Source organism: Canis lupus, chromosome 5 (genome assembly GCF_011100685.1).
Source record: "Canis lupus familiaris isolate Mischka breed German Shepherd chromosome 5, alternate assembly UU_Cfam_GSD_1.0, whole genome shotgun sequence".
In the NCBI taxonomy this organism is placed as follows: domain Eukaryota; kingdom Metazoa; phylum Chordata; class Mammalia; order Carnivora; family Canidae; genus Canis; species Canis lupus.
The window spans coordinates 11,265-83,353 of NC_049226.1; the positions used below are offsets into that span (position 1 = coordinate 11,265).

At 38.2% G+C, this 72,089-nt stretch overlaps 3 pseudogenes; 2 read left to right on the top strand and 1 right to left on the bottom strand.

Annotated features, from left to right (window-relative positions):
* Positions 1–1,342: 1,342 nt before the first annotated feature.
* On the top strand, positions 1,343–2,279 carry LOC119876268 (annotated as a pseudogene).
* OR6C77P (olfactory receptor family 6 subfamily C member 77, pseudogene) lies at positions 27,205–28,142 on the top strand (annotated as a pseudogene).
* The window catches only part of OR6C48P (olfactory receptor family 6 subfamily C member 48, pseudogene), a 915-nt pseudogene continuing 524 nt past the window's right edge, over positions 71,699–72,089 (bottom strand).

The window sequence follows — 72,089 nt, forward strand, 5'->3', positions numbered from 1 at the left end:
TGTCACTGGCGAGAGAGACCTTCATGCCTGGGGAACACCTTGCAGAGGGAATGGCCACCACTTGGCTTTCCCTCATCGGGAGAGAATTTCTCTTAGGATCGATCCCAGGTCTGCTCATGGTTTTAATCAGTGAGAAAGCATAATAAACTACAGAGAGAGAGAGTGAGAGACAGAGACAGAGGGAGACATAGAGAGGGGAAGAGAACCTACAACTGTTGCTGGGACTTGCTCATCTTAGCAGCTGGAGTCTGATCTGAACAGGGAGGAAATGCGATCCACCTGGCAGGAAGACTTTCTGTCAAACCAGGGGCACTTTTCATACTCTTGTTTCTTCACGACTTCACATGTAGTAGAGGCTATACAAGGTAAGAAATGGGTTCATTACAACATTACATTATGTTCTTACAATATATTTTGTATTTAATTTGTTTATTCTCAGCACATTCCTTTTGAGATTGCTTTAATTACATCTTTTTCCCTGAATTTTACTGTTGAAAAACAGCATTACATTATGTTCTTACAATATATTTTGTATTTAATTTGTTTATTCTCAGCACATTCCTTTTGAGATTGCTTCAATTACATCTTTTTTCCTGAATTTTTCTGTTGAAACCAGAAACATTTTTATATAAAATTTAAGGTTTCCTTAAATTCATTTTTTTTAGTTGATAGGTGTTACCAGGGGTTACTTTGATGATTCTTCTGCCTTCTAAAGTGAATCAGCCCATATTTCTGTTAACTTTTAATTTTTTAAAGAAAGTAGGTATCCTAGATACTGGGCCAAACTGACTCTAATGTCCTTGCATAGACCCAGCCTGTCTTCAAAAAATGTCACAATTAGTGAAACCGTAGCAACGACAACAATAAAGATGATTTTTATTTATTATAATTTATAAGACATTTCCATAGGATGTGAATCTTTGAATTGTTTGCCAATTTTCTTTTATAGTTCATGATAGATGGTTGAATAGTAAACCACTCAGCTGCTCAATCTCATGATTCTAAAGGAACTTTTTACATCTGTTTTTGTCTGAATTTCTCCATACCTAAACTAAAATAAAAATCACTTCCTTTCTGTACCACCATGTTTTAAGGACACTTTATAACTGTAATAGCAGACGCCTAAATACATACAACACAAGCTTTTTAAATACATACTTCTTCTTTTTTCCATTCATAGCTATCTTTCAATTGTCCTGTGTGTCTTCTATCCTCTGTATGCACAAATCTTTGTATTCTATATAGGATTTGTCTGGTTTTAGTTATTTTTACTAAAACAAGTATTCTGAGCACTCCTTTCTTTCAAGTTTACCATCTCCCCAGTTCCTCCTGCATCGCAGCCATGAAGAGCCAGCTGAACAGGAATTCCTCAGGAGTGACTGAGTTCATTCTGCTGGGCTTCAGAACCCCTCCGAAGCTGCAGATCTTCTTGTTCTTGGTGTTCTTGCTGGCCTACGTGGTCACTGTGGTGGGAAATACCAGCATGATAATTGTCATCAGGATGGACTCGAGGCTTCATACACCTATGTATTTCTTCCTTAGAAACTTATCCTATTTAGATCTCTGCTACTCTACAGTCATTGCTCCCAAAACTTTAGCCAACTTCCTATCTCATGAAAAGAAGATTTCCTACAATGGCTGTGCAGCCCAATTTTTCTTCTTTGCTCTGTTTGTCACAACTGAAGGCTTTCTTCTGGCCGTGATGGCATATGATCGCTTCTCAGCCATTTGCTCGCCATTCCTCTATCCTGTCCGTATGTCTCAACAGGTTTGTGTTCATTTAGTAATTGGCTCCTACATCTGTGGAGGCATCAACTCCATGGTCCAGACAGGATTCACCTTCAGCTTGCGTTTCTGTGGAGAAAACCGACTGGACCACTTCTTCTGTGATGTCCCAGCCCTGATCAAGATCTCATGTGTTGACACGTCTGTGAACGAGATGGTGCTATTCATTCTCTCCTCCCTCATCATTGTCACCACCACAAGTGTCATCCTGGTTTCCTATGCTTACATACTCTCCACTGTCCTGAAGATCCCCTCCACCTATGGTAGGGGTAAGACCTTCTCCACCTGTGGCTCCCACATGGCCACGGTGAGTTTGTTCTATGGGACTGTGTTCTTCATGTACGCCCAGCCTGGGGCCATCTCCTCCCCAGGGCAAAACAAGGTCATAGCTGTGCTCTACACACTCATCATCCCAATGCTAAAACCCTCTGATATACAGTCTAAGAAACAGAGACGTGAAAGATGCTGTGAGAAGAATGCTGTACAGGAAGTGATCCCTTCCTGCCATGTGTCAGACTATGATGGTGGCACAGTCTGCTTCCTAAGCGTCCCAGTTATCCTTGTACTTGGGAGAATTAGTTTATCAAGTAAATTTTTTATATATGGCAACAAATGTTTTTCTAAATGTTACAAAATGGTATTTCTGTGCTTAGAATATATAAAATCATTATCTGTTTTCAATTTCTCATGTGATAATGATATCTTTTCAATCTTTAAGAAATAAATAGTAAGAACTGCTATTCTATAATCATTAAAATACGACATGTGTGTGAATCATTCTTTAATTTTTCTATCGAACAAAGCATGTACACTGATAATCATTTGGAAAAGAGAACTGCCACACTGTGTATAGTGCAACACAGAAGGGCAAAGGTTACATAGAACACTTGAGTAAGGACTCCCTTCTCTCCCAAAGTCCAGCTTTATATTTTGAAGAGTTATCCTTATAATCAACACTACTATAAAAAGGATCCAAAATATATTATTTGGAAAGTAATTATTCACATGAGAAATATGTGACAATAGCATTCTATTAATTTTTAAATCTTCATTTTCTTCTAGATATGAAATGATATATTTTATAATAAAAGCTGATAAATAAAGAACGTACTAACATTATAATCACTGTTTTTCAAATGAGGAATTTGAGGCAGTCAGAGACTCAAACTTGATGTAGCCAAAACTCAACACAAGTAGGGCTCCAGAATTTTTATTATTCAAGTATATATTATAAGGGATGTGGAATATCTTAAAAATGTAATCTCACAATCTAGAAACAGGTATTTCTGAAGGGAGGTATAAATTGGAAGCAAGTATTGTCATTGACTCACTATCTTGTCATTTTTTAAAATATTTTTTATTTTATTTTTAATAAAAAATTATTTTTTATTGGTGCTCAATTTGCCAACATACGGAATAACACCCAGTGCTCATCCCCTCAAGTGCCCCCCACAGTGCCTGTACCCGTTCACCGCCACACCCCTCCTCCCCTTCCACCACCCCTAGTATGTTTCCCAGAGTTACGAGTCTTTATGTTCTGTCTCCCTTTCTGATATTTCCCACACATTTCTTCTCCTTTCCCTTATATTCCCTTTCACTATTATTTATATTCCCCAAATGAATGAGACCATATAATGTTTATCCTTCTCCAATTGACTTACTTCACTCAGCATAATACCCTTCAGTTCCATCCACATTGAAGCAAATGGTGGGTATTTGTCATTTCTAATAGCTGAATAATATTCCATTGTATACATAAACCACATCTTCTTTATCCATTCATCTTTCGTTGGACACTGAGGCTCCTTCCAAAGTTTGGCTATCGTGGCCATTGCTGCTATAAACATCGGGGTGCAGGTGTCCCAGCGTTTCATTGCATTTGTATCTTTGGGGTAAATCCCCAACAGTGCAGTTGCTGGGTCGTAGGGCAGGTCTATTTTTAACTCTTTGAGGAACCTCCACACAGTTTTCCAGAGTGGCTGCACCAGTTCACATTCCCACCAACAGTGTAAGAGGGTTCCCTTTTCTCCGCATCCTCTCCAACATTTGTGGTTTCCTGCCTTGTTAATTTTCTCCATTCTCACTGGTGTGAGGTGGGATCTCATTGTGGCTTGGATTTGTATTTCCCTGATGGCAAGTGATGCAGAGCATTTTATCATGTGCATGTTGGCCATGTCTACGTCTTCCTCTGTGAGATTTCTGTTCATGTCTTTTGCCCATTTCATGATTGGGTAGTTTGTTTCTTTGGTATTGAGTTTAATAAGTTCTTTACACATCTTGGAAACTAGCCCTTTATCTGATACGTCATTTGCAAATATCTTCTCCTATTCTGTAGGTTGTCTTTTAGTTTTGATGACTGTATCCTTTGCTGTGCAAAAGCTTCTTATCTTGATGAAGTCCCAATAGTTCATTTTTGCTTTTGTTTCTTTTGCCTTCGTGGATGTATCTTGCAAGAAGTTACTGTGGCTGAGTTCAAAAGGGTTGTTGCCTGTGTTCTCCTCTAGGATTTTGATGGACTCTTGTCTCACATTTAGATCTTTCATCCATTTTGAGTTTATCTTTGTGTATGGTGAAAGAGAGTGGTCTAGTTTCATTCTTCTGCATGTGGATGTCCAATTTTCCCAGCACCATTTATTGAAGAGACTGTCTTTCTTCCAGTGGATAGTCTTTCCTCCTTTATCGAATATAGGGTACACTTCTGGGTTCTCTATTCTGTTCCATTGATCTATGTGTCTGTTTTTGTGCCAGTACCACACTGTCTTGATGACCACAGCTTTGTAGTACAACCTGAAATCTGGCATTGTGATGCCCCCAGCTATGGTTTTCTTTTTTAAAATTCCCCTGGCTATTCAGGGTCTTTTCTGATTCCACACAAATCTTAAAATAATTTGTTCTAACTCTCTGAAGAAAGTCCATGGTATTTTGATAGGGATTGCATTAAACGTGTCAATTGCCCTGGAGAACATTGACATTTTCACAATATTAATTCTGCCAATCCATGAGCATGGAATATTTTTCCATCTCTTTGTGTCTTCCTCAATTTCTTTCAGAAGTGTTCTATAGTTTTTAGGGTATAGATACTTTACCTCTTTGGTGAGGTTTATTCCTAGGTATCTTATGCTTTTTGGTGCAATTGTAAATGGGATTGACTCCTTAATTTCTCTTCCTTCAGTCTAATTATTAGTGTATAGAAATGCCACTGACTTCTGGGCATTGATTTTGTATCCTGCCACCCTGCCAAATTGCTGTATGAGTTCTAGCAATCTTGGGGTGGAAGCTTTTGTGTTTTCTATGTAGAGTATCATGTCATCGGTGAAGGGGGAGAGTTTGGCTTCTTCTTTGCCAATTGGAATGCCTTTAATGTCTTTTATTTGTCTGATTGCTGAGGCTAGGACATCCAGTACTATGTTGAATAGCAGTGGTGAGAGTGGACATCCCTGTCTTGTTCTTGATCTTAGGGGAAAGGCTCCCAGTGCTTCCCTATTGGGAATGATATTTGCTGTGGGCTATTCGTAGATGGCTTTTAAGATGTTGAGGAATATTCCCTCTATCCCTACACTCTGAAGAGTTTTGATCAGGAATGGATGCTGTATTTTGTCAAATGCTTTCTCTGCATCTAATGAGAGGATCATATGGTTCTTGGTTTTTCTCTTGCTGATATGATGAATCACATTGATTATTCTACCAATGTTGAACCAGCCTTCCATCGTGGGGATAAATCCTACTTGGTCATGGTGAATAATTTTCTTAATGTATTGTTGGATCCTATTGGCCAGTATCTTGTTGAGAATTTTTGCATCCATGTTCATCAGGGATATTGGTCTGTAATTCTCCTTTGTGGTGTGGTCTTTGTCTGGTTTTGGAATTAAGGTGATGCTGGCCTCATAGAATGAATTTGGAAGTACTCCATCTCTTTCTATCTTTCCAAACAGCTTTAGTAGAATAGGTATGGTTTCTTCTTTAAACCTTTGATAGAATTCCCCTGGGAAGGCATCTGGCCCTGGACTTTTGTGTCTTGGGAGATTTTTGATGACTGCTTCAATTTCCTCCCTGGTTATTGGCCTGTTCAGGTTTTCTATTTCTTCCTGTTCCAGTTTTGGTAGTTTGTGGCTTTCCTGGAATGCGTCCATTTCTTCTAGATTGCCTAATTTATTGGTGTATAGCTGTTCATAATATGTTTTTAAAATCGTTTGTATTTCCTTGGTGTTGGTAGTGATCTCTCCTTTCTCATTCATGATTTTATTACTTTGAGTCTTCTCTCTCTTCTTTTTAATAAGGCTGTCTAATGGTTTATCTAATTCTTTCAAAAAACCAACTCCTGGTTTTGTTGATCTGTTCCACAGTTCTTCTGGTCTCGATTTCCTTGAGTTCTGCTCTAATCTTAATTAACTGTCTTCTTCTGCTGGGTGTATGATCTATCTGCTGTTTTTTCTCTAGCTCCTTTAGGTGTAAGGTTAGCTTTTGTATTTGAGTTCTTTCCAGTTTTTGAATGGATGCTTGTATTGTGATGTATTTCCCCCTCAGGACTGCTTTTGCTGCATCCCAAAGATTTTGAATGGTTGTATCTTCATTCTCATTAGTTTCCATGCGTCTTTTTAATTCTTCCTTAATTTCCTGGTTGACCCTTTCATCTTTTAGCAGGATGGTCCTTAACCTCCTCGTGTTTGAAGTCCTTCCAAACTTCTTGTTGTGATTTAGTTCTAATTTCAAGGCATTATGGTCTGAGAAACGCAGGGGACGATCCCAATCTTTCGGTATTGGTTCAGACCCGATTTGTGATCCAGTATGTGGTCTATTCTGGAGAAAGTTCCATGTGCACTTGAGAAGAATGTGTATTCCATTGAGTTTGGATGTAAAGTTCTGTAGATATAAGAGAAATTCATCTGGTCCAGTGTGTTTAAAGCTCTCGTTTCTTTTGAGACATTGTGTTTAAAAGACCTATCGAGTGTAGAACGTGCTACATTAAAGTCACCAAGTATGTGTACTATTGTCTATGTATGTCTCAACTTTGGTTATTAATTGATTGATATATTTGGCAGCTCCCACATTTGGGCCATATATATTGAGGATTGTTAAGTCCTCTTTTTGGATAGATCCTTTAAGTATGATATAGTGTCCCTCTTCATCTCTCACTACAGTCATCGGGGTAAATTTTAGTTGATCTGATATAAGGATGGCTACCCCTCCTTTCTTTTGATGACCATTTGAATGGTAAATGGTTCTCCAACCTTTTATTTTCAGGCTGTAGGTGTCCCTCTGTCTAAAATGAGTCTCTTGTAGACAGCAAATAGATGGGTTCTGCTTTTTTATACAGTCTGTCTCCCTGCGCCTTTCTTTTTTAATTGATTTATTTATGATAGTCACAGAGAGAGAGAGAGAGAGGCAGAGACACAGGCAGAGGGAGAAGCAGGCTCCATGCACCGGGAGCCCAATGTGGGATTTGATCCCGGGTCCAGGGTCACCCCCTGGGCCAAAGGAAGGCGCCAAACCGCTGCACCACCTAGGGATCCCTCCCTGTGCCTTTTGATGGGGTCATTAAGCCCAATCACATTCAGAGTTACTATTGAAAGATATGAGTTTAGGGTCATCATGATATCTATTCAGTCCTTGTTTTTGTGGATTGTCCCACTGGACTTCTTCTTAAAGTGGAATTTTAAGAGTCCCCCTTAAAATTTCTTGCAGAGCTGGTTTGGAGGTCACATATTCTTTCAGTTCCTGCTGTCTTGGAAGCTCTTTATCTCTCCTTCTATTCTGAATGAAAGCCTTGCTGGATAAAGTATTCTTGGTTGCATGTTCTTCTCATTTAGGACCCTGAATATATCCTGCCAGCCCTTTCTGGCCTGCCAGGTCTCTGTGGAGAGGTCTGCTGTTACCCTCATACTCCTTCCCATAAAAGTCAGGGATTTCTTGTCTCTTGCTGCTTTAAGGATCTTCTCTTTATCTTTTGAATTTGCAAGCTTAACTATTAAATGTGGAGGTGTTGAGTGGTTTTTATTGATTTAGGAGGGGATCTCTCTATTTCCTGGATCTGAATGCCTGTTTCCCTTCCCAGATTAGGAAAGTTTTCAGCTAGGATTTGTTCAAATACATATTCTGGCCCTCTGGCCCTTTCAGTGCCCTCGGGAAGCCCAATTAAACGTAGGTTTTTCTTCCTCAGGCTGTCGTTTATTTCCCTTAATCTGTCTTCCTGGTCGTTTAATTGCTTGTCTCTTTTTTCCTCAGTTTCCCTCTTTGCCATCAACTTGTCTTCTATGTCACTCACTCATTCTTCCACCTCGTTAACCCTCATGGTTAGGACTTCTAGTTTGGATTGCATCTCATTCAATTGATTTTTACTTTCTGCCTGATTGTATCTAAATTCTGCAGTCATGAAGTTTCTTGAGTCCTTTATGCTTCTTTCTAGAGCCACCAGTAGCTTTATAATAGTGCTTCTGAATTGGCTTTCTGACACTGAATTTTAATCCAAATTTTGTAATTCTGTGGAGAGAGGACTGTTTCTGATTCTTTCTTTTGAGGTGAGGTTTTCCTTCTAGTCATTTTACTCAGTGCAGTGGCCAAAAACAAGTTGTATTGCGAAATGGAGAGAAAGAGAGAAGAGAAAGAAGGAAAGAAAATGAAATAAAGAAAAAAGAAAAAAGGAAGGAAAAAAGTGAAAAGAAAAAAAAGCAAAAAAAAAAAAAAAAAAAAAAAGAGAAGAGAAAAAAGAAAAAAGGGGGAGCAAACCAGAACTGAAAAAACAATAACAACAAAGAAAAATCAAGGGGGAGTATCCTCTGATTCTGTATACTGTAAGTCCCTCTACTTCCCCTGGAACTTTCCAGTTCTGCTTGGTCAATAACTTGTTTTTCCCCTGTTGGTCTAGCTTGTCTTCCAGGGGAGGGGCCTGCTGTGCTGATTTACAGGTGTTAGCATTTGGGGGAGCTGCTCAGCCCCCTGTGTGGTGCAGGGCTCAGGGATAGATGTTTGAGCTGTTTATCCGGTGAGGCCACTCTGAGGCTCAGTGGGGGTTGTTTACCCCGTGAGGCCCCAGTGGCGGGGCCAATTCTGGAGCCCTGGATTCAGCCCCCGCAGTAACTACAGAGCTCTCCATCTGCAGGGCCTGGATGCTCCGGGGGCGGGGCCGCTGATATGCTCAGCTCGGGGCAGGAGCGTCCCCGCTGTCCTGGGCCCTCCCGGCCTCTGCCTGTCCCGGGGGAGGCCGGATCCTGGGCCAGTGCTGGATCCAGTGCTCCTGGGCCTGCGCTGTTGGATTCAGGCTCCCACCCCGCAGCCCCCTCCGCGGAGCCGCCCCCGAGCCCCCCCGAGTTGCTCCCGCCCCGCAGCCCCCTCCGCGGAGCCGCCCCCGAGCCCCCCCGAGTTGCTCCCGCCCCGCAGCCCCCTCCGCGGAGCCGCCCCCGAGCCCCCCCGAGCTGCTCCGGGTCCCGCCGTGCGCGCTGCAGCCCTTAGGGAGCTCGGCGCACTCTCCCAGGGCGCAGGTGTCTGTTAGTGTCCCCGGAAGCCCGAGGGCATCCCCGCCCTCCTGGGTCCTGCTCCAACTCCCTGAGAGCCCCTTTCCGCCCGGGAGGGTTGGTGCAGCTCCTGCGTCTCCGGGACGGGGCTCTCCTGTCCTGGGGACACTCGCCCCGGCCTAGCCTGGCTCCTCGCGGGCCCCGTCCCCCTTGGAAGCCTTTTGTTTCTTTATTTCTTTTCCCCCGTCTTCCTACCTTGATAGAAGCCTGAACTCTTCTCACTGCAGCATTCCAGCTTTAAATCTCAGGCCGAATTCATAGATTTTCAGGATGATTTGAAGGTTATGTAGATAATTTGTTTGGGACAGGTGACTTGGAGGACCCTACTCTTCTGCCATCTTCTGGCCCAAGTGCAAATGTCTGTTTTCATCTCCATTTTTTCATGGTGGCGTAGACTTCTGCATCTGCATGTACAGCTGCTCCATCCAGGGCCACCGTGCCTGCCTCCTGGTGAAGGGGAGAAGCCCCTATCTGTTGATGGGAATGCAGTGACCAGACACTGCTGAGCAACTTTTTGGAGGAGATGAAAGTGAGGCTGGCCAAGTGCTGAGCCTGGCCTACAACACCTTGGGGACAGGGCGCATGACCTGGGCCCTCCATGGCCCACCATTCAGATGGCAAAGTGAAACGTTGCATTGGTTTATCTTTTCTTTTTTACTTTGACTCTTTCCACCTGCTTTGGGAGGAAGCCCTGATGCAGCCCCCAACCAGCAGGGGCTCTAGTACTAGACCGGCTGCCTGAGGAGCAAGCATAACCACTGTCCAGGCTGAGGGCACTTAGTGGACAGCACAGGGTAGTGTGTCCGTCTTCTGTGAGGCCACCTGAGTTCCACAGGTACCCTAGATACCCTGCCTGGGGGGACCTGCTCACCACAGAGACACTCCCCTTCACTCTCACAGCCGTGGGTCAGGACACCTGATGGCCAAAGGGTAATGCAGGATGCTGTCCATTGTGTTCTCTGCATCCCACCTGTGTTTTTATACACAGGGTGGAGGCTGCCACCCAGGGTGAGAGTCCAGTTAGATCCCTAATGGAGCAGGCCCTGAGCCTTTTTGGTTTACATTTTTTTTTCTCCTGTGCAGTGAAATGTGTCTTGATTGGCATTGTTTGGTGAGTGGTGAGACGGTTTGGGATTCCAGGTCCCTCCTATGGCTGATTGCTCCATGGGGTTTGTCCCACGTTGCTGCCACAGCTTCCAGGTAGGCCCAGCCCTGGGGTGGCCCTCGACCCTGAAATGCACCTCACATGCTGGGCAAGGGGACTCCAGACCACTCCCATAAGATGCTCTTCCTCAAAGATGATGGTCCTCAATAACGCAGTAACTTCTTTTTGATGAACCCTGTCACTTTAGCATGTAATCTATTACAGAATCCTATGCAGTGATTCCAGAACCTCAAAAATGTATGATGTTATATAAGGATTGATTTGCTATCGACAATTCTGGATAAAAGAGAGAGAGAGACATGTTACACTGTTCTAATGATTTTATGTCAAGATGCTTGTAATAAGCTTGTAAAGCAAACAAATATGAGGGAACTGTCAATGAGCTTTTCTAGTTTTTGACTATTTTCAGAGAATGTTATCTGCATGATATGTATTTCTAATTGTGATGACTCTAACTTGATTGCCTAATTTATGTTGGTTTGTTTGTTTTGTAATCATTCCTCATGTGCTGAAGAAGAAACTATTCTTTTGTTTTGGGGATACACATACATTATACATGTGCCATTTATATATGTCTAATTATATATCAGTCTTGTTACTTGCACTTTTTACATTTTTTCTGATTTCTTGTCTGCTTTATTTTTTAAATATTTAGTGAGATATGTGATCATCTATTATGATGGTGAACTTGGCAATTTGTTCCTGTAATATGCTTTCTATATAGAAGCTATTTTATTAATTAATTACAGTTTAAGAATAGTTTCATTTAGTTCTAAATTTCATTTCTATCAAGATAAGAATATTTCTGTTTAATAATGTTCTTATTACATCAGCATCTTTATGCATTTTATTTTTTATTTAATTTTTAGATTAAAAAATTAGTTATTTAAGAGAGAGAAAATGCACAGGCAGGAATGAGGGGAGGGGCAGAGGGAGAAGCAGACTCCCTGAGGAACAGGGAGCCCAATATGGTGCTCAATCCCAGGACCCCTGAGATCGTGACGCCAGCTGAAGGCAGACACTTAACCAATTGAGCCACCCAGGTGCCCCCTTATCTATGCATTTTAACTAAATCTGAAGTTGAAAAAATGTTTTATACAGCCCCCCGAAAGGTAGGAGAGTTCCATAGCTCTTCATCTTTGCCAATGCTTATTTATCTTCTTGCTATTAGCCAGTCTACTCTGTGGAAAGTGAGATTACATAATGATTTTAACTTTAATTTCCATACTAATAGTGTCAAATTAGTATGTTTCCATGAACTCATTGGCCATTAGTGGTCAAATAAATGCATGTTCTTTCGTTCATTTTTATGGTGATATGTTTGTCTTTTAATTTTTAAGTTATAATCAAGATAAAAGTCTCATGTCAAGATGTATGAATCATAGGTATTTTCTCTTAACCCATATTTTGCCTTTTCATATTAAACATTATGTCCTTTGAAGAACACATATTTTAGATTTTGATGAAGTCAAATTTATCATTTAAAAAAATAATTAGTGTTTCTTTTGTCCTTTCCCAGGGATCCTTGCCTTCTCCATGTTTTCAAAGATATGCTGTGTTTTCTTCTATATATTTAATAGTTTTGGTTTTATGTTTAGGTCTGTGATCCTCTTTAAGTCAATTAGGGTGCATAGCATATGGTGGGATCAGGGCATGTTATTTGTTTTTTATGGCTAATTGTTCCTGCACCAGTTGTTTAAAAGAATTCTCTTTGTCCAAAGAATTCTCTTTGAATTCATCCTTGGCAAAAATCAATAAATAATACATGTGCAGTCTTTCTGAACTCTCTTTTCTGCTGCTCTGATATACTCTTATGCCAATACAACAGTTTTCTGATTGCTATGGTGTTATACTAAGTCTTGAAAGAAGTGTAATTCCTCAAACTTTTTCTTTAAAATAATTATTTTGACTATTCTGTATTCTTTGGCTTTTCATGAAAAAAATAGAATCAGCCTTTCAACTTTTACAAGACTGGAATTTTAATTCAAATGGTATTAACTTTATAGTTCACTTTGGGGGAACTCAATATCTTAATAATCATAATTCATTAGCATAGTAAATCTATTTATTTAGGCTTTCTATAATTTCAACAAAGCAGATTTCAGTGCATGTTTTGGTAAATTTACTGTAGGCTTTTAAATCTTTCAATGCTCTACTAGATGATATTTTTAGTGCTGTTATTCAGTTGTTCGTTGCTTATAGTAAAAATGCATGCTGTAATAAAATTAAATGAGTATCTTGCAATCTTGGTAACTTAGAAATTTTCTTTTTTGTATATACCTTGAAATTCTAAAACATTTTGTGTTGAGATAGAATATACATATAATAAAATTCACCAATTGTAAACATACAATTTAATGGGTTATGGTAGATGTCTACATTCATTAAACCATCATTAAATCAATGTGGGGGGCACCTAGGTGGCTCGGTCAGTTGAGCGTCGGACTCTTGGTTTCAGTTGAGGTTATGTCTCAGGATGCTGGGATCAAATCCCATGTTGGGCTCTGCACTCAGTGGGAAGTCTGCTTAAAGGTCCTGCCCCTGTCCCTCTGTCCCTACCTCCCTCTCAAAGAAATAAATAAATCGTTAAATCATGATATAAGGGTGCCTGGGTGGCTCAGTCAGTTAAGCATCTGCCTTTGACTCAGGTCATAATCTTTGGATCCCTGCTCAGAGGGGAGATCTCCTTCTCCCTTTCCCTCTACCGTCCTCCCTGCTCATGCTCCCTCTTCCTCTTTCTCTCTCTCTCCCAAATACAAATCTTAAAAAAAAAAAAAAAACAAATCTGATAGAGAATACTTCCATATTCCAAAAAGATTTTCATACACCTTCACAATCAACCCCCTTATTTCATCCTTCCCCTCTACAAACCACTGACAGCTCTGTCATTATAAATTTTCTAGAACTGCATACAAATGGAATCATGTGATAGTTTTTGTAATAACATCTTTCTCTTAGCATAATGCTTTGGAGACTTTTTATGTTAATAAGATGTTAATATCAGCAGCTTGATTTTTTCATTGCTAAGTAGTATTTTATTACTTAGACATACTGTGACTTTTTTATCCACTTATTGAATTATTGAATCTGAATTTGATTTACTTTCTTTAACGTTTATGGAAAAACCTGATATGAACAATTGTATGCATAACTTTGCAGTGGCATATATTTTCATTTCCTTTAATAAAATATTTGGGATGAGATTACTGATTTAGTATGTATTTTTTAAATGATACTCCACACTGGCTATATATTTGCATTACCATCATCAATATGTGAAATTTCAAGATGCTCCAAATCCTTATCAACTCTTGGTATTCTCAGTGTTTTTAACTTTAGTCATTCTAGTGGATATGTATGGATTTCACTAACATTACCCTGGTGATTCGTGATGTTAGGGATCTTTTCATTTGATTGTTTAACATTCATATATCTTGTCTGGCAATGTTTCTGTTAAAGTTTTAGTTTATTGGCTTCTTTGGTTTTGTTTGTTTGTTTGTTTGTTTTGGTTTTGATTTTTTGTTTTGTTTTGTTTTGCTTTGCTTTGTCTTTTTTTTGCCTTTATTCTTTGAATTGTAAAAGTTCTTTTTAATATATTGTAGATAGCTTTTAATAGATAAATGTTTTTCAAATTTTTCCTCCCAACCCATTGCTAGCCTTCTTCTCCTACCTCCCAGCTTTTGGCAACTACCAAATGATACTTTCTATCTCTATGGTTTTAGTTTTTTTGTTTTTTTTAAGATTTTATTTATTTATTCATGATAGATGCAGAGAGAAGCAGAGACACAGGTAGAGGGAGAAGCAGGCTCCCTGCAGGCAACCGGAGGTGGGACTCAGTCCCGAGACTCTGGGATCACGCCCTGGGCCCAAGGGAGTTGCTCAACTGCTGAGCCACTCAGGCGTCCCTTTCTCTATGGTTTTGACAATTTTAACTACTTCTTGTGAGTGGAATCCTACAGGATTTGTCTTTTTGTCTGGTGACTGCTTATGTCACTTAGCAAAATGCCTTCCAAGTTAATGTATGTTGTAACATGTCAAAATTTCCTTCCTTTTTGAGACTGAATAATATTCCTTTGTATGTATGTATCATATCTTGCATATCCATTCCTCCAGTGATATGCACTTTGATTGCTTCCACGTTTTAACTATTGTGAATTATGTTGCTAGGAACATATATGTACAAATATCACCTTGAGGTCCTGCTTTTATTTATTTTTTTAATTATTATTTTTATTACAGTTCAATTTGCCAACATATAGCATAACACCCAGTGTTCATCCTGCCAAGTGCCCCCCTCAGTGCCCAGACCCAGTCACCCCAACCCCCCGCCAACCTCCCATTCCACTACCCCTTGTTCATTTCTCAGAGTTAGGTGTCTCTCATGTTCTGTCACCCACACTGATATTTTCACTCATTTTCTCTTCTTTTCCTTTATTCCCTTTCACTAATTTTTATATTTCCCAAATGAATGATACCATATAATGTTTGTCCTTTTCCAATTGGCTTATTTCACTCAGCATAATACCCTTGTCTATGGCCATACCACCCTGAATGCGCCCGATCTCATCTGAGATCCTGCTTTTAATTCTTTTGAGGATATACCTAGAAGTGAAATTGTTGGATCATATGGTAGTTCTATTTTTAATTTTTTTAAGAACCCACTATGCATATCTTCCTCTACTTATGTTGGGGTTACATTCTGATAAACCTGTCATAAGTTGAAAATAACAGAAGATGAAAATGCATTTAATATACTTAATCTACTGAACATCATAGCTTAGCCCAGCCTACCTTAAGTGTGCTCAGAAGATTTAGCCTCTGATTGGTCATAATAATAGAACATAGAGCCTATTTTATAATAAAGTGTTGAATATCTCATGTAATTTATTGAATATTGTACTGAAAGTGAAAATCAGAATGGTTGTCTGGGTACAGTACTGATGTAATGGTATTGATGGATTACCTTCAGGATCGTGTGGCTGACTGGGAGCAGCAGCTCCCTGCTGTTGCCCAGTGTCATGAGAGAGTATCATACCACATTGCCCTCACCTGGGAAAAGATGTACATTTAAAGTACAGTTTTTACTGAATGCGTATTGTTGTTGCATGGTGGCAAACTCAAAACATAGTAAGTTGAACCATCATAAATTGAGGAACATCTGTGTATACTGTTTTCCACAGCTGTACAACCTTAAATTCCCAACAAAAGTGTACAAGGTTCCATTTTCTCCACATCTTCACCAACACTTCCTTTCTTTTAAAAAAATAATCATAATGGCTGTGATGGGATATCTCAGTAGGGTTGATATTTTTCTCCCTAAAGATTAGTGCTACTGAGTATCTTTTCATGTGATTCTCATTTGTATATTATCATTTGTATGTCTATGAACTCCTTTGCCCATTTTTTGAGGTATGTTTTATGCTTTTTGTTGTTGAATTTTAGGAGTTCCCTATATAATCTGAGTACTAATCACTTATCAGATATGTAACTTGTTTATTTCAATATTTTATTTATTTATTCATTCATGAAAGACACACAGAGAGAAAGAGAAGCAGAGACACAGGCAGAGGGAGAAGTAGGCTCCATGCAGGGAGCCTGACGTGGGACTTGATCCCGGGACCCCAGGATCAGGCCCTGGGCTGAAGGCAGCGCTAAACCACTGAGCCACCAGGCTGCCCTGTAATTTGAAAATATATTCAGCCACTTGGGGAACTGCCTTTTTATTCTGCTGATAATGTATTTTGAAGCAAAAGATTTAAAAATTTTTATAAAGGTCATTTTGCCTATATTTTCTTTAGCTCTCCATGCTTTGGTATCATATCAGTAAATATCAATAAATCATTGACAAATTCAATGTACCTCTAGCTTCATCTCAGTTATCTTGAATTTTTCCCCAGTATAATTTAGTGTAAAAACATTCAGTTAATTTTTTTCTTTTTTTAAATTTTCACATTGATTCATGGATTTTTAGATGTTATTAATGCCAACTATTTCGAGATTTTCTAGATGTATTATTGCTGTGAATTTCTAATTGAATTACTACTTTCTTATTGGGAATTGAATCAAGAAATAGTATGAAGAAGTAAACTATGGCAATTATTGAAGATGCACTTAAAATAATATGCCTTAGCATTATGCAGTAATGCTAACTTAGTAGGATTGTGAAATTAAAATGAATAATTTAAAAGAATTAATGAATCTCTTATTTTAGATGTTTGTTTTATTTCCTCTAAAATATGATAGGTATCTGATGTTTTAAGTTCAATATTGCTCATCCTGGGAACAGTAAATGGTGTATGCGTTGTTTGCCTGGAGTTTTTAAATCAGTCTTTAAAAGAGTCTGTGACAAAAAATAAAATAAATAAAATAATAAAATAAAATAAAATGAAAATAAAAGAGTCTGTGACATAAGGCTGGAATTCTTATGGATTTTCAATAAGAAATATCTGCAATGTAAAATGATAAGCCCATGTGCACACTTCTTTTTTGTCCCAATTACTACTAGAATCCAACTCCATTTATTCCAGACTCCTAATTTTTCCACAATACTGTATCTACATTTAGATTAGCTATTAGATAAGAGAAAAATAATTCTGGATAACTAGATTCCCACCTCTCTGAGGGGGGAATTTCCTTGGGAAATTGGGGAATTTATGGGGAAATTTCCTGTTTGTTTTCTTGTTTATTTATTGTCTCATCTTAATTATGAGAGAGGACAAATCCCTTTAAGGTACCCTTTTCACCTGAAGTGTTTAATGTACCTTCTGGGGTTTATAGTCAAAAGAAATTTACATCTTTGGAGCAGCAAACCCCAGAGATCAATCAGAAACTCACATAGCACTCCTCTATTGTTGCCATTAATCATCTTTGTCCTTGGTGAATATTTATGTGAATATTTTTAATTCAAGATGAAGTCATCCTCAGGATAGCATGTTTGAAGCCAGCTCTGATGGTTTCTGAATAGCATGATTCCCACTGGATGTCTAAAATAATACTCCATTTTCACAATTAAGTGTACCAGTTAGAGGGATACCTACGAGAGGAAGATTGTTGCCTTTAGGAAGTTTAATGAGAAGATGGGACCCCACTGGTCTCAAGATACAATTGCGGTGCCTTCCCTCCCAACCCAGCCCTGCCTCTGCCCCTGGCAACCACCAGGGTACTCTGTTTCCAAGAGCTCAGATCCCACATACAAGTGAGGGCATGTCTGAGTGCAACCTAATGAATGGCTCTGAGCCAAAACCTCTCATAAACTGAAATTCAAAAAACATGGGAATTGTGAAGTAATCAATGTTTATTATTGTTGTAAGTTTTGGGTTAATTTGCCACATGGTAATAAAGAATTATAATCAATAGATTGCTGAGAGTTTTTATAAAGAATGACTGAAATACTAACTCTTTGTATTCACCTAATGAAAAGATCACATGATTTTCCATGTTTTTATCTCTTCAAATGGTAAATTACATTGACTGGTTTTCTAATGTCAAATTTGATCATTATATGTCATCATTTTCATGCATTACTGAATTATTTCTCCTAATACTGAATTTGAGGTTTTTACACTGATATTCAATAATAAAATTGGTAATATCCCTTCCTACTAGAGAATTTATTGCAATTAGGTGTCAATAGTGATTCAATTATACAATAATTTTGGAATATTAGCATCTCTTCTATTATTTACACACAAAAACAGTTTGTGAAAGACTTGATTGTGTGTATGTATTTGTTTTCAATTGTTTGGTAGAATTTTCTGGTGAAGACATCTGGTTCTATAATTTGAAGGGGAAGTCTTTAGACTACTGATTCATTGTTTTTTTTTCTTATAGACTTTATTTATTTATTTATTTATTTATTTATTTATTTATTTATTTATGAGAGAGAGAGAGATCACAGGAAGGAAGGGGCAGGGATCCCTGGGTGGCTTAGCGGTTTGGCGCCTGTCTTTCGCCCAGGGCGGGATCCTGGAGACCCGGGATTGAGTCCCACGTTGGGATCCTGGTGCATGGAGCCTGCTTCTCCCTCTGCCTGTGTCTCTGCCTCTTTCTCTCTGTGATGACTATCATAAATAAATTTTAAAAAAGGAAGGAAGAGGCAGAAGGAGAGGGAGAAACACCTCCCCGCCAAGCAGGGAGCCCAGCACCAGGACTCTGGGGTCATGACTCAAGAACCACCTTATTCATTCTTTAAAAATTGTTTTTCTGATCCAGTTATCTATTTCTTCTGGAGTCAGCCTCAGAAAATTATATTTTTTTCCTCAGGTTTTCAAAATTTTATTCATCTACATTATTATGTTTATTTGATGTTTATTCTTCTTTTACTGGATTACCTGAGGGGAGATACCTCTTAATTATTATTTATTTTTGTAATGTATTATTCATCATGCTTTTTAGAATATTATTCAGTTAATTTTCTGAGTATATCTTGACAGAGTACTGCCAAATTTTAATTCTTTTCAAAGAATCGCTGTTGGCTCCACTAATACGCTCCTCTGTGCATTTCATTAATCTCTGATGTTTTCTTTGTAGGTTATTTCCTTCCATTTTCATTTGGTTTACTTTGCTAGTTTTCTTCTTAATTCTAGGGATTAATAGTATATCATTATTTTTTGATGTTATTAAAAAGAATTCTCAATTGCACTTTAATTAGAAATTTTATGAATTCTGGATTACCTTTTGACAAATCAATAGTCAGGAAGAATAATAGCTCCCCAAAGATGTCCATACTCTAATACTCAAAATCTGTGAATATGTTACCTTATATGGAAAAAAGTCATCTTGTAGGTATAAAAATGCTAGAGACTTTAAGATGGAGAGATTATTCTGAGCAATCTGAATTAGCTCAATCTAATCATGTAAATCCTTAGAAATGACTCTTGGAATGCTACTCTTGCTACTCGTGATCTCAGGTTCATGAGTTCAAATCCCAGGTTGGGAGTTTACTTAAAAAAACAAAGCATGTATGTCAACTATACTCAAATTTTTAAAAAAGTAAAAGCTATATCCCTCACTTTAAAGCATATGAATAGTATTTTACATACCTTTGGTGTTTACATAATTTTCACACTTACACAGCACTTCCAGATGAGTTTAATTTGTGTTTGTCATCCTTTAAGAGCTTGATATTCTCTGAATTAAGTCATATATTAAAATCTGAAATTAAAATCTTTTTTACAAGGTTTTATTTATTTATTTATTCATGAGAGACACCCACAGAGAGAGGCAGAGACACAGGCAGAGGGAGAAGCAGGCTCCTTGCAGGGAGCCCGACATGGGACTTGATCCTGGGACTCCAGGGTCATGCCTTGGGCTGAAGGCAGATAGTCAACCGCTGAGCCACCCATGCATCCCTGAAATTGAAATCTATGTATCAAATCCTAGACAAAAGTAAGGTCATATTTTAACTTTAGTCAAGAGGTACTAGACACTCTTGCTCACATATCTTCATTCTTCACACTTTCAAAATTAATTTCATCAAATGAGAATTACTATGTAATCTTTTTGAAATGGGAATCTGTCTAACTTGCAAACTGCTACTTAGCACAGTGCCTGCTGCTTCATAGGTGAACAAAAAAATATATAGGAAAAAATCATTGATTTCAGGAAAATCCAAAAATCATTGATTTGTTTTCAGGCAAGTTACTGGAAAAATTTTGGTCAAAATAGTATGATGAACTATCCACAAGATCGCAGTAATATATACTCAGGGAATGCATTGTACAATGTGACTTTAGAAATTGGTAAGAAGTTAAACTGTCATAAAGTGGCATTTGGACACATACAATGAGCTTACATAGTGTATTTTACCTGAATTTTGTTTGTGTTGAGACAGTGTTACTCATTTAGGAATAGATAATTTAGAAATAATTCCATTTAAATTCACCATATGGTTGGACAAACTGATTTTCAGTTTTCTAACTGAGATCTTTTATTTATTATTTATATTTATTTATTATTTATTTATTTATTTATTATTTATTTATTTATTTATTTTTAAAGAGGGGCTCCTGGGCGGCTCAGTGGGTTAAGCATCTAATTCTTGACTTTGGCTCAGGTCATGATCTTAGGGTCATGCTCAGCATGGTGCCCCTCCCTTTTTCTCTCCCTCTCTGTCTCTCAAAGAAATAAATAAATCATTAACATATAATAAGATGTGGTCTATTTATACAATGGAATATTATTCACCCATCAGAAAGAATGAATACCTACCATTTACATTGACGTGGATGGAACTGGAGGGCATTATGCTGAGTGAAGTAAGTCAATCAAAGAAAGACAACTATCATATATGGTTTCACTCATATGTGGAATATAAGAAATAGTGAAAGGGATGATAAAAGAAGGGGGGAAACTAAGTGGGAAAAATTAAAGAGGAAGAAAACCATGAGAGACTCCTAACTCTGGGAAACAAAGGGTTGCAGAAGGGGAGATAGGTGGGAGGATAGGGTAACTGAGTGGTGGGCATTAAGGAGGGCATGTGATGAGATGAGCACTGGGTGTTACACTCTATTTGGCAAATTGAATTTAAATATTAAATTTAAAACTAAATAAATAAATAACATTTTAAAAAAACAACAAAATCCTGATGCATGAATTTAGCAATGTGCCATTTTCCACCGATTATCTTAACCAACTTATAGCTATCTCCTTTATGTGATGCATAGTTATTTATTTGGTACAGGTATGAATTAAGATAGATCAAATACAAGGCAAATACCATATGATTTCAGTCATATGTGGAATTTAAGAAACAAAAAAAATGAACATAGGGTAAGGGAAAGAACAATAAAATAAGACAAAATCAGAGCGGGAGAGAGACCAGTGTGCCCAAAAGACCCACCACAAATTTTCTATTATTGAGAAATACATATTGAATTGCAGTCATTATAACGTAAAGAAAATATAAACAGTTCCATGAAAATTCTGTATTCTCCCCTATAAGACAAAAGGATTGTTTAATTAACAGTAGTTCCTTCTAATGTCCCTGGGATCATTTCCCCAAGGCCCGGCACATTTTAAATATTACCATTAAAATATATCAACCATTTAGTGCCAATGCAAAGTAGGTTAGTCTGCCTAAGGTATTTGCTTAATTCTTTTTTTTTTAAGATTTACTTATTTACTTGAGAGAGAGAGATAAAGAGAGAGACAGAGAGAGAAGCAGACTCCCTTTGGAACAGAGAGCCCTACATGGGGCTTCACTACAGGAAGTTTGGAAGGTCTTGAAACACGTGGAGGTTAAGGACCATCTTGCTTAAAGATGAAAGGGTCAACCAGGAAATGAAAGAAGAATTAAAAGATAGAAAGATAGAAAGAGATGGAGTACTTCCAAATTCGTTCTATGAGGCCAGAATCACCTTAATTCCAAAACCAGACAAAGACCCCACCAAAAAGGAGAATTATAGACCTATATCCCTCATGAACATGGATGCAAAAATTCTCAACAAGATACTAGCCAATAGGATCCAACAGTACATTAAGAAAATTATTCACCATGACCAAGTAGGATTTAGTCCCGGGACACAAGACTGGTTCAACACTCGTAAAACAATCAATGTGATTCATTATTTCAGCAAGAGAAAAACCAAGAACAATATGATCCTCTCAATGATGGAGAGAAAGCATTTGACAAAGTACAGCATCCATTCCTGATCAAAACTCTTCAGAGTGTAGGGATAGAGGGAACATTCCTCAACATCTTAAAAGCCATCTACTAAGAGCCCACAGCAAACATCATTCTCAATGAGGAAGTACTGGGAGCCTTTCCCCTAAGATCGGGAACAAGACAGGGATGTCTACTCTCACCACTGCTATTCAATATAGTACTAGAAGTCCTAGCCTCAGCAATCAGAAAACAAAAATAAATTAAAGGCATTCAAATAGGCAAAGAAGAAGTCAAACTCTCCCTCTTCACCGATGACATGATACTCTACATAGAAAACCCAAAAGACTCCACCCCAAGATTTCTAGAACTCATACAGGAATTTGGCAGTGTGGCAGGATACAAAATCAATGCCCAGAAGTCAGTGGCATTTCTATACACTAACAATGAGACTGGTGGAAGAAAAATTAAGGAGTCAATCCCATTTACAATTGCACCCAAAAGCATAACATATCTAGGAATCAACCTAACCAAAGAGGTAAAGGAACTATACCCTAAAAACTATAGAACACTTCTGAAAGAAATTGAGGAAGACACAAAGAGATGGAATAATATTCATGCTCATGGATTGGCAGAATTAATAACGTGAAAATGTCAATGTTACTCAGGGAAATTTACACGTTTAATGTAATCCCTATCAAAATACCATGGACTTTCTTCAGAGAGTTAGAACAAATTATTTTAAGATTTGTGTGGAATCAGAAACGACCCCAAATAGCCAGGAGAATTTTAAAAAAGAAAACCATATCTGGGGGCATCACAATGCCAGATTTCAGGTTGTACTACAAAGCTGTGGTCATCAAGACAGTGTGGTACTGGCACAAAAACAGACACATAGATCAATGGAACAGAGTAGAGAATCCAGAAGTGGACCCGCAACATTATGGTCAACTAATATTCGACAAAGGAGGAAAGACTATCCACTGGAAGAAAGTCTCTTCAATAAATGATGCTGGGAAAATTGGACATCCACACGCAGAAGAATGAAACTAGACCACTCTCTTGCACCAGACACAAAGATAAACTCAAAATGGATGAAAGATCTAAATGTGAGACAAGATTCCATCAAAATCCTAGAGGAGAACACAGGCAACACCCTTTTAGAACTGGGCCACAGTAACTTCTTGCAAGATACATCCACGAAGGCAAAAGAAACAAAAGCAAAAATGAACTATTGGGACTTCATCAAGATAAGAAGCTTTTGCACAGCAAAGGATACAGTCAACAAAACTAAAAGACAACCTACAGAATGGGAGAAGATATTTGCAAATGACGTATCAGATAAAGGGCTAGTTTCCAAGATCTGTAAAGAACATATTCAACTCAACAGCAAAGAAACAAACAATCCAATCATGAAATGGGCAAAAGACATGAACAGAAATCTCAGAGGAAGACATAGACATGGCCAACACACACATGAGAAAATGCTCTGAATCACTTGCCATCAGGGAAATACAAATCCAAGCCACAATGAGATCCCACCTCACACCAGTGAGAATGGTGAAAATTAACAAGGCAGGAAACCACAAATGTTGGAGACCATGCGGAGAAAATGGAACCCTCTTACACTGTTGGTGGGAATGTGAACTGGTGCAGCCACTCTGGAAAACAGTGTGGAGGTTCCTCAAAGAGTTAAAAATAGACCTGCCCTAAGACCCAGCAATTGCACTGCTGGGGATTTACACCAACGATACAGATGCAGTGAAACGCCGGGACACCGGCACCCCGATGTTTCTAGCAGCAATATCCACAATAGCCAAACTGTGGAAGGAGCCTCGGTGTCCATCGAAAGATGAATGGATAAAGAAGATGTGGTCTACGTATACAATGGAATATGACTCAGTCATTAGAAACGACAAATACCCACCATTTGCTTCAACGTGGATGGAACTGGAGGGTATTATGCTGAGTGAAATAAGTCAATCGGAGAAGGACAAACAGTGCATGTTCTCATTCATTTGGGGAATATAAATAATAGTGAAAGGGAATATATGGGAAGGGAGAAGAAATGTGTAGGAAACATCATAAAGGGAGACAGAACATAAAGACTCCTAACTCTGAGAAACGAACTAGGGGTGGTGGAAGGGTAAGAGGGTGGGGGGGTGGGGTGAATTGGTGATGGGCACTGAGGGGGGCACTTGATGGGATGAGCACTGGGTGTTATTCTGTATGTTGGCAAATTGAACACCAATAAAAAACAAATTTATTATTAAAAAAAGAATATATTATGTGTAGCTATTACTAACATTACATAGTGTAACATGAAAATATGTCAGTTGTTCAAATGAAAATAATTTTATGTTTTTTTTGAGTAGAGAAAAGCAACATAAGGAGATATCCTTAATATCTCTGTGTCTGATGATGAAAAATATTAAAAGAAAATTTTAAGGGGCTTATGCAGACACTTAGTTGGAAATTTTAGTTGCATAAAAACCACAGCATTTAATAAAATAGGGGTATGAATCTAAAAAATGTCAAAAAAATATTTCACATTAAATTTTTACCCAATCTGTACAGTTTTTTGGCCTCTGTATAAAATATATAGAGAAATAAGACCTTATTCTAAGGGGTAACTCATTTATGTTAAAATTGGACAGATAAAATGTACATACTTGATATAACTGGAAAACAATTTGACTTTATTAGCAAGTGTTATGCTGTGGTCAAGTTTAATAAAGAAGAGGAGACAAAATTATTGGTGATTGTGATTATTAGATAAAATTTATGGAAAACTGAGCTTGAGCTGACATTTAAGGAACTATAATTTGCTGATGGGACCTGCGTTCAGCCAGAAAGTACCATCAGTTATATTTTGAATTTTGCCAAGTACTGACCAATCCACCCATGTATCTAGATTAAATGACGATAGTGTTAATTGAGCCCCTGCCATGAGCCAGGAAAGGTAAGTAGTATGATTCCTAACATTTTATTAACAATTTCGGGGCTGAAGGGCGGCGGCTGGGGGGCTGTAGTGAACACCACAGCCCATGCAGTCCCCAGCCCGGAGGTCTGGCCACATGTGCAGGCTCCAGCTCCAGGGCCCAGGCACAGGTGCAGCCCCCAGCCCGAGGTCCAGGTATAGGTGCAGCCCTGAGCCCCGGGCCCAGCCACAGGTTTAGTCCCCAGCCCGGGGCCGGCCGCAGGTGCAGCCCCCAGGCCGAGGCACAGGCACAGGCGCAGCCCCCAGCCCAAGGCCCGGCCACAGGTGCAGTCCGCAGCCCGCACCACCCCCTCCACAAACATGCTGCTATTTTTCAACCTCATCCTCTGGGAGCAGCTGGTATTTATGCTGTGTGGGCGCCTATGTCCTTGTCACTTGAGATGCCTGTGGCCATTTCCTTGAGGACGTGCCTGCCGTCTGCACACTGAGCTCAGCTGTGAGGAGGCTGCTTTCACCCTCGGCCTGGCTGGCGCTGCCCCCCTGTCTCGGAGACACCTCCCCCCAGGGTGTCCGTACAGCAGCTGCAGTGGCTTTGGGACCGGCTTCCGAGCTGGGCCAGGGGGTGGGGTAGCCGTGCAGCCGCTCTCAGGTGAACAGATGGAAACACCTACTCCCCCCCCCCCCCCCCCCCCCCGCAGAGGGCTGCAGGGATGGGGGCCGAGGGGCCGGGCCCTTCCAGCCCCGGGGTGGAGAACTCGGCCCAAAGGCTCTCGCAGGAGGAGGAAAGGAGCTGCAGTTGAAGTGGACATCAGACGGTACCCTCCTCAGCGTCCTTTTAAAAACCGTATACTGTAGTCCAATAAGATAGCAACTGTATAGATTTGCTAAAGTAGATTTTAGGATCCTAAAAAAAAAGAATTAGGGAAAAATCGATCCAAATGTAGAGCTTTAGTAAGTGCACAGAATTATAATTTAAATGGGAAAATTGAAATAAAAAATACAAAACAGCCAAAAGAAGAAAATAACCAAGTCCAGTGGTTTTTTTTTTTTGTTTTTTTGTTTTTTTGTTTTTTTTTTTTGCAAATTCAGTTTTATTCCTGTAGTTCATACCTTGACTTTTTACTCCATTGGCCAGAAACTGAGAGTTAAGAGGTTGATTTAAGAAATCTATTTAATCAAATGAAACCGACTCTCTAAAGTTGTTTTAGGTTTGTCTACATACATATGACAGCATCCAATGACTTTTTAAAGGATTTTATTTACTCATGAGAGACACAGAGAGAGAGAGAGAGGAAGAGACACAGGCAGAGGGGGAAGCAGGCTCCACGTGGGGAGCCTGATGGGGGACTCGGGGTCACACCCTCGGCCCAAGGCAGACGCTCAACCGCTGAGCCACCCAGGCGGCCTGACAACATCCAATGACTTAAAGAAAAATCAAAATACAAAGATTAAGAAGGAAAACATAAATGAATGAAAAAAATGGTGAGAATAATTGAAAATGTTCTTTTTTTTAAAGATTATTTATTTATTTATTTATTTATTTATTTATTTATTTATTTATTTATTTATAGAGACACACGCACATACACACAGAGGCAGAGACACAGGCATAGGGAGAAGCAGGCACCATGCAGAGAGCATGACATGGGACTAGATCCAGGGCCTCCAGGATCATGCCCTAGGCTGCAAGGCGGCGCTAAACCGCTGTGCCACCGGGGCTGCCCAATTGAAAATGTTCTTAAGAAGCAAGACCTTTGATAATTATAAAGTAAAATAATAAAATACAGATGGAACTAGAGGGTGTTATGCTGAACAAAATAAGTCAATCAGAGAAAGACACCATATGGTATCCCTTATATGTGGAATATAAGAAATATCACAGAGGACCATAGAGTAAGGGATGGAAAACTGAATGGGAAGTCATCAAAGAGGGAGGAAAACCATGAGACTCTTAACTATAGGAAACAAACAGCATTGCTGGAGGGAAGAAGGGTGGGGGGAATAGAGTAACTGGGTGACGGGCATTAAGGAGGACACATGATGGGATGAGCACTGGGTGTCATACACACTGATGAATTATTGAATACTACATCAGAAACGGAGTATGTACTATATGTTGGCTAATTGAATTTAGAAAAATAAGAAAATATGTTGATCACTTCATGTTATTATTATTTTCTGTCTTATTTGTCTGAAGTTAATGATGGGAAACCAGACATCAGTGATAGAATTCATTCTTCTTGGACTGACGAATGACACTGAGCTTCAAGCTGTGCTTTTCCTTTTTCTGCTGCTAACTTATGTCTTAAGCATCATGGGAAACTTGACCATCATCATTCTGACCCTTTTGGATTTTCGCCTTCAGACTCCTATGTATTTCTTTCTCCGGAATTTTTCTGTTTTGGAAATATCTTTTACTTCTGTCTTTGTTCCCAAAATGCTAGTCAATATTGCAACTGGAGACAAGACTATCTCCTTCGCTGGATGTTTCACTCAGTATTTTTTTGCCATCCTTCTGGGGGCAACTGGATTTTATCTTTTAGCTGCCATGTCCTATGATTGCTATGTTGCCATTTGTAAACCCCTACATTATACAACTGTAATGAGCAGCAAACTGCATTCAACTTGTTCTGTGTTCCTGGTTCTCTGGTTTTTTGGTTGTCATTGTGCCACATACAATGACTCTCCAACTGCCTTTCTGTGCCTCCAATGTTATCAATCACTGTTGCTGTGACTATACCATACTGCTGCATCTGTCCTGTTCAGACACACAGTTCATTGGAAATGATGGAGTTTATCTTTGCAGCAGTTACCGTCATCTTCACCTTGGTGCTAGTGATTCTTTCCTACACGTACATAATCAGGACAATTCTGAGAATCCCTTCTGTTCAACAAAGGAAAAAAGCCTTTTCTACATGCTCCTGTCACATTATTGTGGTCTCACTTTCTTATGGAAGTTGTATCTTTATGTACATAAATCCTTCTCTTAAGGATGCAGAAACTTTTAATAAGAGAGTGGCTGTTTTAAATACCTCAGTTGCCCCTCTGTTGAACCCTTTCATCTATACCCTAAGGAAAAAGCAAGTGAAAATAGCCTTCAAAGACATGGTCAGCAAGATAATGATGTTTTCAGGAAAATGAAAGTGAGGTTCATAATAATAAAAAAATAACAAATACATGTTTGGAAAATTATAGATGTACATTATTATAACATTGAAGTGTTTGCTATTATCTATCATCAATATTCCTAATGGGACACAAAAACAGTAAAACTACTTATTTAATGAAGCCTATTTTGCCATCACTTTATTTCTTAAAATTTTACAGGCCTGTGTGTATATGTGTGTGTATCCTCAAACATTTTCATGCTACTTTTCCTTATCTGTACCTCACTTTTAAGGAAAGGATTTGGGAGAAAGGCAGATTGGGAATATGACTTCCAATAGTTTCCTTTTTGCTACTGAGTTTTGCTTATCTTACTCACTGCCATATGGTGTTCAAATGCTGCAGTTGATAACTGAATAGTCAAATATACACCCAGAAGAAATCTACTTTGGTTTGTTAATAATAGCTTAAATAATATATTAGTGAATTAATAGAAAGTTGGTTATTTTCAAATTATATTATTCAGATTTAAATTTAGTGTTTCACTTATTGAGAACTTAGTCTACTAAATATTTGAGATAAAGAAAGTTCTGACGAAGGGAAAATCAATACATGTTTGTTTTCAAACTGACAGGAAATTCGTTAATAATGATTTATACACACATTAAACTCTGAGTGAATCCAGAAAAGAGGTAAAGGGATGATTCAAATTTAGGTTATTTAGCGACATATCATTATGGCAAATTCTTACAATTTAGTGATGTGCCTAATCATTGTTCTGGTTCTCTTTAACAAGCATATGAAACAAAACTATATTAACAGTATCTATGGTGTTAATAATCTTGTAAGCTTAAATCATATTATTTCTAAATTTCATACTAAACTTTACATTTTTGTAATCTGATCTCCTCAGGCAGAATGTCCATCACAAGCTGATATTTTCTGAACATTGCTTGTTCATATTAATTTCTCAGAAAGCATGGGCCAAACTCATACTATGATTTTTAAATTTTTAGATTTAAAGAAGCCAAAAAATGAATTAAAGAAGCTATAAATGTTTCTACTTTAATCCTTTCAATGTACAGATGAAGAAAATTGAATCCTAAAGATATTAACAAACTTTTATTAAAGCATATAGTTAAGTTTGTACTCTTGAATTCTTTACTCACCCATCATTAGATGCAGATTCTATTAAGTAGCAGAAATACTAAAACAGTGCCCTAGGAAGCCATGGGGAAAGACGATTGGAAATGTAGAACTTGTTAGTTCATATACACCTGCCATAATTTCATCAGAAAAAAACACCTAAGTACCTGACACATGGCTGATGTTAACAGGTGAGTAAGTTAGATATTGTGTTAGTTGTTTAGATTGACAGGTAACTGACTCATTAGTTCACCTGATTATTTGTTTTCTACATCATCAGTGTATGTCAATCATAGTTACCCAAAACATTATGTCACATTATGGTGGCTGCTCAATTTCAGAAGACAGATCACATAATGATATGTAGCTGAACACTATTGACAGAGGTGACTGCTTTTCAAACAGACAAAATTCTGTTAATCACTGATTGGATTAAAACACAAAAGTAAATCAATCAACCAACCAACCAATCAAAAATCCAGGAACTGTATGTTGAAGTAGTTGAAAATCTGCAGAAGATAGGGGGGAAAAAAGTTAGTCAGGATGGAGGAACCCTAGGACATCCAGGAGAATAATAAGAGGGAATAATAACAGAGTCTCTTAATTATTTTTTTTTTGTTTTTTTTTATAATAAATTTCTTTTTTATTATTTATTCAATTAGAATGAGTTAAGTTCAGGCTGAGTTGCAGGTTTTGTTGCTGTTCTATTTTCCCTTGTTTGTTTAGTTATTTTTACAATTTTATGGAGTTAACAATTTATGCAAAATAAAGTGTATCTAATAAAGTTTAGAACTTGAGATTTGATACCTGTATATACCTGTGAATCCATTACCAAAATCAAGATAATGAACTTCAAAAGCTTCCTTAGGCACTCTGGCAATTTATCTCTGGAGGCGTTGTAATGTTTCAATTGACTAGGCTGAACTATTTCTCTAGGATGTCCCTTCCCTGTTTGTTTCCTGTTATGGTGAACCACCAGAGAGATTATTTGGGATATTTGGAGAATAGAATAAAGCAGAAGCCATTTGGTAGCTCACACAGGTTGTTTTTATCTGCTGGTTTACCTTGTTGGTAGGAGACGGGTGGATTTATTTTGTCGGTAATTGTTCCATTTTCACCTGGATTTTTTTTTCTTCTTCTTCAACTCCAAATCCGGTTATCAATGTTTAGCTCTGTGGCAAAATGTCCAAGCTTTTATAGGACACCAGTAAACCTGAGCTCAGAGGCGACAACACCTAACACAGGTTTCAATTCTTCCTCATGCTATGTTAGACACTGGCTTTACATTCATCACATAAATGAACTCAAAATTGAGAGTGGACCTATATGTACACGGCAAAACTTTAAAACTCCGAAAGTAACAGAGAAAATCTAGATGACTTTGGGTTTAGTAATGATCTTTTAGCTACAACACCATAATCCGTGAAAGAAATATGTATAAGCTGGACTTCATTAAAATTAAAAACCTCTGCTCTGCAAAAGATAATGTCAAGAAAATGAGAAGACAAGGCACATACAGGGAGACAAGATTTGAGAAAACACATCTAAAAAGGATTGTCAACTCAAATACACAAAATCTTAGAATTCAACAATCTGAAAAAGAACAATATTAAAAAATGGGCCAAAGATCTTGACAGACACCTCACCCAAGATACTACAGAGATGGCAAATAAGCACACAAAAAGATGACCCACATCATGTGTAATCAGGAAAATGTAAATTAAAACAATAAGGAGATACCATCACTACACACAATCCTGGAACATGACAACACCCAATGCTGATGAGGATGTGGAGAAAAATGAACTCTCATCTGTTGCTGGTAGAATGTGAGATGGTCTAGCAACTTTGGAAGACAGTTTGGCGGTTTCTTGCAAAATTAAACACATTTTTACCATACGATCCAGCAATCACTCATCTTGATATTTACCCAAATGAGATGAAAACATGTCCACGCAAAAACCTGCACATGGATCTTTATAGCAGCTTTATTCATAATTGCCCAAACTTAGAAGCAGCTAAGATACCTGTTAGTAGGTAAATGGATAATCTATGATACTTCTAGAAAATAGAATATTATTCAGTGCTAAAAATAAATGAGCTATCAAGTCATGAAAATACACAGAGGAAACTTAAGTGCACGTCACTAAGTGAAAAAACCAATCTGAAATTTTATGATTCCAACTACATGGCATTCTGGAAAAGGAAAAACAATGAAGACAGTAAAATCAATGGTTTTCAGTGGCTGAGCGATAGGGAGTGATGAGTAGGCAGGCCACAGAGGATTTATGTCTATATATCATCAATATCTGTATTATTCTCAACAACCTATATCATCTACCTAGCTATATCTTTATATGTCTATCAATCATTATACATTTTTTCCAAATCTATAGAATGAACACTCACTGAGAGTGAACCATAATGCAAAATATGGATTTTGGGTAATTATGATGTATCAATATAGGTTCATTAGTTGTAACAAACATACCTCTCTGCTGAAGGAGGGAAATAGGGAAGGCTGTGTGTGTATGAGGTCCATGGGTATATAGGAAATCTCTGTACCTTCCTTTCAATTTTGTTGTATACCTAAAAGTGCTCTAAAATTAGCACCTTAAATATTGTCCCTTTCTGAAACAGATTTCTAGGACTATCTGGCCTGATGATATTTGCATAAACATTAAGTAAAATGTAGTAGACAAAAAAATAGGGAGTCAAAGTTTTCTTAGTTTTCATTTTCTCTTGCTTTCTACCTGAGGACAAAGCCACCAAGGGCCAAGAGGTACACCCCTACCCACCAAGGGCCAAGGGGTAAAGACAATATTTAGTAGATAGGACAATTAGATAGATTCACCTTAGTTATGAGTCCCACCTGAAATTCCAAGGGATGAGCTTCATTATTATTGGTTACAGAGAATCAAATTAAGTTATTGGCATTCATATTCTTTCAGTTTATTTCTTGGCTCTGCTTTTCTTTACCCTAGTTTCACAGTGAGGTAAACATGCTCTATTTAATGAACTCCTGAAAGTTCTGGGTTTATTTTTATAGCTGTAATTATAACAGAAAAGAATATTCTAACATTTACAAAATATTTATCACATTGAGTTTTACTGAACTGACTTTAGTTTCATGCCCAACACTAATTGAGTTCTTATTTGTAGAGAGAATGTGATCATTTGTAAAGCCCAGAGTAGAAGTGTAGTCTTGAACTAATCATGGAGTCCAAAGCCTTGATTAGCTAACTATGGTTTATAGATCCGCATATGAATTACAGAAGTCATTCTACCAAAAGAAGATAATGAAAAAAAAGAAAAAAAGAAAAGAGAAGAAATGGAAGAAAAAAGAAAAATTTATTGAAATAGAGAAAGGTGTGTATGTGTGTATGTGAGAGAGAGGGAGAAAGAGAGAAAAAGTCAGAAAAGACAGTGAGAGAGAGGGAGATTATTTAGGATATACAAAAGCAATTATCTACTTCAAAACAATTTGACTCTATACCAGACCATATGGTAAAACTGTAGGAAGCATCCTCTAAGTAAATAACTGCTACATTACGAAGTTTTCCAGATTTTTAAGTAGCATATCACATATACAAAATGACAAAGCACTACAATAAATTACATTAGCAGGCAATGGAATCAGGATGAGAATCTCTAATTGCATCTCTACACTCAATCCCAAAACTGAATCCATCATCATTTCAGAATACACGTAGATGAGTCTTTGCTACAAACTGATTAGGGATTGCTGGTACTGGATAGACATAGCCTCTGGAATCAAGCAGAAATGAATTTGAATTCTGTTTCTCTGACTAGCTATGTGACGAGAGTAACTTATCGTACCTCTCCAAAGTGCATTTTTTACAAGATAAAATCAGAATAATTTATTCTACAAGTTTTCATTTTATTTTGTTTTTTAATCTGAAGAATACTGATTTTATGCTTTCAAAATAGCCTTAAAATATCTCAAAATAAAAAAAACTTGTTATATTATAGATGTAGAAATTAAGGAATACAGTTAGTTCCAAGATGAAGAAGGAATAGTTGAGAAAGCATCAAATATGATCTTTCTCTCCAGGATGCATTTTATTCTTAATCAAAGTTACTTGATTTAGTATACATACATGAGTCAGTATTTATTTACTTATTTACTTATATGGCATAAAATGTAAAATAAAAATAATATACCATATAATATTTTATTACACTAGCATAGTGGGTTTTTTTTTCAATTCTCAAGACAAAGGATGATATTGATATTTTAATCTCAACTTCCCACTTTTAAATATATTTATTTAAAACAATAGAGAATGTGTATCAGGACATAAAAGCCAAGGAAAGGTAAAATCCCAAGGAAGATATATAATTGTTTCGAACTTAAAAGATTTTGCAGAAAATCAAATATAAGTACAAAATATACCACATAGATATAAAAATAATTAACTCTCCATGAACTAATATATAAAGTTGACTAAAATAATCTTTCAAGTATTTGCTACATTTAAATGGAAGAAGCAGAGAAGAAATGAGTCAAATTTGAGAATGTTGGGATGCCTGGGTGTCTCAGTGGTTGGGCGTCTGCTTTCAGCTCAGGGCGTGATCCTGGGGTCCTGGGATCTAGTCCGGAATCAGACTCCCAAAGGGGAGCCTGCTTCTCTCTCTTCCTGTGTCTCTGCTCCTCTCTCTGTGTCTCTCATGAATAAATAAGAAAAATATTTTTTAAAATGTTTTTAAAAATTGAGAATGCTTACAATGGAACAGAAAAATAAAATGCTTGCTTCACTTGCTGTTTCCTTAGAGTATAAATAAAGGGATTCAAAAGTGGAGCAACAGAAGTATTGAGAACTGCCACTCCCTTCATCAAGGATATCCTCTGTTTGACTGAGGGTTTAAGGTACATAAAGATGCAGCTGCCATATGAGAGGGAGATGACAATCATGTGAGAAGAACAGGTGTAGAAAGCTTTTTTCTCTGGTTGACAGAAGGAATTTTTAAAATTGTCAGGGCAATATATGTGTATGATAGATTTACTAATGCCAAAGTGACCAGCAGAGTCACCAAAGCTAAGATGAAACTCATCATTTCCAACACGTGTCTGTCTGTGCAGGAGATCTGCAGGAGGGGAGCAGTGTCACAGTAGAAATGATCAATGACATTGGAATCACAGAAGTCCAGGCTTAAGCCTAAAATGAGTCCTGGAAAGATGATGAGGAAACCAGTGATCCAAGAGCTAAGGACTAGCTGGATACAGATTTGCTGCTCATAATGGTTGTGTAATGCAGGGGCCTGCAGATGGCGACATAACGATCGTAGGACATGACAGCCAAGAGGGTAACATTCAGATGCTCCAAGAAGGAAGGCAAAGCAACTGAGTTGCACGACAGTTATAAGAAATGGTTTTGTCACCAGTTGCCATGCTTACAAGCAATTTGGGGATGCAGACTGTCATATAAGAATTTCTAAGAAAGAAATATTTCGAAGAAAGAAATACATAGGGGTCTTGAGATGTGAGTCCAGCAAGTGAGGGTAATAATAACTAAGTTGCCTGAGATGCTTAGCAAGTAAGTGAGGAGCAGGAAGACAAATAGCACAATCTTCAGTTTGGGGTCCTCCATCAATCCTGCTAAGATAAATACTGTCACAGTTGTACGGTTGTTTCCATCTTGACCTTTTGATACGCTTCTGCTCTGGTAAAAAATATTGAGAAAACAATATTGCACAAGAACCAATAGTAAATTTGAAGATAATTATGTCAGAATATTAGTAGTTGCTATTGATTATACATACTAATAAGGCACATTTTTGAAATGATTAATGTAAGATAAACTCTGAAAACAAAAACTAGTACTATATTTTTATTATTTTTATTACTTTATTTTTGAGGAAACGACAAATATTTTCTACAAATCTGATGAATAAAAAACTATCTTATAAATCATCTTTGCAGTCTGGCTTAGATTTATGGTAATGAGGTAAAGAAATGAACAAGCTGTGAAAAAATCATTTTCTACTTTTCTCAGTATGTAAGCGCTAAGATGTCACAGTACTACTCAGCCTATGACTGTATAAATATCAATTGCCTCAAGGAACTGGCCATGAGTGCAACAGAGAAACAAGGTGATATATAAATACTTATGATGGTTGAAAATAGAAATCAAGCGTAGATTTAAGTTTAATTCTGGAAGTAATTCCGGTAACAACTGTAGCTCTTCCCTGTTTGGCCTGCGCTGCCTCTACTTAGATAATGAACACTCTTTCTTGGTCCTGATTTTTTTTATTCCTATAAATCAGTGTTTTGTTCCTATTCCATCTCTCATTTCTTCACTTTTACTGCCTCCTATGACAATATTAAACTTATCTGATTGCATAGTAAAACGAACTTGAACAGAATTAAACTAATTCAGTGTTTCTTCTGGTTATAGTTCTGAAAACAGGAAGAGAATAAGAATAATGAGGAGAATGCAAATAAAGTGAATAAGTGTTCAAAGAGAAGGGAAATAGAGAAGAAAAAGTAAAAAAGAGAAGGAAGACAAAAGAAGTAGAAAAGAGGTAAGACAGTAAGGGAAGGCTATAAAGATAAGAACTTACCATTAAGATTGGGATTTTTCTTCAGATGTGACAGTGACTGGTATTTAGCTCTGGGCCTCTTACCTGATAGATAGAAATGAGTTACAGCAAAACTGTAATTTACCTCCACCAAGGGGAATACAGAGAAAGAAACTCTGGCAAATTTGACTCAGTGATCTGTCACTTGGCAAGTGTTTTTAGGACACTGGCAAGTAATGCTGACTGCCCCCAAATTAATGTGGTAACTCAACAGATAAGCCGTGCAAATGGAGTTGACTATGTGGTTTGAATATTACATAAGCTCTCATTAAGCTAAATGTCATGAAAACTCCCAGGTATAAACATTTCATCCCTTGAGGGCAACTTTCTTGTTGATGACTTCATTATCAGTTACGCTTCTCTAAGGAGTTCATCATCAATATGAATCACTTATAAATAATTATTTTTAGTTTCACTGGTAGAATTAGTGTATTCATGTGCTGCATACAGCACCTGATGCTCATTAACATCACAGTGCCCTCCTTAGTGCCCATCCCCACACCATCTTCCCTCCAGAAATCCTCAGTTTGCTCCCTGTAGTTAAAAGTTTCTTATGGTTTGCCTCTAAGTTTTATCTTAGTTTATTTTCCCTCTACTCCCCTATGTTGATTTGTTTTGTTTCTTAAATTCCACATGAGTAAAATCATATAATAATGTCTTTCTATGACAGACTTATTTCGCTAGCATAATACCCTATAGTTCCATCCACATCATTGCAAATGGCAAGATTTCATTATTACTGTTACTTTTTAAATAAATTTATTTTTTATTGGTCTTCAATTTGCCAACATACAGAATAACACCCAGTGCTTATCCCCTACAAGTGCCCCCTCAGTGCCCATCACCCATTCACCCCCACACCCCGCCCTCCCTCCCCTCCACCACCCCTAATTCGTTTCCTAGAGTTAGGAGTCCTCAGTACTGTCTCCCTTTCTGATATTTCCCACACTATTTCTTCTCCCTTCCCTTATATTCCCCTCCACTATTATTTATATTACCCAATGATTGAGAACATATAATGTTTTTCCCTTTCCGATTGACCTATGTTCACTCAGAATAATACCCTCCAGTTCCATCCACGTCGAAGCAAATGGTGGGTATTGTCGCTTTCTAATGGCTTGATAATATTCCATTGTATACATAGACCACATCTTCTTTATCCATTCATCTGTCGCTGGACACCGAGGCTCCTTCCACAGTTTGGCTGTTGTGGACATTGCTGCTAGAAACATCGGGTGGGCAGGTGTCCCGGCGTTCCATTGCATCTGTATCTTGGGGTAAATCCCCAAACAGTGCAATTGCGGGTCATAGGAGCAGGTCTATTTTAACTCTTTGAGGAACCTCCACACAGTTTTCCAGAGTGGCTGCACAGTTCACATTCCCACCAACAGTGTAAGAGGGTTCCCCTTTTCTCCGCATCCTCTCCCAACATTTGCTTGTTCCTGCCTTGTTAATTTTCCCCATTCTCACTGGGTGTGAGGTGGGATCTCATGTGGTTTGTATTTGTATTTCCCTATGGCAAGTGATGCAGAGCATTTTCTCATGTGCATGTTGGCCATGTCTATGTCTTCCTCTGTGAGATTTCTTGTCATGTCTTTTGCCCATTTCATGATCGGATTGTTTGTTTCTTATGGTGTTGAGTTTATAAGTTCTTTATAGATCTTGGAAACTAGTCCCTTTATCTGATACGTCATTTGCAAATATCTTCTCCCATTCTGTAGGTTGTCTTTTAGTTTTGTTGACTGTTATCCTTTGCTGTTGCAAAAGCTTCTTATCTTGATGAAGTCCCAATAGTTCATTTTTTGCTTTTGTTTCTTTTGGCCTTCGTGGATGTATCTTGCAAGAAGTTACTGTGGCCGAGTTCAAAAAGGGTGTTGCCTGTGTTCTCCTCTAGGATTTTGATGGAATCTTGTCTCACATTTAGATCTTCCATCCATTTTGAGTTTATCTTTGTGTATGGTGTGAAAGAGTGGTCTAGTTTCATTCTTCTGCATGTGGATGTCCAATTTTCCCAGCACCATTTATTGAAGAGACTGTCTTTCTTCCAATGGATAGTCTTTCCTCCTTTATCGAATATTAGTTGACCATAAAGTTCAGGGTCCACTTCTGGATTCTCTATTCTGTTCCATTGATCTATGTGTCTGTTTTTGTGCCAGTACCACACTGTCTTGATGACCACAGCTTTGTAGTACAACCTGAAATCTGGCATTGTGATGCCCCCAGATATGGTTTTTTTTTTAAAATTCCCCTGGCTATTCGGGGTCTTTTCTGATTCCACACAAATCTTAAAATAATTTGTTCTAACTCTCTGAAGAAAGTCCATGGTATTTTGATAGGGATTGCATTAAACGTGTAATTGCCCTGGGTAACATTGACATTTTCACAATATTAATTCTGCCAATCCATGAGCATGGAATATTTTTCCATCTCTTTGTGTCTTCCTCAATTTCTTTCAGAAGTGTTCTATAGTTTTTAGGGTATAGATCCTTTACCTCTTTGGTTAGGTTTATTCCTAGGTATCTTATGCTTTTGGGTGCAATTGTAAATGGATTGACTCCTTAATTTCTCTTTCTTCAGTCTCATTGTTAGTGTATAGAAATGCCACTGACTTCTGGGCATTGATTTTGTATCCTGCCACGCTACCAAATTGCTGTATGAGTTCTAGCAATCTTGGGGTGGAGCTTTTGGGTTTTCTATGTATCATGTCATGGCGAAGAGGGAGAGTTTGACTTCTTTTGCCAATTTGAATGCCTTTAATGTCTTTTTGTTGTCTGATTGCTGAGGCTAGGACTTCCAGTACTATGTTGAATAGCAGTGGTGAGAGTGGACATCCCTGTCTTGTTCCTGATATTAGGGGAAGGCTCCAGTGCTTCCCCCATTGAGAATGATATTTGCTGTGGGCTTTTCGTAGATGGCTTTTAAGATGTTGAGGAATGTTCCCTCTATCCCTACACTCTGAAGAGTTTTGATCAGGAATGGATGCTGTAATGTTGTCAAATGCTTTCTCTGCATCTAATGAGAGGATCATATGGTTCTTGGTTTTTCTCTTGCTGATATGATGAATCACATTGATTGTTTTACGGTGTTGAACCAGCCTTGTGTCCCGGGGATAAATCCTACTTGGTCATGGTGAATAATTTTCTTAATGTACTGGATCCTATTGGCTAGTATCTTGTTGAGAATTTTTGCATCCATGTTCATCAGGGATATTGGTCTGTAATTCTCCTTTTTGGTGGGTCTTTGTCTGGTTTTGGAATTAAGGTGATGCTGGCCTCATAGAACGAATTTGGAAGTACTCCATCTCTTTCTATCTTTCCAAACAGCTTTAGAGAATAGGTATGGTTTCTTCTTTAAACGTTTGATAGAATTCCCCTGGGAAGCCATCTGGCCCTGGACTCTTGTGTCTTGGGAGGTTTTTGATGACTGCTTCAATTTCCTCCCTGGTTATTGGCCTGTTCAGGTTTTCTATTTCTTCCTGTTCCAGTTTTGGTAGTTTGTGGCTTTCCAGGAATGCGTCCATTTCTTCTAGATTGCCTAATTTATTGGCGTATAGCTGTTCATAATATGTTTTTAAAATTGTATTTCCTTGGTGTTGGTAGTGATCTCTCCTTTCTCATTCATGATTTTATTAATTTGAGTCTTCTCTCTCTTCTTTTTAATAAGGCTGGCTAATGGTTTATCTTCATTAATTCTTTCAAAGAACCAACTCCTGGTTCTGTTGATCTGTTCCACATCTTCTGGTCTCGATTTCGTTGAGTTCTGCTCGAATCTTTATTAACTCTCTTCTTCTGTTGGGTGTAGGATCTATTGCTGTTTTTTCTCTAGCTCCTTTAGGTGTAAGGTTAGCTTTTGTATTTGAGTTCTTTCCAGTTTTTGAATGGATGCTTGTATTGCGATGTATTTCCCCCTTAGGACTGCTTTTGCTGCATCCCAAAGATTTTGAACGGTTGTATCTTCATTCTCATTAGTTTCCATGAATCTTTTTAATTCTTCCTTAATTTCCTGGTTGACCCTTTTATCTTTTAGCAGGATGGTCCTTAACCTCCACGTGTTTGAGGTCCTTCCAAACTTCTTGTTGTGATTTAGTTCTAATTTCAAGGCATTATGGTCTGAGGAATATGCAGGGACGATCCCAATCTTTTGGTATCGTTTCAGACTCGATTTGTGGACCCAGTATGTGGTCTATTCTGGAGAAAGTTCCATGTGCACTTGAGAAGAATGTGTATTCAGTTGAGTTTGGATGTAAGTTCTGTAGATATCTGTGAAATCCATCTGGTCCAGTGTATCATTTAAAGCTCTCGTTCCTTTGGTGATGTTGTGCTTAGAAGACCTATCGAGTATAGAAAGAGCTAGATTGAAGTCACCAAGTATAAGTGTATTATTATCTAAGTATTCTTCACTTTGGTTATTAATTGATTATATTTGGCAGCTCCCACATTCGGGGCATATATATTGAGGATTGTTAAGTCCTCTTGTTGGATAGATCCTTTAAGTATGATAGTGTCCCTCTTCATCTCTACAGTCTTTGGGTAAATTTTAGTTTATCTGATATAAGGATGGCTACCCCTGCTTTCTTTTGAGGACCATTGAATGGTAAATGGTTCTCCAACCTTTTATTTTCAGGCTGTAGGTGTCCTTCTGTCTAAAATGAGTCTCTTGTAGACAGCAAATAGATGGGTCCTGCTTTTTTATCCAGTCTGAAACCCTGCGCCTTTTGATGGGGTCATTAAGCCCGTTCACGTTCAGAGTTACTATTGAAGATATGAGTTTAGTGTCATCATGATATCTATTCAGTCCTTGTTTTTGTGGTTGTTCCACTGAACTTCTTCTTAAAGGGGAATTTTAAGAGTCCCCCTTAAAATTTCTTGCAGAGCTGGTTTGGAGGTCACATATTCTTTCAGTTCCTGCCTGTCTTGGAAGCTCTTTATCTCTCCTTCCATTTGAATGAGAGCCTTGCTGGATAAAGTATTCTTGGTTGCTTGTTCTTCTCATTTAGGACCCTGAATATATCCTGCCAGCCCTTTCTGGCCTGCCAGGTCTCTGTGGAGAGGTCTGCTGTTACCCTAATGCTCCTCCCCATAAAGGTCAGGGATTTCTTGTCTCTTGCTGCTTTCAGGATCTTCTCTTTATCTTTGGAATTTGCAAGCTTCACTATTAAATGTCGAGGTGTTGGACGGTTTTTATTGATTTTAGGGGGGGATCTCTCTATTTCCTGGATCTGAATGCCTGTTTCCCTTCCCAGATTAGGAAAGTTTTCAGCTATTTGTTCAAATACATATTCTGGCCCTCTGCCCTTTCGGCGCCCTCGGGAACCCCAATTAAACGTAGGTTTTTCTTCCTCAGGCTGTCGTTTATTTCCCTTAATCTATCTCATGGTCTTTGTTTTGTCTTTTTTTCCTCAGTTTCCCTCTTTGCCATCAACTTGTCTTCTATGTCACTCACTCGTTCTTCCACCTCGTTAACCCTCGTCGTTAGGACTTCTAGTTTGGATTGCATCTCATTCAATTGATTTTTTTTCTGCCTGATTATCTAAATTCTGCAGTCATGAAGTCTCTTGAGTCCTTTATGCTTTTTTCTAGAGCCACCAGTAGCTGTATAATAGTGCTTCTGAATTGGCTTTCTGACATTGAATTGTAATCCAGATTTTGTAACTCTGTGGGAGAGAGGACTGTTTCTGATTCTTTCTTTTGAGGTGAGGTTTTCCTTCTAGTCATTTTGCTCAGTGCAGAGTGGCCAAAACAAGTTGTATTGGGAAAAGGAGAAAAGGAGAGAGAAAGAAGGAAAGAAAAGAGAAGAAAAAAAAAGAAAAAAGAAAAAAAAAAAAGAAAAAAAGAAAAAGAGAAGAAAAAGAGAAGAAAAAGAAGAAAAAAAAAGGGTGGGGGAAGCAAACAGAAATCAAAAAAAAAAACCCACGGGGGAGTATCTTCTGATGTATACTTTAAGTCCCTTGACTTCCCTGGAACTGTCCGTCTAGCTGGTCTTCTGGGGGAGGGGCCTGTTGTGCTGATTTTCAGGTGTAGCACTTGGGGGAGCTGCTCTGCCCCTGCCTGGTGCAGGGCTCAGTGGGGGTTGTTTACCCCGTGAGGCCGCAGGAGGAACACCCCAGTGGGGGCCAGCTCTGGAGCCCTGGATTCAGCTCCCGCAGGAACTGAGCTCTGTCTGCAGGGCCTGGAGGCTCCGGGGCGGGGCCGCTGATCCCAGCTCGGGCAGGAGCGTTGCTGTCCTGGCCCTCCCGGCCTCTGCCTGTCCCGGGGGAGGCCGGATCCTGGGCTGTGTCCCGGCGCCCAGTGCTCCGGGCCTGCGCTGTTGGATTCCGCTCCCGCCCCCAGACACCTACAGATGGGAGAAGATATGTTGCAAAATGACGTATCAGATTAAGGGCTAGTTTTCCAAGATCTGTAAGACATATTCACCCTCAACGGCAAGAAACAAACAACCAATCATGAATGGGTCAAAAGACATGAACAAAATCTCAGAGGAAGCATAGACATGCCCAACACACACTGAGAAAATGCTGCTCTGAATTCACTTGCAACCCCCCCCCTCCGGGAACTACAATCCAAGCCCCATGAGATCCCCCCTCACACCAGTGAGATGGTGAAATAACACGGCATGGAACCACAAATTTGGAGACCATGCGGAGAAATGGAACCCTCTGCCACTGTTGGTGGGATGTGAACTCACTGGTGGCAGCCACTCTGGAAAAAGTGTGAGGTCCCTCAAATAGTTAAAAATATACCTGCCCTAAGACCCAGCAATGCAACTGCTGGGGATTTACACCAACGATACAGAGGCATTGAAGCCGTGGACCCGCACCCCGTGTTTCTAGCACATATCCACAATAGCCAAACTGTGACTGATCCTCGGTGGTCCATCGAAAGATGAATGGATAACGAGATGTGGTCTAACGGATACAATGGAATATGAACTCAGTCATTAGAAAACGACCCATACCCACCATTTGCTTCAACGTGGATGGCACTGGAGGGTATTATGCTGAAGGAAAATAGTCAATCGAAGGAAGGACAAACATGCATTGTTCTTCATTCATTTGGGGAATAAAAATAATAGTGAAAGGGCATAGATGGAAAGGGAGAAGAAATGTGTATGAACAATCATAGGGAGACAGAACATAAAGACCCTACTCTGAGAAACGAACTAGGGTTGTGAAGGGTAAGAGGGTGGGGGGGTGGGGTGAATTGGTGATGGGCACTGAGGGGGCACTTGATGGGATGAGCACTGGTTGTTTATTCGTAGTTGGCAATTGAACACAAACAAAACAAATTTATTATTAAAAAAGAATATATTAGGTGTAGCTATTACTAACTGCCATAGTGTAACATGAAAATATGTCAGTTTGTTTCAATGACAATACTTTTATGTTTTTTGTGAGTAGAGAAAAGCAACATAATAAGGAGATACATCCATTATATCTCTGTGTCTGATGAGAAAAATATTAAAAGAAATTTAAGGGGCTTATGCAGACACTTAGTTGGAAGTTTTTAGTTGCATCAAAACACAGCATTAATAAAATAGGGGTATGAATCTAAAAATGTCAAAAAATATTTCACATTAATTTTTTTCTACCCCATCTGTACAGTTTTTTGGCCTCTTGTATAAATCTTAGAGAACTAAGACCTTTTCTACGGTAACTCATTTATGTTCAAATTGGACAGATAAAATGTACATACTTGATATAACTGGCAAACAATGGACTTTAATTAGCAGTGTTATGCCTGTGGTCAAGTAATAAAGAAGAAGAACAAAATTAATTGGTGATTGGTGCTTATTAGATCAATTTATGGAAAACTGAGCTTGAGCCTGACATTTAAGGACTATAATTTGCTGATGTGGCTGCGTTCAGCAGCCAGAAAGTACATCAGTTTATATTTTGAATTTTGCAAGTACTGGACCAATCCACCCAGTCTCTAGATTAAATACGATAGGGTTAATTGAATCCCCTGCGCATGAGCCAGGAAAGGTAAGTAGTATGATTCCTAACTTTTAATTAACAATTCGGGGCTGAATGGCGGCGGCTGGGGGCTGTAGTGAACACCACAGCCCAGCAGTCCCCAGCCCGGAGGTCTGGCCACATGGTGCAGCTCCAGCTCCGGGCCCAGGCACAGGTGCACCCCCAGCCGCGAGGTCCAGTATAGGTGCAAGGCAGCCTGAGCCCCGGCCAGCCACAGGTTTAGTCCCCAGCCCCGGGGCCTGCCGCAGGTGCAGCCCCCAGGTCCGAGCCAGGACAGGCGGCAGCCCCAGCCCAAGGCCCGGCCCAGGTGCAGTCCGCAGCCCGCACCACCCCCTCCACAAACCCCATGCTGCCTATTTTTCCAACCTCACCTCTGGGAGCAGCTGGTATTTATGCTGTGTGGCGCCTATTTCCTTGTCACTTGAGATGCCTGTGGCCATTTCCCCTTGAGGAGTGCCTGCCGTCCTGCACACTGAGCTCAGCTGGAGGAGGCTGCTTTCACCCTCGGCCTGGCTGGCGCCTGCCCCCTCCCCCCTGTCTCGGAGACACCATCCCCCCCAGGGTGTCCTACAGCAGCCTGCAGTGGCTTTGGGACCCCGCTGCCGAGCTGGGCAGGGGTGGGGTAGCCGTGCAGGGCCGCGCTCAGTCGACAGATGGAAACAACCTACTCCCCCCCCCCCCCCCCCCCCCCCCCGCATAGGAACTTGCAGGGATGGGGGCCGATGGCCGGCCCTTCCAGCCCCGGGGTGGAGAACCTCGGCCCCAAAGGCTCTCGCAGAGGAGGAAGGAGCTGCGTTGAAGTGGACATCAGACGGTACCCCCTCCTCAGCGTCCTTTTAAAACCGTATCTGTATTCCAATAAGATAGCAACTGTCTAAATTTGGCTAATCGATTTTTAGGATCCTAAAAAAAAGAATTATGGGAAAATCGCCACATGTAGAGCTTTAGAGTAAGTGCACCGAATTTATAATTTAAATGGGAAATTGAATAAAAAATACAAAACAGCCAAAAGAGAGAAAATAACCACGTCCAAGTGGTTTTTTGTTTTTTGTTTTTTGTTTTTTGTTTTTTTTTTTTGGCAATTCAGTTTTATTCTGGAGTTCATACCTTTGACTTTTTACTCCATTGGCCAGAACTGAGAGTTAAGAGGTTGATTTAAGAAATCTAGTAATCACCATGAAAACCACTCTCTAACTTGTTTTAGGTTGTCTACATACCTATGACAGCAATCCATGACTTTTGTTAAGGATGTTATTACTCTGAGAGACACAGAGAGAGAGAGAGAGAAGAGACAACAGGCAGAGGGGAAGCAGGCTCACGTGGGGAGCGGATGGACCTGGGTCACACCCTTCGCCCAAGGCAGACGCTCACCGCTGATCCACCCAGGCGCCTACACATCCATGACTTAAGAAAAATCAAAATACAAAAAGATTAAGAAGGAAAACATAAATGGATGAAAAAAGGGTGAGAATAATTAAAATGTTCTTTTTTTTAAAGATTTGTATTTATTATTTATTTAGTTATTTATTATTTATTATTTATTTATAGAGACATCACGCACCTACCACAAGAGGCAGAGACACAGCATAGGGAGCAGCATGCACCATGCAGAGAGCATGACATTGACTCGATCCAGGGCCTCCAGGATCATGCCCTAGTCCCTGCAAGGGGCGCTACCGCTGTGCCACCGGGGCTGCCCAATTGACAATGTTTCTTAAGAAGCAAGACCTTTGATAATTATAAAGTAAAATAATAAAATACGAGGAACTATAGGGTGTTTGGCGGACAAATAAGTCAATCAGAGAAGACACCATATGGTATCCCTTATAATGTGGAATATAGAAATTCCACAAGGACCATAGAGGTAAGGGATGGAAAACTAATGGGAAGTCTCAAAGAGGGGAAAACCATGAGGACTCTTAACTATAGGAAACCAAACAGCATTGCTGAGGGAAGAAGGGTGGGGTTACTAGAGTAACTGGTGACGGGCATTAGGTGACACTGACTGGGAATGAGCACTTGGGTGTCATACCACTGATGAATTATTGAATACTACATCAAACCGGAGTATGTACTATATTTGGCTAATGGAATTTAGAAAATAAGAAAATATGTTATCACTTCATGTATTACTTTTTTCTGTCTTATTATTTGTCTGAAGTTAATGATTGGAACCAGACATCAGTGATAGATTCCATTCTTCTTTGGACTGCGAATGACAACTTGAGTCTTCCAAGCTGTGCTTTTCCTTTTTCTGCTGCTAACTTATGTCTTAAAAAGCATCATGGGAAACTGACCATCATCATTCTGACCCTTTGGATTTTCGGCCTTCAGACTCCTATGTATTTCTTTCTCCTAATTTTTCCCTGTTTTGGAAATATCTTTTTACTTTCTGTCCTTTGTTTCCAAATGCTAGTCATATTGCAACTGGAGACAAGACTATCTCCTTCGCTGTATGTTTCCACTCAGGTATTTTTTTGCCATCCTTCCTGGGGGCAACTGGATTTTATCTTTTAGCTGCCATGTCCTATGATGCTATGTTGCCATTTTGTAAACCCTATCATTATCAACTGTAATGAGCAGCCACGGCATTCAACTTGTTCGGGTTCCTGGTTCTCTGGTTTTTTGTTGGTCATTGTGCCACATACAAGACTCTCCAACTGCCTTTCTTTCTGTGTCCGCCAATGTTATCAAATCACTGTTTGCTGTGACATACCATACGCTGCATCTGTTCCGTTTCAACACACATTCATTGGAAAATGATGGAGTTTATCTTTGCAAGCATTTTACCCCGTCAAATCTTCACCTTGGTGCTAGTGATTCTTTCCTACACGTACTATCAGGACCCTTCTTTAGACTCCCTTCTGTTCAACAAAGGAAAAAAGCCCTTTTCTACATGCTCCTTCACATTATTTGGTCTCACTTTCTATGGAAGTTTGTATCTTTTGTACATACATCCTAAATCCTTCTCTTAAGGATGCAGAACTTTTTAATAGAAGAGTGGCTGTTTAAAATACCTCAGTCCCCTCTGGTTGAACCTTTTCTCAATACCCTAAGGAAAAAGCAAGTGGAAAATAGCCTTCAAGACCTGGTCAGCAAGATATATTTTTCAGGAAAATGAAAGTGAGGTTCATAATACTAAAAAATCACAAATCCTGTTTGGAAAATTATGATGTACATATTAATAACATTGAAGTGTTGCTATTATTAATCATCATATTCCTACTGGGACACAAAACAGTAAAAACTACTTATTTAATGAAGCTATTTTTGGCCATCACTTATTTCTTAAAATTTACAGGCTGTGGTGTATATGTTGTGTGTATCCTCAAACCTTTCATGCTACTTTCCTTATCGTACAACCTCAACTTTTAAGGAGGATTTGGGAGAAGCAGATGGAAATATGACTTCCAATAGTTTCCTCCTTTTTTGCTACTGATTTTTGCTATCTTACTCACTGCCATATGGTGTTTCAATGCTGCAGTTGATAACTGAATAGTCAAATATACACCCAGAAGAACTACTTTGGTTTGTATAAATAGCTTAAATAATAATATTAGTAATTAATATGAAATTGGTTATTTTTCATCAAATTATATTATTCAGATTAAATTTTAGTGTTTCACTTGATTGAGAACTTAGTCCCTATCTAAATATTTGAATAAAGAAAGTTCTGACGAAGGAAAATCATACATGGTTTGTTTTTCAAACTGAACAGGAAATTCGTTAATAAGTGATTTATACACACATTAAACTCTGATTGAATCCAGAAAAGAGGTAAAGGGATGATTCAATTTGGAGGGTATTTAGCTAAATATCATTAGGGGGCAAATTCCCTTACAATTTAGTGATGTGCCTAATCATTGTTCTCGGTTCTCTTTAACAAGCATATGAAAACAAACTATCTTAACAGTCTCGATGGTGTTACGAATCTTGTAAGCTTAAAATCATTTATTTCCGTTCTAATTTCGACTAAACTTTACATTTTTGTAATCTGATCTCCTCAGGCGAAGTCCATCACATCACCAGCTATATTTTCTGAACCTTGCTTTTCATTTAATTTCTCAGAAGCATGGGCCAACTCTACTATTAATTTTTAAATTTTTAGATTTAAAGAAGGCCAAAAATGAATTAAAGAAGCTTAATGTTTTCTACTTTAATCCGTTCAATGTACAGAATTAATAAAATTGAATCCTAAAGATATTAACAAACTTTATTAAAGTACATATAGTTAAGTTTTGTACTCTTGAATTCTTACTCCCCCATCATTAGATGCCAGATTCTATGAAGTAGCAGAAACCCTAAACAGTGCCCCGATGGAAGCCATGGGTAAAGACGATGGAAATGTAGAACTTGTTTAGTTCATTATACACCTGCCATAGTTTCATCAGAAAAAAACCCTAAGTACCTACACATGGCTTGGATTTTTGTTAACCGGTGAGTAAGTTAGATAATTGTGTTAGTTGTTTAGATTGACCGGTAACTGACTCATTAGTTTCCCTTTTAAGTTTTGTTTTCTATTCTACATCAATCAGTGTATGTCAATCATAGTTTACCCAAAACATTATGTCACATTAATGGTGGCTGCTCAATTTCAGAAGACAGATCACATAATGACTGTAGCGAACACTATTGACAGAGGTACTGCTTTCCAAACAAAAAACAGAAAAAAACAAAATTCTGTTAATCACTGATTTGGGGATTAAACAAAAAGTAACTCAATCACCAACCAACCAATCAAAAATCCAGAACTGTATGTTGTAGTAATTTGAAATCTGCAGAAGATAGGGGGAAGAAAAAAGTTAGTCCAGGATGGAGGAACCCTAGGACATCCGGAGAATATAGAGGGAATATAACAAGTCTCTATATTATTTTTTTTTTGTTTTTTTTTTTATAATAAATTTCTTTTTTTATTATTTATTCCATAGAAGAGTTAAGTTCAGGCTGAGTTGCAGGTTTTTGTGCTGTTGTTTTCTATTTTCCCTTGTTTGTTTAGTTATTTTTACAATTTTATGGAGTTAACAATTTATGCAATAAAGTGTATCTAATAAAGTTAGAACTGTGAGATTTGATACCTGTAATACCTGTGAATCCATTATTACCAACATCAAGATAAAGAACGTAAAAGCTTCCTTCGGCACCTGGCAATTTATCTCTGGAGGCGTTGTACATGTTTCATTGACTAGGCCTAAACTATTTCTCTAGGATGTCCCTTCCCTGTTTGTTTCCCTGTTTGTGAAAAACCACCAGAGAGATTAATTTGGGAATTTGGGAGAATATAATAAAGGCAGAGCCATTGGTGCTCACACAGGTTGTTTTTATATCTGCTGTTACTGGTTGGTAGGAGACGTGTGGATTTAAAATTTTGTCGTGTAATTGTTCCATGTTTCATCAACTGGATTTTTTTTTCTTTCTTTTCTTCAACTCCAATTCCGGTTATCAATGTTTAGCTCTGTGGCAAAATGTCCAAGCTTTATGGACAATCCAGTAAACCTGAGCTCAGAGCGACACACCTAACACCGGTTTCAATCCTTTCCTCATGCTATGTTAGAACACTGGCTTTACATTCATCATACATAACTTAACTCAAATTGAGAGTGACCTATATGTACAAACGGCAAACTTTAAAACTAACTCCGAAAGTAACAGAGAAAATCTAATGACTTTGGTTTAGTAATGACTTTTAGCTACAACACATAATAAATCCGTGAAAGAAATATGGTATAAGCGGACTTCATTAAATTAAAAACCTCTGCTCTCAAAGATAATGTCAAGAAATGAAAGACAAGCACATACAGGGAGACGAGATTGAGAAAACAGCAATCTAAAAGGATTGTCAACTCAAATCACCAAATCTTAGATTCACTCTGAAAAAGAACAATATTTAAAAAAACTGGGCCAAGATCTTGACAGACACCCCTCCCCAATATACTACAGAGATGGCCAATAAGCACACAAAAGATGACCCCACATCATGTGTAATCAGGAAAATTAATTAAAACAATAAATGGCGATAACCATCACTACACACAATCCTGGAACATGACACACCCAATGCTGATGATGATTGGAAGAAAAATTAACTCTCATCTTGTTGCTGGTAAAATGTGAGATGGTCAGCAACTTTGGAAGAACAAGTTTGGCGTTTTCTGCAATTAAACACAACATTTTTTAACCATACGATCCAGCAATCCCTCATCTTGATATTTTTTACCCAAATGAGATGAAAACTGTCCACGCACAAAACCTGCACGATGATCTTTTATAGCATCTTTATTCATAATTGCCAAACTTAGAAGCAGCTTAAGATCCTGTTAGTAGGTAATGGTAATCTATGATACTTCTAGAAAATAGAAATATTATTCAGTGCTAAAATAAATGACTATCACGTCAGAAATACACAGAGAAACTTACGTGACGTCACTAAGTGAACAACCAATCTGAAATTTTCTGATTCCCAACTACATGGCATTCGGAAAAGGAAAACAATGAAGAGACAGTAAAATCAATGTTTTCGTGCTGACGATAGGGAGTGATGATAGGCAGGCCACAGAGGATGTATGTCTCTATAATCAACTCAATATCGTATGCTTCTCAACACTATATCATCTACCTATCTATATCTTTAGATGTCTATCAATCTTATACATTTTTTTCCAAACTATAGAAATGAACACGCACTGAGAGTGACCATAATCAAAATAGGGATTTGGGTAATTAGATGTATAATAATAGTTCATTATTTGTAACAAACATACCTCTCTTCTGAAGGAGGGAAATAGGGAAGGCTGTTTGTGTATGAGGTCCATGTGTATATAGGCAAATCTCTGTACCTTCCCTTTCATTTTGTTGTATACCTCAAATGCTCTAAAATTAAGCACCTTAATATTGTCCCTTTCTGAACCAGTTTGCTAGGACTAATCTGGCCTGATGATTTTGCATAACATTAAGTCAAATGTAGTAGAACCACAAAAATAGGGAGTCAAAGTTTCTTTCTTAGTTTTTCCATTTTCTCTTGCTTTCTACCTGAGGACAAAGCCACCCAGGGCCAAGAGGTACAAACCCACCCCCCACCAAGGGGGCCAAGGGGTAAAGACAATTTTAGTTCGATAAGGACAATTAGATAGAATTCACCTTAGTTTATGAGTCCACCTGAAATTCCAAGGGATGAGCATTGCGATTATTATTGTGGTGTTCAGAGAAGTCAAAGTGAGGGATTGTGCATGTCATGAGAGTTCTTTCAGGGTTAGTAGTGTCGGTGGTGCTAGCTGACTTTCTCTTGTACAAATCAAAACCCAGAAATTTCCAGCGAGGTCATTAAAGATATAGAGACATGATCACAGTGAGGTAACATCTCGATTTAATGACCTCCTGAAAGTTTCTGGGTTGTAATTTTTATAGCTGTCATTAATAACAGAAACAATATTCTAACATGTACAAATTTTATCACATTGAGTTTTACTGAACTGACGTTAGTTTCATGCCCAACACTAATTGAGTCTTATTTGTAGAGAGAATGTGATCATTTTTAAAGCCCAGAGTGAATTGTAAGTCTTGACTAATCATGGCAGTCCAAAGCCTTGATTAGCTACTCTGGTTTATAGATCCGCATATGAATTACAAGAAGTCATTCGACCAAAAGAAGATAATGAAAAAAAGACAAAAAGAAAAGAGAAGACATGAAGAAAAAAGAAAAATTTATTGAAATAGAGAAAGGTGTGATTTGTGTATGTGAGAAGAGCGTGAGAAGAGAGAAACAAGTCAGAAAAGACAGTGAGAGAGAGGGGATTATTTATGATATCAAGCATTATCTACTTCAAACATTTGACTCTTCCAGACCATAGGTCAAACTGTAGGAAGCATACCTCTAAGTAAATAAACTGCTACCTTACGATGTTTTCCATATTTTTAATAGCATATCCATATACCAAAATGACAAAGCACTCAAGAAATTACATTAGCAGGCAATGGATCAGGAATGAGAATCTCTAATGCATCTCTACTCTCAATCCCAAAACTGAATCCACATCATTTCAGAATACACGTAGATGAGTCTTTGCTACAACTGATTAGGGATTGCTGGTACGGGGATAGACATAGCCTCTGGAATCAAGCAGAATTAATTTTGAATTCTGTTTCTCTGACTAGCTATGTGACGAGAGTAACTTATCGACCTCTCAAAGTGCATTTTATTACAGATAAATCAGCAATAATTTATTCTCAAGTTTTTCATTTTATTTTGTTTTTTAATCTGAAGAATACTGATTTTATGCTTTCAAAATAGGGCCTAAAATAATCTCAAATAAAAAAACTTTTTTATATTATAGATGTAGAAATTAGGAATACATTAGTTTCCAAGATGAAAGAGAATAGTTGAGAAAGCTCAAATATGATCTTCTCTCCAGGATGCATTTTATGTCTTAATCAAGTTTACTTGATTTTAGTATACCATACATGAATCAGTATTTATTTTCTTATTACTTATATGGCATAAAATGTAAAATAAAAATAATATACCATATACTATTTTATAAAAACACTAGTCATAGTGGGTTTTTTTTTTTCATTCTCAAACAAAGGTGATATTGATATTTTAATCTCACTTCCCACTTTAAAATATATTTATTTCAACAATAGAGAATGTGTATCATGACTAAAAGCCAAGGGAAAGGTAAAATCCCAAGGAAGATATATAATTTGTTTCGAACTTAAAAGATTTTGCGAAATCAAATATAAGTACAAAATATTACCACATAGAATATAAAAATAATTAACTCTCCATTAACTAATATAGAAAGTTGTACGTAAAATAATCTTTTCAAGTATTTGCTACATTTAATGGAAGAAGCATAGAAGAAATGAGTCAAGTTGAAATTTTGATGCCTGGGGTCTCAGTGGCCCCTTGGGCGTCCTGCTTTCAGCTCAGGCGTGATCCTGGGGTCCTGTGATCTAGTCCGAATCAGACTCCCAAAGGGGAGCTGCTTCTCTCTCTTCCTGTGTCCTCTGCTCCTCCTCTGTGTCTCTCTGAATAATAAGAAAAAATATTTTTTAAATGTTTTTAAAAAATTGAGAAGCGTACAATGGAACCAGAAAAATAAAATGCTTGCTTCACTTGCTGTTTCCTTAGAGTATCAATAAAGGGATTCAAAGTGGAGCACAGAAGATTGGAGAACTGCCACTCCCTTCATCAAGGATATCCTCTGTGTTGACTGAGGGTTTTAAGGTACATAAAGATGCAGCTTGCCATATAGAGGGAAGATGACCTTTCATGTGAGAAGAACCGGTGTAGAAAGCTTTTTTTCTCTGGTTTACAGAAGGATTTTTAAATTGTCCCAGGGCAATATCTGTGTATGATAGATTTACTAATGCAAAGTGACAGCAGAGTCACCAAGGCTAAGATGAAACTCATCAGTCCAACACGTGTCCTGTCTGTGCAGGAATCTGCAGGAGGGGAAGCACTGTCACGTAGAAATGATCAATGACATTGGAATCACCGATTCCAGGCTTAAGCCCCTAATGAGTCCTGGAAAGATGATGAGAAAACCAGTGATCCAAAGCGCTAAGGACTGCTGGTACAGATTTTGCTTGCTCCTAATGGTTTGTGTAATGCCAGGGGCCTGCAGATGGCGACCTAACGATCCGTAGGACATGACAGCCAAGAGGTAACATTCAGATGCTCCAAGAAGGAAGGCAAAGCAACTGAGTTGGCACGACAGTTATAAGAAATGGTTTTGTCACATTGCCATGCCTTACAACAATTTGGGGATGCAGACTGTCATATAAGAAATTTCTAAGAAAGAAATCTTCGAAGAAAGAATACTAGGGGTCTTTAGATGTGAGTCCAGCAAAGTGATGGTAATATAACTAAGTTGCCTGAATGCTTAGCAAGTAAGTGAGGAGCCAGGAAAGACAATAGCACAATCTTCAGTTGGGTCCTCCATCAAGCCTGCTAAGATAATAATGTCCAGTTGTACGGTTTTTCCATCTTGCTTTTGATACGCTTCTGCTCTGGTAAAAATCTTGAGAAAACAAATATCACAAGAACCAATAGTAAATTATTAATATAATTATGTCAGACTATTAGTAGTTGTCTATTGATTTACATACTAATAAGGCCAAAAATATTTTTGAAATGATTAATGTAAGATAACCTCTAACAAAACTAGTACTATATTTTTTATTATTTTTATGGGATTCTTATTTTTGAGGAAAAGACGAATATTGTTCTACAAATCTGATGAATAAAAACGATCTTTAATCATCTTTGCAGTTGCTTAGATTTATGGTATGAGGTAAAGAATGAACAAGCATGTGAAAAAATCATTTCTACTTTTCTCAGTATGTAAGCGCTAAGATGTCACAGTACTACTCACCTGATGACTGTATAATATTCATTGCCCTAAGGGAACTGGCCCATGAGTGCAACAGAGAAACAAGTATATATAAATACTTATGATGGTTGAAAAATAGAAATCAATCGTAGATTTAAGTTTAATTCTGGAAGTAATTCCGGTAACACCTGTAGCTCTTCCCCTGGTTTGGCCTGCGCTGCCCTCTACTTAGATAATGAACCTCTTTTCTTGGTCCTGATTTTTTTATTCCTATAAATCAGTGTTTTGTCCTATTCCATCTCTTCATTTCTTCACTTTTACTGACTCCTATGCAATATTAAACTTATCTGATTGCATAGTAACAACTTTAACAGACTTAATACTAATTCAGTGTTTTCTGCTGGGTTATAGTTCTGAAAAACAGGATAGAATAGAATAAATGAGAGAATGCAATAAAGTGACTACGTGTACAAAGAGAAGGGAAATAGAGAAGAAAAAGTCAAAAAGAGAAGGAAGACAAAAGAAGTAGAAAAGAGTAAGACAGTAAGGGAAGGCGCTAAAGATAAGAACTTACATAATATTGGGATTTTTTCTTCAGATTTGACCGTGACTGGTAGTTACTCTGGGCCTCTACCTAATTAGATAAAATGAGTTACAGCAAAACTGTACTTTACCTCCACCAAGGGACTACAGAGAAGCACTCTGGCAAATTTGACTCAGTGATCTGTCACTTGGCAAGTGGTTTTTTAGACCTGTCAAGTACTGCTGAACTGCCCCCAAATTATGTGGTAACTCACAGATAATCCCTGCAACTGGAGTTGACTAGTGTTTGAATATTACATAAGCTCCTCATTAAGCTAATGTCATGAAACTCCCCAGGTATAAACATTTCATCCCTTGAGGGCAACTTTCTTGTTGATGACTCATTATCAGTTACGCTTCTCTAAGGAGTTCATCATCAACATGAATCAACTGTATAAATAATTATTTTTAGTTTCCGGTAGAATGTGTGTATTCATGTGTGCTGCATAACCAGCACCTGATGCTCATTAACATCCAGTGCCCTACTTAGTGCCAATCCCCACACCCTATTCCCGCCGAAATCCATCAGTTTGCCTCCCCTGTAGTTAAAAGTTTATTATGGTTTGGCCTCTAATTGTGATCAGTAGTGTAGTTTTCCCTCTACTCCCACCTATGTTGATTTGTTTTGTTTCTAATTCCAATGAGTAAAATCATATAATAATGTCTTTTTTCCCCCCTATGACAGACTTATTGTCGCTTAGCATAATAACCCTATAGTTCCATCCACATCAGGGCAAATGGCAAGATTTTCATTATTACTGTACTTTTTAAATATTTTACTTTTTTTGGTCTCTCATTTGCCAACTACGAATAACACCCAGTGCTTTCCCCTACAAGTGCCCCCCTCAGTGCCCATCACCCATTCACCCCCACACCCGCCCTCCTCCCCGTCCACTCAACCCCTAATTCGTTTCCTAGAGTTTGATCCTCAGTAACTGTCTCCCCTTTCTGATATTTCCTACCCATTTCTTCTCCTTCCCTTATATTCCCCCTCCCTATTATTTATATTACCCAATGATTGAGAACATATAATGTTTTTCCTTTTCCGATTGACCTATTTCACTCAGAATAATACCCTCCAGTTCCATCCCGGCGAAGCAAATGGTGGGTATTTGTCGTTTTCTAATGGCTGGTAAATTCCATTGTATACATAGACCACATCTTCTTTAATCCATTCATCTTTTGAGACACCGAGGTCCTTCCACAGTTTGGCTATTGTGGACATTGCTGCTAGAAACATCAGGGTGCAGGTGTCCCCGTCATTTCACTGCATCTGTATCTTTTTGGGGTAAATCCCCACAGTGCAATTATGGGTCGTAGGGCGGTCATTTTTTTAACTCTTTGAGCACCCTCCACACAGTTTTTCCAGATGGCTGCACCAGTTCACATTCCCACCAGCAGTGCCAAGAGGGTTTCCCCTTTCTCGCATCCTCTCCACCATTTGTGTCCTTTCTCTGCCTTGTTAATTTTTCCCATTCTCACTGGTGTGAGGTGGGATCTCATTGTGGCTTGGATTTGTATTCACTGATGAGTGATCAGAGCATTTTCTCCTGTGGCGTGTTGGCCATGTCTATGTCTTCCTCTGTGAGATTTTCGTTCATGTCTTTTTGCCCATTTCATTATGGATTGTTTTGTTTCTATGGTGTTGAGTTATTACGTTCTTATAGAACTTGGAAACTAGTCCTTTATCTGATACTTCAATTTGCAAATATCTTCTCCCTTCTTAGGTGTGTCTTTTAGTTTTGTTGACTGTATCCTTTGCTGTGCAAAATCTTCTTATCTTTATGAAGTCCAATAGTTCATTTTGGCTTTTGTTTATTTGCTTGTGAGGTATCTTTGCAAGAAGTCCTGTGGCCAGTTCACAAGTGGTGTGCCTGTGGTTCTCCTCTAGGATTTTGATGGAATCTTGTCTCATCATTTAGATCTTTCATCCATTTTGAGTTTATTTGTGTATGGTAACGGGAGTGGTCCTAGTTTTCATTCTTCTGCATTGGGATGTATAATTTCCCTGCACATTTTTGAAGAGACTGTCTTCTTCCATGGATAGTCTTTTCCTCCTTTATCGAGATTAGTTTGACCATAAAGTTCAGGTCCACTTCTGGATTCTCTCGTCTGTCCATTGATCTATGTGTCTGTTTTTGTGCCAGTTACCACCTGTCTTGATGACACAGCTTTGTAACAAACCTGAAATCTGGCATTGTGATGCCCAGCTTGATTTTAATTTTTAAAATATTCGCGCTGCTACCGGGTCTTTTCTGATTCCCACACAAACTCAAATAATTTGTTCTTAATGCTGAAGAAGATCCCTGTATTTTGATAGGGATTACGATTAAACGTGTAAAGTGCCCGGGGAATATGACATTTTCACACATTAATTCTGCAAATCCAGGAGCATGGAATATTATCCATCTCTTTGTTCTTCCTCAATTTCTTTCAGAAGTGTTTTTTCTAGAGTTTATGGTATCGATCTTTACCTCTTTGGTGGGTTTATTCCTGGTAAACTTATACTTTTTGGGTGTAAATGAGATTGACTCCTTGATTTCTCTTTCTTCGTCTCATTGTTAGTGTATAAAAAAAAAAAATGCAACTGACTTCTGGTCATTGATTTGTATCTGCCACGCTACCAATTGCTGTATGGGTTCTAGCATCTTGGGTGGAATCTTGTGGGTTTTCTATTTAGAGGATCATTGGCGAAGAGGGAGAGTTTGACTTCTTGTTGCCAATTCGAGTTCCTTTATTGTCTTTTTTGTTGTCTGATTGCTTGAGGCTAGGATTTCCAGTAATATGTAATAGCCGTGGGAGGGTGGACTCCCTGTCCTTGTTCCTGTATTAGGGGAGGCCCCAGTGCTTCCCCAGTGAGACATGATATTGCTGTGGGCTTTGTGTAGATTGGCTTTTAAGATGTTGAGGAATGTTCCCTCTACCCTACACTCTGAAGAGTTTTGATCAGGACGGATGCTGTAGTGTCAATGCTTTCTCTGCATCTAATGAGAGGATCATATGGTTCTTGGTTTTTTCTCTTGCTGATATGATGCATCACATTGATTGATTGCGAGTGTTGAACCGCCTTGTGTCCCTGGGATAATCCTACTTGGTCATGGTGGAATAATTTCTTCAAATGTATTATGGGATCCGATTGGCTAGTATCTTGTTGAAATTTTTGCATCCCTGTTATCAGGGATAAGGTCTACAATTCCCTTTTTAGTGTGTCTTTGTCTGGTTTTGGAGTTAAGGTGATGCGGCCTCATGAATCGAATTTGGCAGTACCCATCTCTTTTCTATCTTTCCAAACACTAGTAGAATAGGTATGGTTTCTTCTACTTTGATAGAATTCCCCTGGGAAGCCATCTGCCCTGGAATCTTGTGTCTTGAAGGGTTTGATGACTGCTTCAATTTCCTCCTGGTTATTGGCTGTTTCATTTTTCTATTTCTTCCTGTTCCAGTTTTGGTATTTGTGGCTTTCCGGAATGCCGTCCATTTCTTCTAATTGCCTAATTTATTGGCAATAAACCGAATAGCTGATAACTAATATGTTTTTAAAATTGTATTTTCTTGGTGGTTGGTAGTGGATCTCTCCTTTCTCATTCATGATTTTATTAATTTGATTCGTCTCGCCTTCTTTTTAATAGGCGGTAATGATTTATCTTTCATTAATTCTTTCAAAGAACCACTCCTGGTTTTTGTTGATCTGTTCCACCATTCTTCTGGTCTCGATTTCGTTGAGTTCTGCTCGAATCTTTATTAACCTCTTCCTTCTGTTGGGTGTAGCTCTACTTGCTGTTTTTTCTCTAGCTCCTTCTGGGAAACAAAGGGTTGCAGAAGGGGAGATAGGTGGGAGGATAGGGTAACTGAGTGGTGGGCATTAAGGAGGGCATGTGATGAGATGAGCACTGGGTGTTACACTCTATTTGGCAAATTGAATTTAAATATTAAATTTAAAACTAAATAAATAAATAACATTTTAAAAAAACAACAAAATCCTGATGCATGAATTTAGCAATGTGCCATTTTCCACCGATTATCTTAACCAACTTATAGCTATCTCCTTTATGTGATGCATAGTTATTTATTTGGTACAGGTATGAATTAAGATAGATCAAATACAAGACAAATACCATATGATTTCAGTCATATGTGGAATTTAAGAAACAAAAAAATGAACATAGGGTAAGGGAAAGAACAATAAAATAAGACAAAATCAGAGCGGGAGAGAGACCAGTGTGCCCAAAAGACCCACCACAAATTTTCTATTATTGAGAATACATATTGAATTGCAGTCATTATAACGTAAAGAAAATATAAACAGTTCCATGAAAATTCTGTATTCTCCCCTATAAGACAAAAGGATTGTTTAATTAACAGTAGTTCCTTCTAATGTCCCTGGGATCATTTCCCCAAGGCCCGGCACATTTTAAATATTACCATTAAAATATATCAACCATTTAGTGCCAATGCAAAGTAGGTTAGTCTGCCTAAGGTATTTGCTTAATTCTTTTTTTTTTAAGATTTACTTATTTACTTGAGAGAGAGAGATAAAGAGAGAGACAGAGAGAGAAGCAGACTCCCTTTGGAACAGAGAGCCCTACATGGGGCTTCACTACAGGAAGTTTGGAAGGTCTTGAAACACGTGGAGGTTAAGGACCATCTTGCTTAAAGATGAAAGGGTCAACCAGGAAATGAAAGAAGAATTAAAAGATAGAAAGATAGAAAGAGATGGAGTACTTCCAAATTCGTTCTATGAGGCCAGAATCACCTTAATTCCAAAACCAGACAAAGACCCCACCAAAAAGGAGAATTATAGACCTATATCCCTCATGAACATGGATGCAAAAATTCTCAACAAGATACTAGCCAATAGGATCCAACAGTACATTAAGAAAATTATTCACCATGACCAAGTAGGATTTAGTCCCGGGACACAAGACTGGTTCAACACTCGTAAAACAATCAATGTGATTCATTATTTCAGCAAGAGAAAAACCAAGAACAATATGATCCTCTCAATGATGGAGAGAAAGCATTTGACAAAGTACAGCATCCATTCCTGATCAAAACTCTTCAGAGTGTAGGGATAGAGGGAACATTCCTCAACATCTTAAAAGCCATCTACTAAGAGCCCACAGCAAACATCATTCTCAATGAGGAAGTACTGGGAGCCTTTCCCCTAAGATCGGGAACAAGACAGGGATGTCTACTCTCACCACTGCTATTCAATATAGTACTAGAAGTCCTAGCCTCAGCAATCAGAAAACAAAAATAAATTAAAGGCATTCAAATAGGCAAAGAAGAAGTCAAACTCTCCCTCTTCACCGATGACATGATACTCTACATAGAAAACCCAAAAGACTCCACCCCAAGATTTCTAGAACTCATACAGGAATTTGGCAGTGTGGCAGGATACAAAATCAATGCCCAGAAGTCAGTGGCATTTCTATACACTAACAATGAGACTGGTGGAAGAAAAATTAAGGAGTCAATCCCATTTACAATTGCACCCAAAAGCATAACATATCTAGGAATCAACCTAACCAAAGAGGTAAAGGAACTATACCCTAAAAACTATAGAACACTTCTGAAAGAAATTGAGGAAGACACAAAGAGATGGAATAATATTCATGCTCATGGATTGGCAGAATTAATAACGTGAAAATGTCAATGTTACTCAGGGAAATTTACACGTTTAATATAATCCCTATCAAAATACCATGGACTTTCTTCAGAGAGTTAGAACAAATTATTTTAAGATTTGTGTGGAATCAGAAACGACCCCAAATAGCCAGGAGAATTTTAAAAAAGAAAACCATATCTGGGGGCATCACAATGCCAGATTTCAGGTTGTACTACAAAGCTGTGGTCATCAAGACAGTGTGGTACTGGCAAAAAACAGACACATAGATCAATGGAACAGAGTAGAGAATCCAGAAGTGGACCCGCAACATTATGGTCAACTAATATTCGACAAAGGAGGAAAGACTATCCACTGGAAGAAAGTCTCTTCAATAAATGATGCTGGGAAAATTGGACATCCACACGCAGAAGAATGAAACTAGACCACTCTCTTGCACCAGACACAAAGATAAACTCAAAATGGATGAAAGATCTAAATGTGAGACAAGATTCCATCAAAATCCTAGAGGAGAACACAGGCAACACCCTTTTGAACTGGGCCACAGTAACTTCTTGCAAGATACATCCACGAAGGCAAAGAAACAAAAGCAAAAATGAACTATTGGGACTTCATCAAGATAAGAAGCTTTTGCACAGCAAAGGATACAGTCAACAAAACTAAAAGACAACCTACAGAATGGGAGAAGATATTTGCAAATGACGTATCAGATAAAGGGCTAGTTTCCAAGATCTGTAAAGAACATATTCAACTCAACAGCAAAGAAACAAACAATCCAATCATGAAATGGGCAAAAGACATGAACAGAAATCTCAGAGGAAGACATAGACATGGCCAACACACACATGAGAAAATGCTCTGAATCACTTGCCATCAGGGAAATACAAATCCAAGCCACAATGAGATCCCACCTCACACCAGTGAGAATGGTGAAAATTAACAAGGCAGGAAACCACAAATGTTGGAGACCATGCGGAGAAAATGGAACCCTCTTACACTGTTGGTGGGAATGTGAACTGGTGCAGCCACTCTGGAAAACAGTGTGGAGGTTCCTCAAAGAGTTAAAAATAGACCTGCCCTAAGACCCAGCAATTGCACTGCTGGGGATTTACACCAACGATACAGATGCAGTGAAACGCCGGGACACCGGCACCCCGATGTTTCTAGCAGCAATATCCACAATAGCCAAACTGTGGAAGGAGCCTCAGTGTCCATCGAAAGATGAATGGATAAAGAAGATGTGGTCTACGTATACAATGGAATATGACTCAGTCATTAGAAACGACAAATACCCACCATTTGCTTCAACGTGGATGGAACTGGAGGGTATTATGCTGAGTGAAATAAGTCAATCGGAGAAGGACAAACAGTGCATGTTCTCATTCATTTGGGGAATATAAATAATAGTGAAAGGGAATATATGGGAAGGGAGAAGAAATGTGTAGGAAACATCATAAAGGGAGACAGAACATAAAGACTCCTAACTCTGAGAAACGAACTAGGGGTGGTGGAAGGGTAAGAGGGTGGGGGGGGGGTGGGGTGAATTGGTGATGGGCACTGAGGGGGGCACTTGATGGGATGAGCACTGGGTGTTATTCTGTATGTTGGCAAATTGAACACCAATAAAAAACAAATTTATTATTAAAAAAAGAATATATTATGTGTAGCTATTACTAACATTACATAGTGTAACATGAAAATATGTCAGTTGTTCAAATGAAAATAATTTTATGTTTTTTTGAGTAGAGAAAAGCAACATAAGGAGATATCCTTAATATCTCTGTGTCTGATGATGAAAAATATTAAAAGAAAATTTTAAGGGGCTTATGCAGACACTTAGTTGGAAATTTTAGTTGCATAAAAACCACAGCATTTAATAAAATAGGGGTATGAATCTAAAAAATGTCAAAAAAATATTTCACATTAAATTTTTACCCAATCTGTACAGTTTTTTGGCCTCTGTATAAAATATATAGAGAAATAAGACCTTATTCTAAGGGGTAACTCATTTATGTTAAAATTGGACAGATAAAATGTACATACTTGATATAACTGGAAAACAATTTGACTTTATTAGCAAGTGTTATGCTGTGGTCAAGTTTAATAAAGAAGAGGAGACAAAATTATTGGTGATTGTGATTATTAGATAAAATTTATGGAAAACTGAGCTTGAGCTGACATTTAAGGAACTATAATTTGCTGATGGGACCTGCGTTCAGCCAGAAAGTACCATCAGTTATATTTTGAATTTTGCCAAGTACTGACCAATCCACCCATGTATCTAGATTAAATGACGATAGTGTTAATTGAGCCCCTGCCATGAGCCAGGAAAGGTAAGTAGTATGATTCCTAACATTTTATTAACAATTTCGGGGCTGAAGGGCGGCGGCTGGGGGGCTGTAGTGAACACCACAGCCCATGCAGTCCCCAGCCCGGAGGTCTGGCCACATGTGCAGGCTCCAGCTCCAGGGCCCAGGCACAGGTGCAGCCCCCAGCCCGAGGTCCAGGTATAGGTGCAGCCCTGAGCCCCGGGCCCAGCCACAGGTTTAGTCCCCAGCCCGGGGCCGGCCGCAGGTGCAGCCCCCAGGCCGAGGCAGGCACAGGCGCGCAGCTAGCCTAGGCACAGGCACAGGTGCAGCCCCAGCCCAAGGCCCGGCCACAGGTGCAGTCCGCAGCCCGCACCACCCCCTCCACAAACATGCTGCTATTTTTCAACCTCATCCTCTGGGAGCAGCTGGTATTTATGCTGTGTGGGCGCCTATGTCCTTGTCACTTGAGATGCCTGTGGCCATTTCCTTGAGGACGTGCCTGCCGTCTGCACACTGAGCTCAGCTGTGAGGAGGCTGCTTTCACCCTCGGCCTGGCTGGCGCTGCCCCCCTGTCTCGGAGACACCTCCCCCCAGGGTGTCCGTACAGCAGCTGCAGTGGCTTTGGGACCGGCTTCCGAGCTGGGCCAGGGGGTGGGGTAGCCGTGCAGCCGCTCTCAGGTGAACAGATGGAAACACCTACCCCCCCCCCCCCCCCCCCCCCCGCAGAGGGCTGCAGGGATGGGGGCCGAGGGGCCGGGCCCTTCCAGCCCCGGGGTGGAGAACTCGGCCCAAAGGCTCTCGCAGGAGGAGGAGGAAGGAGCTGCAGTTGAAGTGGACATCAGACGGTACCCTCCTCAGCGTCCTTTTAAAAACCGTATACTGTAGTCCAATAAGATAGCAACTGTATAGATTTGCTAAAGTAGATTTTAGGATCCTAAAAAAAAAGAATTAGGGAAAAATCGATCCAAATGTAGAGCTTTAGTAAGTGCACAGAATTATAATTTAAATGAAAATGGAAAATTGAAATAAAAAATACAAAACAGCCAAAAGAAGAAAATAACCAAGTCCAGTGTTTTTTTTTTTTGTTTTTTTTTTTTTTTTTTTTTTTTTTGCAAATTCAGTTTTATTCCTGTAGTTCATACCTTGACTTTTTACTCCATTGGCCAGAAACTGAGAGTTAAGAGGTTGATTTAAGAAATCTATTTAATCAAATGAAACCGACTCTCTAAAGTTGTTTTAGGTTTGTCTACATACATATGACAGCATCCAATGACTTTTTAAAGGATTTTATTTACTCATGAGAGACACAGAGAGAGAGAGAGAGGAAGAGACACAGGCAGAGGGGGAAGCAGGCTCCACGTGGGGAGCCTGATGGGGGACTCGGGGTCACACCCTCGGCCCAAGGCAGACGCTCAACCGCTGAGCCACCCAGGCGGCCTGACAACATCCAATGACTTAAAGAAAAATCAAAATACAAAGATTAAGAAGGAAAACATAAATGAATGAAAAAAATGGTGAGAATAATTGAAAATGTTCTTTTTTTTAAAGATTATTTATTTATTTATTTATTTATTTATTTATTTATTTATTTATAGAGACACACGCACATACACACAGAGGCAGAGACACAGGCATAGGGAGAAGCAGGCACCATGCAGAGAGCATGACATGGGACTAGATCCAGGGCCTCCAGGATCATGCCCTAGGCTGCAAGGCGGCGCTAAACCGCTGTGCCACCGGGGCTGCCCAATTGAAAATGTTCTTAAGAAGCAAGACCTTTGATAATTATAAAGTAAAATAATAAAATACAGATGGAACTAGAGGGTGTTATGCTGAACAAAATAAGTCAATCAGAGAAAGACACCATATGGTATCCCTTATATGTGGAATATAAGAAATATCACAGAGGACCATAGAGTAAGGGATGGAAAACTGAATGGGAAGTCATCAAAGAGGGAGGAAAACCATGAGACTCTTAACTATAGGAAACAAACAGCATTGCTGGAGGGAAGAAGGGTGGGGGGAATAGAGTAACTGGGTGACGGGCATTAAGGAGGACACATGATGGGATGAGCACTGGGTGTCATACACACTGATGAATTATTGAATACTACATCAGAAACGGAGTATGTACTATATGTTGGCTAATTGAATTTAGAAAAATAAGAAAATATGTTGATCACTTCATGTTATTATTATTTTCTGTCTTATTTGTCTGAAGTTAATGATGGGAAACCAGACATCAGTGATAGAATTCATTCTTCTTGGACTGACGAATGACACTGAGCTTCAAGCTGTGCTTTTCCTTTTTCTGCTGCTAACTTATGTCTTAAGCATCATGGGAAACTTGACCATCATCAATTCTGACCCTTTTGGATTTTCGCCTTCAGACTCCTATGTATTTCTTTCTCCGGAATTTTTCTGTTTTGGAATATCTTTTACTTCTGTCTTTGTTCCCAAAATGCTAGTCAATATTGCAACTGGAGACAAGACTATCTCCTTCGCTGGATGTTTTCACTCAGTATTTTTTTGCCATCCTTCTGGGGCAACTGGATTTTATCTTTTAGCTGCCATGTCCTATGATTGCTATGTTGCCATTTGTAAACCCCTACATTATACAACTGTAATGAGCAGCAAACTGCATTCAACTTGTTCTGTGTTCCTGGTTCTCTGGTTTTTTTTGGTTGTCATTGTGCCACATACAATGACTCTCCAACTGCCTTTCTGTGCTCCAATGTTATCAATCACTGTTGCTGTGACTATACCATACTGCTGCATCTGTCCTGTTCAGACACACAGTTCATTGGAAATGATGGAGTTTATCTTTGCAGCAGTTTACCGTCATCTTCACCTTGGTGCTAGTGATTCTTTCCTACACGTACATAATCAGGACAATTCTGAGAATCCCTTCTGTTCAACAAAGGAAAAAAGCCTTTTTTCTACATGCTCCTGTCACATTATTGTGGTCTCACTTTCTTATGGAAGTTGTATCTTTATGTACATAATCCTTCTCTTAAGGATGCAGAAACTTTTTAATAAGAGAGTGGCTGTTTTAAATACCTCAGTTGCCCCTCTGTTGAACCCTTTCATCTATACCCTAAGGAAAAAGCAAGTGAAAATAGCCTTCAAAGACATGGTCAGCAAGATAATGATGTTTTCAGGAAAATGAAAGTGAGGTTCATAATAATAAAAAAATAACAAATACATGTTTGGAAAATTATAGATGTACATTATTATAACATTGAAGTGTTTGCTATTATCTATCATCAATATTCCTAATGGGACACAAAAAACAGTAAAACTACTTATTTAATGAAGCCTATTTTGCCATCACTTTATTTCTTAAAATTTACAGGCCTGTGTGTATATGTGTGTGTATCCTCAAACATTTTCATGCTACTTTTCCTTATCTGTACCTCACTTTTAAGGAAAGGATTTGGGAGAAAGGCAGATTGGGAATATGACTTCCAATAGTTTCCTTTTTGCTACTGAGTTTTGCTTATCTTACTCACTGCCATATGGTGTTCAAATGCTGCAGTTGATAACTGAATAGTCAAATATACACCCAGAAGAAATCTACTTTGGTTTGTTAATAATAGCTTAAATAATATATTAGTGAATTAATAGAAAGTTGGTTATTTTCAAATTATATTATTCAGATTTAAATTTAGTGTTTCACTTATTGAGAACTTAGTCTACTAAATATTTGAGATAAAGAAAGTTCTGACGAAGGGAAAATCAATACATGTTTGTTTTCAAACTGACAGGAAAATTCGTTAATAATGATTTATACACACATTAAACTCTGAGTGAATCCAGAAAAGAGGTAAAGGGATGATTCAAATTTAGGTTATTTAGCGACATATCATTATGGCAAATTCTTACAATTTAGTGATGTGCCTAATCATTGTTCTGGTTCTCTTTAACAAGCATATGAAACAAAACTATATTAACAGTATCTATGGTGTTAATAATCTTGTAAGCTTAAATCATATTATTTCTAAATTTCATACTAAACTTTACATTTTTGTAATCTGATCTCCTCAGGCAGAATGTCCATCACAAGCTGATATTTTCTGAACATTGCTTGTTCATATTAATTTCTCAGAAAGCATGGGCCAAACTCATACTATGATTTTTAAATTTTTAGATTTAAAGAAGCCAAAAAATGAATTAAAGAAGCTATAAATGTTTCTACTTTAATCCTTTCAATGTACAGATGAAGAAAATTGAATCCTAAAGATATTAACAAACTTTTATTAAAGCATATAGTTAAGTTTGTACTCTTGAATTCTTTACTCACCCATCATTAGATGCAGATTCTATTAAGTAGCAGAAATACTAAAACAGTGCCCTAGGAAGCCATGGGGAAAGACGATTGGAAATGTAGAACTTGTTAGTTCATATACACCTGCCATAATTTCATCAGAAAAAAACACCTAAGTACCTGACACATGGCTGATGTTAACAGGTGAGTAAGTTAGATATTGTGTTAGTTGTTTAGATTGACAGGTAACTGACTCATTAGTTCACCTGATTATTTGTTTTCTACATCATCAGTGTATGTCAATCATAGTTACCCAAAACATTATGTCACATTATGGTGGCTGCTCAATTTCAGAAGACAGATCACATAATGATATGTAGCTGAACACTATTGACAGAGGTGACTGCTTTTCAAACAGACAAAATTCTGTTAATCACTGATTGGATTAAAACACAAAAGTAAATCAATCAACCAACCAACCAATCAAAAATCCAGGAACTGTATGTTGAAGTAGTTGAAAATCTGCAGAAGATAGGGGGGAAAAAAGTTAGTCAGGATGGAGGAACCCTAGGACATCCAGGAGAATAATAAGAGGGAATAATAACAGAGTCTCTTAATTATTTTTTTTTTGTTTTTTTTTATAATAAATTTCTTTTTTATTATTTATTCAATTAGAATGAGTTAAGTTCAGGCTGAGTTGCAGGTTTTGTTGCTGTTCTATTTTCCCTTGTTTGTTTAGTTATTTTTACAATTTTATGGAGTTAACAATTTATGCAAAATAAAGTGTATCTAATAAAGTTTAGAACTTGAGATTTGATACCTGTATATACCTGTGAATCCATTACCAAAATCAAGATAATGAACTTCAAAAGCTTCCTTAGGCACTCTGGCAATTTATCTCTGGAGGCGTTGTAATGTTTCAATTGACTAGGCTGAACTATTTCTCTAGGATGTCCCTTCCCTGTTTGTTTCCTGTTATGGTGAACCACCAGAGAGATTATTTGGGATATTTGGAGAATAGAATAAAGCAGAAGCCATTTGGTAGCTCACACAGGTTGTTTTTATCTGCTGGTTTACCTTGTTGGTAGGAGACGGGTGGATTTATTTTGTCGGTAATTGTTCCATTTTCACCTGGATTTTTTTTCTTCTTCTTCAACTCCAAATCCGGTTATCAATGTTTAGCTCTGTGGCAAAATGTCCAAGCTTTTATAGGACACCAGTAAACCTGAGCTCAGAGGCGACAACACCTAACACAGGTTTCAATTCTTCCTCATGCTATGTTAGACACTGGCTTTACATTCATCACATAAATGAACTCAAAATTGAGAGTGGACCTATATGTACACGGCAAAACTTTAAAACTCCGAAAGTAACAGAGAAAATCTAGATGACTTTGGGTTTAGTAATGATCTTTTAGCTACAACACCATAATCCGTGAAAGAAATATGTATAAGCTGGACTTCATTAAAATTAAAAACCTCTGCTCTGCAAAAGATAATGTCAAGAAAATGAGAAGACAAGGCACATACAGGGAGACAAGATTTGAGAAAACACATCTAAAAAGGATTGTCAACTCAAATACACAAAATCTTAGAATTCAACAATCTGAAAAAGAACAATATTAAAAAATGGGCCAAAGATCTTGACAGACACCTCACCCAAGATACTACAGAGATGGCAAATAAGCACACAAAAAGATGACCCACATCATGTGTAATCAGGAAAATGTAAATTAAAACAATAAGGAGATACCATCACTACACACAATCCTGGAACATGACAACACCCAATGCTGATGAGGATGTGGAGAAAAATGAACTCTCATCTGTTGCTGGTAGAATGTGAGATGGTCTAGCAACTTTGGAAGACAGTTTGGCGGTTTCTTGCAAAATTAAACACATTTTTACCATACGATCCAGCAATCACTCATCTTGATATTTACCCAAATGAGATGAAAACATGTCCACGCAAAAACCTGCACATGGATCTTTATAGCAGCTTTATTCATAATTGCCCAAACTTAGAAGCAGCTAAGATACCTGTTAGTAGGTAAATGGATAATCTATGATACTTCTAGAAAATAGAATATTATTCAGTGCTAAAAATAAATGAGCTATCAAGTCATGAAAATACACAGAGGAAACTTAAGTGCACGTCACTAAGTGAAAAAACCAATCTGAAATTTTATGATTCCAACTACATGGCATTCTGGAAAAGGAAAAACAATGAAGACAGTAAAATCAATGGTTTTCAGTGGCTGAGCGATAGGGAGTGATGAGTAGGCAGGCCACAGAGGATTTATGTCTATATATCATCAATATCTGTATTATTCTCAACAACCTATATCATCTACCTAGCTATATCTTTATATGTCTATCAATCATTATACATTTTTTCCAAATCTATAGAATGAACACTCACTGAGAGTGAACCATAATGCAAAATATGGATTTTGGGTAATTATGATGTATCAATATAGGTTCATTAGTTGTAACAAACATACCTCTCTGCTGAAGGAGGGAAATAGGGAAGGCTGTGTGTGTATGAGGTCCATGGGTATATAGGAAATCTCTGTACCTTCCTTTCAATTTTGTTGTATACCTAAAAGTGCTCTAAAATTAGCACCTTAAATATTGTCCCTTTCTGAAACAGATTTCTAGGACTATCTGGCCTGATGATATTTGCATAAACATTAAGTAAAATGTAGTAGACAAAAAAATAGGGAGTCAAAGTTTTCTTAGTTTTCATTTTCTCTTGCTTTCTACCTGAGGACAAAGCCACCAAGGGCCAAGAGGTACACCCCTACCCACCAAGGGCCAAGGGGTAAAGACAATATTTAGTAGATAGGACAATTAGATAGATTCACCTTAGTTATGAGTCCCACCTGAAATTCCAAGGGATGAGCTTCATTATTATTGGTTACAGAGAATCAAATTAAGTTATTGGCATTCATATTCTTTCAGTTTATTTCTTGGCTCTGCTTTTCTTTACCCTAGTTTCACAGTGAGGTAAACATGCTCTATTTAATGAACTCCTGAAAGTTCTGGGTTTATTTTTATAGCTGTAATTATAACAGAAAAGAATATTCTAACATTTACAAAATATTTATCACATTGAGTTTTACTGAACTGACTTTAGTTTCATGCCCAACACTAATTGAGTTCTTATTTGTAGAGAGAATGTGATCATTTGTAAAGCCCAGAGTAGAAGTGTAGTCTTGAACTAATCATGGAGTCCAAAGCCTTGATTAGCTAACTATGGTTTATAGATCCGCATATGAATTACAGAAGTCATTCTACCAAAAGAAGATAATGAAAAAAAAGAAAAAAAGAAAAGAGAAGAAATGGAAGAAAAAAGAAAAATTTATTGAAATAGAGAAAGGTGTGTATGTGTGTATGTGAGAGAGAGGGAGAAAGAGAGAAAAAGTCAGAAAAGACAGTGAGAGAGAGGGAGATTATTTAGGATATACAAAAGCAATTATCTACTTCAAAACAATTTGACTCTATACCAGACCATATGGTAAAACTGTAGGAAGCATCCTCTAAGTAAATAACTGCTACATTACGAAGTTTTCCAGATTTTTAAGTAGCATATCACATATACAAAATGACAAAGCACTACAATAAATTACATTAGCAGGCAATGGAATCAGGATGAGAATCTCTAATTGCATCTCTACACTCAATCCCAAAACTGAATCCATCATCATTTCAGAATACACGTAGATGAGTCTTTGCTACAAACTGATTAGGGATTGCTGGTACTGGATAGACATAGCCTCTGGAATCAAGCAGAAATGAATTTGAATTCTGTTTCTCTGACTAGCTATGTGACGAGAGTAACTTATCGTACCTCTCCAAAGTGCATTTTTTACAAGATAAAATCAGAATAATTTATTCTACAAGTTTTCATTTTATTTTGTTTTTTAATCTGAAGAATACTGATTTTATGCTTTCAAAATAGCCTTAAAATATCTCAAAATAAAAAAAACTTGTTATATTATAGATGTAGAAATTAAGGAATACAGTTAGTTCCAAGATGAAGAAGGAATAGTTGAGAAAGCATCAAATATGATCTTTCTCTCCAGGATGCATTTTATTCTTAATCAAAGTTACTTGATTTAGTATACATACATGAGTCAGTATTTATTTACTTATTTACTTATATGGCATAAAATGTAAAATAAAAATAATATACCATATAATATTTTATTACACTAGCATAGTGGGTTTTTTTTTCAATTCTCAAGACAAAGGATGATATTGATATTTTAATCTCAACTTCCCACTTTTAAATATATTTATTTAAAACAATAGAGAATGTGTATCAGGACATAAAAGCCAAGGAAAGGTAAAATCCCAAGGAAGATATATAATTGTTTCGAACTTAAAAGATTTTGCAGAAAATCAAATATAAGTACAAAATATACCACATAGATATAAAAATAATTAACTCTCCATGAACTAATATATAAAGTTGACTAAAATAATCTTTCAAGTATTTGCTACATTTAAATGGAAGAAGCAGAGAAGAAATGAGTCAAATTTGAGAATGTTGGGATGCCTGGGTGTCTCAGTGGTTGGGCGTCTGCTTTCAGCTCAGGGCGTGATCCTGGGGTCCTGGGATCTAGTCCGGAATCAGACTCCCAAAGGGGAGCCTGCTTCTCTCTCTTCCTGTGTCTCTGCTCCTCTCTCTGTGTCTCTCATGAATAAATAAGAAAAATATTTTTTAAAATGTTTTTAAAAATTGAGAATGCTTACAATGGAACAGAAAAATAAAATGCTTGCTTCACTTGCTGTTTCCTTAGAGTATAAATAAAGGGATTCAAAAGTGGAGCAACAGAAGTATTGAGAACTGCCACTCCCTTCATCAAGGATATCCTCTGTTTGACTGAGGGTTTAAGGTACATAAAGATGCAGCTGCCATATGAGAGGGAGATGACAATCATGTGAGAAGAACAGGTGTAGAAAGCTTTTTTCTCTGGTTGACAGAAGGAATTTTTAAAATTGTCAGGGCAATATATGTGTATGATAGATTTACTAATGCCAAAGTGACCAGCAGAGTCACCAAAGCTAAGATGAAACTCATCATTTCCAACACGTGTCTGTCTGTGCAGGAGATCTGCAGGAGGGGAGCAGTGTCACAGT